Source organism: Gopherus evgoodei, chromosome 3, assembly GCF_007399415.2.
Source record: "Gopherus evgoodei ecotype Sinaloan lineage chromosome 3, rGopEvg1_v1.p, whole genome shotgun sequence".
NCBI classification, from domain to species: Eukaryota; Metazoa; Chordata; order Testudines; family Testudinidae; genus Gopherus; species Gopherus evgoodei.
Genome location: NC_044324.1, coordinates 88,222,866 through 88,294,954, shown reverse-complemented (window position 1 = coordinate 88,294,954; position 72,089 = coordinate 88,222,866). Strand labels below are relative to the sequence as shown.

The 72,089-nt window shown below is 40.9% G+C and overlaps 1 long non-coding RNA gene across 1 annotated transcript; it reads right to left on the bottom strand.

Moving 5' to 3' along the window:
• Nucleotides 1-25,310: 25,310 nt before the first annotated feature.
• On the bottom strand, nucleotides 25,311-48,368 carry LOC115647498. Its single transcript, XR_003999335.1, has 3 exons — nucleotides 48,352-48,368; nucleotides 47,609-47,614; nucleotides 25,311-25,399 (listed from the first exon to the last, which is right to left on the bottom strand). It is a non-coding gene; the product is annotated as an uncharacterized LOC115647498 (long non-coding RNA).
• Between the last annotated feature and the right edge of the window lie 23,721 nt (nucleotides 48,369-72,089).

Below are 72,089 nucleotides of genomic sequence, written 5' to 3'. Positions count from 1 at the left end.
ATGACAGCTCACAGCAGATTTTCTGTAAGAGAGGAAAACAACTGCATGCATCAAGACTAAGGACTGCAGAAAGAGATGAATCAAATGCTATGAAGTGTGACTTCAAACATGGTGTCACTCTTGTGAACCCATCATTTACAAGATGTGTGGGGGAAAAAATGTGAGATTTTGTTAATATATAAATATTGTCAATAAGTACTTTGAAGAAATGGGGCTGAGGGAGGGAGGACATTGCCTGTCAAGTTAAAAGGGAGGGGGAATTATAAATTCTAAAGTGCCTGTAAAAACTTTGACAGTTCTAATCAAGAGCAATCATCTTGATTTTTCTGTTGCAAGATTTATAACATCATGAAAGGTTCCTTGGATACAGATGGCAAATCAGTTTGCTGAAAGAGGAAGTACACAGAACTAGGAGGTATTTAAGCTGAGCTAATATAGGAGTATGTTTGTCAAGTCTACACGCACACACATGCACACACTGACTTTGTAACAAGTATTTAAATTTTTATAATACACTACTTTCTTTGTATACAGAAAGCAAAATATAATTTACTGGAAAAATGTAAGGATGCTTGCAACAGGCTTTATTTCAGTAAATATGTAAAGTATCAGTGTTTTATTGTGTTTTATTGCATTTTGAAATGCATTTTATTGCATTATTGAAATGACAGTATTCAGGACTTGGATATCATTTACAACAGGCTGACATTTTCAAGTCCAAAAAAAATTTATATTTACCTGATTGCTTTCAGATTTTATTGCAAACTGTTTAAGCTATCCCTTCTTATTTGATGGATGGCAAGTAACTTAAAAGTTAGGTAGACATAACTACAGCATTTGTATGTCAGTGCCATAGCTACGCTGCTCAAACTTAGGGTAACCACACAACAAGTGTGAAAAATCGGGATGGGGTGGGGGGCAAAGGAGCCTATATAAGAAAAAGACCCCAAAATTGGTACTGTCCCTATGAAATCGGGACATCTGGTCACCCTACCCAAACTCCTTGTGTAGATGCAGCTTGATTGACTAAAGAATGCTTCTATCAGCCTAGCTATTGCCCTAGAGGAAGTGGATTACTTACAATGATGGGAAAAAAAAACTTCTGTGGCAGTAGGAAGCGTTTATACTACAGGCACTAGAGTGGCATAGGTATGGACTGTAGCTGTGCTACTTTAATGCCTGTAGTGCACATGCGGCTTTATTAACTCTCTGCCTCAGTTCCCCATCTGTAAAATGAGGATAATACTTCCCCAGGTCACAGGGGTCGTCAGCTATCCCTCAATACAAGGATGATGTCTACCAGAAGGTAAAGTCATTGATGAGACTGAAGATGGCTGAGGATTCCAATCCATGCTTTACAGGTTACATACATGCTTTACAGGTTTATATATGTGACAGGTGGTTGCTTGGAGAGAGCACAACTGCTGGCCGGGAGGCTGTACCCTTTCCTTCATCCTCTGCCATTTCTCAGCCTCTTGAGCCGGGCAATTCTCTTCAAAAGACCTCACAGGGGTATTGTGAGGCTAAATACACTGGAGATTATGAGGAGCTCAGATATATAGCTCTCCTCACCATAGTAAGTGCCACAGATAAGATCAAGCAGATGAACTGCAATGCCCCCACCTGAGCCAGGATATGGGGCTGGAGCACAGCCCTGTCACATTGCATCTCCAGCCCACGGGATAAAGTAGCATCCACATATTCCCCAGTGCCCTCCATACAACTATGCAGGACATATATTTTCAAATGACAAAAACAGACTTTATTTTCCTTTGTCTCAGATATGTTACTTTTTGCTGTATTTGTCTGTCTTTTCAGCTGCCTGTTGTAGTGAAATAACATTGAAACAAGTTTCCTCCATGAAATGTGTGATTTAACAAAATACCTAGTGTGAAGGTGTTAATTCAACCTCGGTAGATATGTGTGTCTAACTTGTGGATTAACCTGTTCAGAATGATCTGCATGTGAAGAAGAAACTTGGGACAGAGGTTGCTGCTCCTTTCCTCGTAAAGAAGGTCTAGAGTGAAATCCTGGAGCTATTGAAGTGTTACCATTGACTTCAAAGGAGCCAGGATTTCACCCCAAAGCTAGAGGAGACTACTCCTTCCAGCCTACTCTTCCTTCAGAGGGCAGTTGAGGAGCATTTTTGTGGCAGGGGGGTTGTGTGAAGGAAGAGAGACTGAGGGCTGCTGAAGGTCCTGAATGGCTTTATGTAAGCTCTGGAAAAACATCAGAATTTCTGGTTGTTTATTGGGTTCTAAATTCTGACCTTTCAAGGTTCATGCATAACAAGATGTGAGCTGTAGAATACAGAATTTTTATCATTTGGAAACAAACAATTGCTGGCAAATTATGGAGTGTTAAATAAATATCTAACAATGCCCTCATTGAAATCTGATAGAGGCACATATTACCTTGTGTTTGCATTTGGGATGGATACACAGATAGGTTTTGTGGATCATAGTCTCCATAATTAAAGTTGTCATCCTAGGGCTTTACAGTGCTAAAGGATGCTAGCTTTGTGCAGTGCGGTAGAATTACATTATTTTATATTCTTCCATGTTTAACACAATAAATAGTTTCAGTACATCTTGTAAGATAGCGAGGGGGAGGGAAAGAGAATGAGTTCAAGTCTGTGCTTTATTCCTCCCACATATAATTTCATTAGTATCCCTCTGGAATGGGGTGCACAAAAACCATCTAGAGGTCAAAAGAGAGCGAGCCAACCCTCTTTTCCCAAGCAGAGAGAAGAGTACAGTTATATCTCCTCAATTAGAGCCTGATACACAGCTCACTGAAATTAATGGAAAGACTCCCACTGATTTCAGTGGATTTTGGATGTGGCCATTGGGGAAATCCAGTCTATAAGGAATGGATTGGGACCAGCTATGGTAAGTTGTGCATTTCCTTATATTATTCAAAGAAAGTACATTAAAGTGTATGACCTAGTCAGACCTTCCTTGTGGAAAAGAGGAAATAACAGAAATAGCCCTCTTTCAATGGGTTAAAATATTGACTGCAAGAACCCTTCTTTGGTTAACTTCTTTTACAACCAAGACTGAAGAAAATCTTTGGAACTCTGTAAATCTGAGTTCTGGAAACTCTTTTTATTTATTGCATTTTAAAACCCAGGTAGAGACTTCAACACAATGGAGTATAGATGCCATTCCGAAGCATAGCTTGTCTGATCATCCATTCTCCTTAAATTATGTGTTTCCAAACAGACATTTATCACTTTAATTTCAATATTCAAAGCGCCTTTAGCATGAAATACAGCTTAATGAAATTTGTTGTTTTCCCAATGTAAGGACTAGCATCTTATCATAGAACAGGGTGATATAGTACCCGCTCTAGGTTGAATTATTTAGTAAAGGAGATGAGTAATTTAAATAGAAGTCACTTTAGATAAAATTGGGAGCTGATAGAATTCTAACACTTGTCCTTGAATGGAAATAATTCATTAATCTCAGGGAGAGGTCTCTCATTTGTGTTTTACTTTTTTCTTTTTAAAGGGCTTTACTTATTTACATTAATAATAGGGAAAACAAAACATTCAGAATAATTTTTTCTGGAGCACCTACAAAGAATTCATTTTTCTCTAACATCCTAATCCTGTTTGAAAAGAACATTTCAGAATCTTTGGATGGAGGGACAAGTATACTTTGTCACTAGCTGACATGAAGGGCTTAATTGCTCAGAAGAGTGGAACTTCTTTATTCAGCTGTACAACTCAGATCTTTTGTAATGCAAAAACATTTGGTTTCCAGTGTTGTCGATGTAGCACCTGAACGAAATCCAATGGGGGTGAAAAGCATTTCTAAGTTATATAATTAATAATAATAATAATAATAATAATAATAATAATAATACAAATGATTGTCTTAGAATTTATCATATCTTAGAACTGCATATATATTTTGTAAGTAAAGAATATACAGTCATTAAAACATACCTCTGAAAATATCAAAATAAAGGATGTTTTTATACAAACAATGACTCCACCCCCATCAGCAGAGGCTTAAAATCCTGGTGCTCTTTTGATATTCTGTTATAATTCAATGAACAATGATACATTTGTGTCAATAAATGAATGTATCAGTTTTAAAAATTTGTTCTCTTCAGTCACTTATCTCTCATCCTGCATCTCAGAGACCCAACATTTCTCCTCCCTGTAGACATCAAAAACTCTTGTTGAGGTGTTTACTATCTCTGTCCTTCATTACTACAACCTGCTCCGCTTTGGCCCTCGTGACTCCTGCACTGCATCCCTCCAGTCTGTTTGAAACACAGCTGCCAAGATCATCTTTCTAGCTCTTTGTGCTCACTTTCAGTCCTATCACTGCTCCTCCATTATGTGAATTTCAAACTTCTTGTGCCAACCTTTCAAGGCTTAACATAACTCTGATGTAGAACTGGAAGATATTCAAGCCACAACAGACCTGCAACTAACTACTAATATGTACTTGCAATATGATTAAAAACTTTTTCCCTTTCAGATCCATTGCTCAACCCCACATAATCAATTAAATCCTAGACCAGGGAGAAAGATCCCTGTGCTTCTAGAAAAATTAGGGTTTTTTTGGTTGTTGTTGTTGTTTTTGTAAATGAGAACTGCAAGTGAAGTCTAGGAGGTCTTTATAGACCTAGAAAACTACCAGTGCCATGGACCAGAATGCGTTCCAACACATTTCAATAAAAATGTATGTAAATGATTCTGGCAGCCCCTGCTTAACATAAATTATTTCTGCAATCTGGTTCCCTCCCATAATAAATTAATCTGGCCCAGATTTCACTAATACATACTTGAGATTGATAACCCACCACAATGTTGCTTGTACTAAATGATGAATGAAATATATCAGCAAGAATTAATAACAATCCCTTTGGCTTGTAAGATATATATAAAACAGTTTAAGAAGAATGTTCCATTTACTTTTGATACATTTGGTATAATTTTCCCTCATTGAATCTAATCCCAAAACCTGTTTCTTGGCAACCTCTATGCTCAGTGGCAAAAAATGTGTTAAGACAAAACAGAAATGTTTCAAATTAGTGGCTAGGAATTTATTCTACCTGAAACTCCTCCCATTCAAGAGTTCTCTTGGCCAAAACAGAGCTAGATCATTTTATTTTACACATATTACATATATCAGCCAGTTCTAGAAAAGTCACTCCATTGACTGCATTGGAATTACATCTGTTTATTTTCCAGTCACAATCAGGGCCGGTGCAAGGAAGTTTCGCACCCTAGGCGAAACTTCCACCTTGCACTCCCTACCCAGCTAACCTCGCCCCCCCACGGCAGCTAACTCAGCCCCCCACCTGGGGAACCCCCCCAAAGCAGATAGCCCCCCACCGCAACAGCTAACCCCTCTCCCCCCATCCCCCCACGGCAGTTAACCCTGCCTGGGGAGACTTCCTGCCATGGCAGCTAACCCTGCCTGGGGAGACTACCCCCTCTCCCCCCCCCGCCATGGCAGCTAACCTTTCCTGGGGAGGCTTCCCCCCTCTCCCACCATCCCGCCATGGCAGCTAACCCTGCCCGAGGAGACCCCCCCCACCGCGGAAGCTAACTCTGCCTGGGTAGTCCGCCCCACTCACCTCGGCTCCACCTCCTCCACTGAGCATGCCAGCGCTGATTGGAGGAGACTTAGAGCTGGGCTGTGTGCCCAGTGGAGGAGGCAGAGTGGAGGTAAGCTGGGGAGGGGAGCTGTTCCCCTGTGCTCCCCCCATGTTACTGCGGGTAGCCCTCCACGTGCACCCCCCCACCCAGCTCACCTCCAAACCACCTCCTCACCTGAGGGGACTTTTAGGTGCCCCAACCACTAGGCGCCCTAGGCGGCCGCCTAGTTTGCCTAAATGGTTGCACCGGCCCTGGTCACAATTATATTTAAGGAGTAAGGTCTTCTGTTTGTGATAAAGACAGAATGATTCTTTGAGCTTTCAACTAAAATGTAAATCTTTTATGAATCCACATATCATTTATGAAATAGTTCATTAATCATTAAGAATGGTGCTTAAAAATAATTTCCACATATATCTGGAAATAAATATACACCCTTCTAAGAGGGTGGAGGGATAGCTCAGTGGTTTGAGCATTAGCCTGCTAAACCTGGGTTTGTGAGTTCAATTCTTGAGGGGTCATTTAGGGATCTGAGGCAAAAATCAGTACTTGATCCTGCTAGTGAAGGCAAGGGGTTGGACTCAATGACCTTTCAAGGTCCCTCCCAGTTCTAGGAGATAGGTATATCTCCAATATAAAAACAAAATAATTAGTAGAATTTACCGTTACTGCACTGAAGGAGTGAGAGGTTTTGCCAAGGATGAATTTGGATCATTCTGTCCAACAATTCTAATGTTTTAATTACTTAGGGAGCACTTTTGTTTGAGTATGTGGGACTAATATCACTTACTCCCTCTGAATATCAATGGATTTATGTAAAATAATCCCTCTAAAGTGTTGCTAGGATCTCTGATGTAACATGAGCTATTTTTCCCATGCTGGAACACATCACAAAGAATGTTCATTAGAATATTTTAGTGCCAATAATTACATGACATACAAGCCTGGTTTTCAGAAACTGCTCTGTGTAAAATGATCAGAGTACACGCTGAAGGCAACCCTTCATGATTTTCAGGTGAATTAGCTCCTCTGTTGGCTTTGTATAATTTTGTTGCAGATTCTATGAACTACTGTACCGTGACTGGCAACATCCTTAACCCGGCCTGACACTTAGATGGGAGTTAATCTTCCTTTTGTGAGATTCTGGTCCAGCAGAAAGTAATTAAAGTGACATTAAGATAGATCTTTTGGTAGCTGAGAAGTAGTGCTGAGTGCTGCAGCCTTGGTAACCAGTATTTGGGAGTGACCTTTCAGTTTGGTCACTGTGCAGGAAGAGCTATTTCTCTGTCCCAGTGAGGCCTTAGGAAAATGTTTGAAGCCTATATGGCTTTGAGCAGTATTTGCAGTTCACTTTCTGTCCAAGCACCTTGGTCATTCTGTGAACCCTGCCATAATCTCTTAAAATAACCTCTTTTAAAAAAAAGCTCTTTCCAGTAATTGTTAGTGCCTGAAGTCACCTTTTAGCTATCTTTTATGCCTCGGGTTTTCTGCTCGTGTGGTATGTTCCGCAATCACAACAGACTCCAAAACAGTGATACTGCAAGCTTTCTCATTTGCTATGTCAGACTCCAAAGATAGAAATTCTACCTCAGGATATGTTTTTGGTGCTCTCACTTACAGTGAGTTGTCTGTGGTAATTTGATGAGCATTAAATTGTGTGATTATATTTAAAGGTTCAAGGGCTTCCCCAAACTGTTCATAGACTGAATTAAAGTGATTTATAGTCCCGTTGAAATGTCCTGGACAACTGAGTGCAAAGAAATGGAAGGAGCTAGCTGAATATAGAGTGCTTTTCTACAGCCTTACTTCATCATATGGATACACACTGCTTATTGTCTGAACAAATGAAAACTTCAGTCTAATCTCTGAACTCCCCTGATGGTGTGCCATGCTTCCTTAACTGTAGTACGGGAAAGTAAAATTTATACAAATCCCTTTTTCCCACAACTGAAACTACTTATCTTGGTAAAAATTTATTTCATGTGAGTAATCCCATTAAAACCAACAGTATTATTCTTGTGAATGAGTGGTCACCAAGATGAGTAAGGGCTTGTATCTGAGAACCATATCCTCCAGGAAGAATATGCAATGGTATTACTATGGCACACAAGGCACAAAAGGGCACAGTTGACAGCCTCCAGAGCATGTTTAGCTTATTCTGGGACACATCAAAGTAATATGATGATCTAAAATGAAGGTTTTAAAGGGAGTATTGGGGTGATATCAGGCAGGGGTACTTTGAGAAGAATGAAGAAAGGTCCTGGAGAGAGTATGGGAGGCCAAGAGATCTCAAATTCTATCTACAGAATGGGGGACTATATCCTGGAAAGCACCGACTCTAAAGGATTTAGAGGTCATAGCACATCAATACCTGAACATGAACTCCTAGTGCAACCCTGCAGGGAAAATATCTAATGTGATTCTTGAATGTATAAACAGAGGAGTAGTTAGTAGGAGTAGGGAGGTGATTTTTCTTCTGTATACGTCCTTGGTGAGACCAGTACTGGAATACTGTTTTAAGTTCTGGTATCCACATTTTTTAAAAGGATATGGGAAGAATGGAGATGGTTCAGAAAGGAACCATAAACATAATTTGCAGGCTGAAAACCTATAAAACCACCAATATTATGGACCAGATGGCATTCCAACACATTTTAATAAAAATGTATATAAATATTTCTGGCAACACTTGCTTAACATAACTTTTTTAGACAATCTGGTTCCCTCCCATAATAACTTAATCTGGCCCAGATTTTACTAATACATATTATGAGATTAATAATCCACCAAAATGTTCCTTGTTGGGATGCATAGTTTTACTAAATAATAACTGCAATATATCCGGGTAATAACACTTAGTCTTGCCTTGAGTGCAAAGGGACTGGATTAGAAGACTTCTCAAGGTCCCTTCAGTCCTATGATTCTAAAGTGAGAAATATCAGGATGATGTGACAAATTGCATTTGCCACATGCACTATACCCACTAATCTGTCTTCACTAGGACTACTCCTAATATTCCAATACCCCAAACCATTTCATATAGCTACAATTTGTTGAAAAGGGATAAAATATCTTCTCTTTTTCCCTCAAATGTGGCATTTTCTTCATAGCTACATTGTACTTAGGTGTAGCCTGGGCAATAATTACTAGTTAATATTTGTATGCTGATCTTGAGACTATGCCATGCATCCATGATATATTTTTCCCATTTCTCTCTAAATGCACAAAGATTCTCCATAGTGATGCAAGACACACAGGTTTTTCTTGGGGGGGATTGTTTAGGTGCTGAGGTTGTCATTCACACATCACCCAGTTACCCCTAACACTTTTTGGCATCGTACCTTCAAACCCGACTATAGAGACACTTATATAGCAGTGTGCATATCAGCCACCAAAATGTAGTGCTGGGCAAGTGGTAGAAAGTTGAGACTGGACAAGCACAAGCCTAAAATATAGAATGAAGAAATAGGAACACAAAATGTATTATAAAAAATGGCATTAACGATAATTAGAAAATTGGTCATAAAAAGGGAAGATATAAGTATCCTCAGGACAATTAGAAGGCCAGATACTCTCTTGTGGTACAGCCCCTTTAGGAGCTCTTATGCATGGAAACTCCTGTCTAGCACATGTGTGATGTTGCTGCATCCTTTGCCAGTGTCCTTTGCCCCACTCAGCATAGAAGGGCATGGAGAAGGTGTGTACGCATGTGTGTGTGGGGAGGAGAGTGTAATAGCAAGGAGAAGGCATAATACAATTCTGCTATGCCAGTTATCTACTGGTGCAGCCAGTGGCATGTTTACTTTTAGGGAAGCCAAGGAGTATCTGTAAATTGTGTTAGGGTGGGGTTCATAACTAGCCTCTTGAAATCCCCGTCCTTCTTTCTCCTGTGCTGAATAATGCTTGATCCAGGAGAGAATCTAGCCCAAGCATTCTCTTTGAAATATCATGGCATGAATAAGGACATGGGAGAAGACAGAAAATGAGCCAACATTAGTCCATCACATGGTATGGCTTACATATATCCTGAGACCCCTTCAGTCTGTCCTCTCATGTCTCTAGAAGGCTCCATTCAAGCCAGGAGACCCTCTGTCAGGCTTTCTTGATGTGTTTGTTGGGATCTCTTCCTCAGGACAGTGCCCTGTCCACACAAACTCGTTCTATTGGATCTACCCTTTTCAGCAGGACTGCAAATTTAATTTTAGAAATAGTACATAACAAAGTTTTGAGATAGTCTGAAGGATATGTTGTCACAGAGTGGCACTGGCTAATATGTGCTGTGTGAAAAATTAAGATTTATCTGTGGCCCTTTGTGGGCTTGAATGAATAGTGGTGGAATGAACCACCTAAAATGAGTGAAGATGATAATCTCAGGGGCAGATTATTAATGATATTTAGGCACCTAAAGATGTAGATTGGTGCACCTGACTCCCATTGATTTCACTGGGAGTTAAGCTTTTGAAAATCCTTCTTGGCACGTAAATACTTTAAAAAACTGGTCCTAAGAGGATTTTTAAAGGATTGGACATTTGAATATCTATATAACAAGAATATCCATAATTGTTATAAATATTTAAAAATAGTTTTGGACAGAATATATTCCAGGACATAAACCAATCTCTAATTATTGGAGAGTAGGAAGAACTCACCCTGAGGGTGAGTGACTGCCGATTTATTTGGTTCTTCTCCAACTTCCTCTGACACAGCGGGTGCTTGCCTTTGACAGGATATAAAACTATTTGGATGACTGATTTGATCTATGATGCATGGCAATTCCTATGTTTTCTGATCCCTTACTCCCAATTCCAAAGTCACATTTTGCAAAATAATAAGATATCAGAATGACAGAAAAAGCCCATATTCCCTCTCTCTGCCTTGCACTCTCTCCAGTGAAGATGAAACGTTCACTTCGAACCCCCAAACAGCTGTGCTTTGAAGCTGCTCTAATACTTTAGTCGGATATGGCCAATCATTTTTATTTTCAGTTTAACTTTATATTGAATTCAGAATGGGAGAAGCTCTATTTAGATGTCTATAAAAGCCACCTATTAGTTTCTAAACATAGAATGCCACATGCATAAGCGATTTCAGCAAGCCAGCTCCTAGTGATAAATACTAAATTAAATTTAAGGAAACGTGGAATGCCTTTCCCTAGGTACATGGAGTTTTCCACTTACTGTATGATTATAGGAAAAGCTTAACTGAGATATTAAGTTTATTCAGTCAGTGACTGCATAGATTATAGATTATAAAGCCACTAGGATCCATTGTGATCCTTCAGTCTGGCCTCCTTATAATGCAACCCATAGGACTTCCTTTAATTAATTCCCATTTGAGCTAGGGTCATAGATCTTACCAGGTGTTGTCCATTAACCTAAAACTAAAGTTAACACAAAACTCTTTGTTAGGAAATTGAGCAGATGTGTTAACACCATTAAGATGTCACATGAAATGATTTAACTGTAGCTGAATTGTCCTGCAAAATCCTAAAACCTATCCTGACCAATGTGATGTGTTCTCTGTGTGTGTATGTATGTGTTTGTGTAGCCTAAGGTGTGAAAAAAATGGCCAAGTTATATCTGTGTGCCACTTAGAACTCCTGTGTATTTTAAAAAAATTTCTTCATTTTTGGGCAACAAATTGTCTATATGAGTTTCAGACTTTTATCATAAGAAAATATGGATGAGCACAAGAGAGAAGTCTCAAGGAGCAGGTTCATGCATTTTTAATTCCACATGAAGCTCTAAGCTTCAGGCGCTGAGAGAGCTTGCCTATCACCAAAACAACAAGAGCTCAATTCATAAATACTATAAAATATTGGCATATGCTGAACTTGCCTATTGTCACCTTGAGATTCTGCCATATATAGTTCAGATGTTTTCTGTAAAGATTCGTAGATTAGAATGCATATGCTTTTCAATGTATGTGAGGCTTTGCCTTTTATTTTCGTTTGTAAAGACGACTAAAACCTTAAGTAACACAAAATTAGATTAGAGTGACAGTTTCTTCAGATAAGTGGAATGATTAAAAAACACCTGACACATAGTGCAACAAAACCAATTTGGGGACTTCCAATGCATTGACGCATCCAGTCAAATAGTTAGTGCAGGATAACGATGGACACAAGATCAGGTCAGAGATTAGGTGGACTTTGGCCGGATCAGTTTCATGAATCTGAGTAGAAAAGTGCCAGTCAGATCAATTTGACTTTTTTTTTATTACCATCCTTGGCTCAGAGAGTCATTACTCTTCAGTGTAGCAGTCTGCCTAATTCTTCTTCTCAGAGATCAGTTGCTTTCCTAGGTAGACAGTTGAACTAATCACCCAGTGGATGAATTTGTGCAGCTGCTTTGTAGAGGTCTCCATATCTGGCTTGGAAACAGATGGAGCAATGTCAATGACAATAAAAATGGGAGAGCTGAGAAAGTGGAACAAGAAAGATTGAAGGAAATTATAGGGCTGGGCAGATTTGCCTTGAACTGTAAAACCAGAAAAGAATGAGGAAAGAAGATAAGTGGACAAACAAAAATAAAACACTTGAAACTACAGAGCAGTGGAGGGAAAATGGCATGAGGGCATTTTTTAAAGAAATTAGGAGGAAAAAAGCAAAACAAGATTTAGGGCTGAATTTATATTAAAAATGACTCTGGATAGGTGGGAGTGTGATGATGACATTTATCAGTGCAATTTATTAATAGTAGTTCCAGTGTATGCACAGTAATCAAATGGACAGCATACTTCCAAACATATGGCAGTATCCTCTTTTAAAGAGTGTTATGGCAGGAATCACCAGTGGCATTCTTACACATAGAGTTGGTTGAAATTTTCACCCCAGTAGAGTTGGGTGAATTTTTTAAGATAAGTACTTAATAAAAAAACTATTTATGAATTTGACACAGCAGTTTTGTCTGGGGAGAAGTTTTTCACAGTCATCTCTGTGTGTGTCCGTCCACCTTTATAACCTTTGGCCCAGCAGTTAGGGCACTAGTCTGGGATGTGGGACACCAAGATCTGAATCCTCATTCTGGAGCAGGGACTTGGACTTAGGGCAGAGCTACACAGCAAAGAAAAACCCAGGGCTGACCTGTGCCAGCTGACTCTGGCTGCAGGACTGCTTCATTGCTGTGTAGATTTCTGGGCTCAGGCTGAAGCCCTAACTCTGGGACGGTGCCACCCTACAGGGTCCTAGAGCCTGAGCTCTAGCGCAGCCTGAATGTCTACAAAGCAATGAAATAGACCTGCAGCCCAAGTCAGCTGGCGAGGGGCAACTGTGAGTTTTTCCTCTGTTGTTTAGATATACCTTAAGATTTCCCCATTCCTAGATAAGCATCCAAACCACCAGGTTATGGGATATTCAGTGAAGGTGGCTCTCAGTCTTTCCTGTTGAAGCTATGCCACTTTGTAGAAATATTTTAATATTCCTGAGCCAAAGAGGGAGAGTGAGAATGGCTCTATAACCAGTTGTTTAAGGCACTCACATGGGAAATATGGTCTCAAATCTGCTCTGAATCCAAACAGGGATTTGAAACCACATTTTCTGCCACCCAGGTGAGTGCCTTAATCACCAAGTGGTTCGTCCCCTCCTTTGACCCAATGAATATTTAGATATTGCTACAAAGTTGAACAGCTTTAACAGGAGAGATTGAGAGCATCCTACCACAGAATATCGTATAGCCTGGTGATTAAGATCTTCACCAAGAACAGTATAGATCCAGGGCTGGTGCAACCATGTAAGTGACCTAGGCAGTTGCCTAGGGCACTGGGATTTGGGGGGCCCCATTTTCTTCGGCAGCGACCGTGGAGGCTGGATCTTCGGCCACTTAGGCAGGAGAGCATGGGGAGGGTTGCCTGCAGCAAGTGGCGGGGGGGCGGCACACTGGGTAATTCCCCGTCCTAGCTCACCCCTGCCCCACCTCCTCACCAAACACTTCGTGGCTGCTTCACTTCTCCCTCCTCCCAGGCTTGTGGCGCCAATCAGCTTAGGTGCCTCAAGCCTGGGAGGCGGGAGAAGAGAAGCAGCAACGGTGTGCTCAGGGTGCTCGTGCGCAGAGCAGGGGTGAGCTTGAGGGGTGCCTCAGGGCGGAGGGGGGAGCTGCCACGGAGGAGGGGCGCGTCAGATTGGGGGCGTGGGGTGGGCAAGGTGGAACTTTTGCCTAGGGCACAAAACATCCTTGCACCAGCCCTGTGTAGATCTGAGTTCAAGTCCCAGCTTCAAATCTGGTCTCTAATATTCCCAGCAAGTGTCCCAACCCCTGGGCTAAAGTATATAAGGGGCCCAAGCTCCCTCTCTCTCTTTGTTGACCCAGACGGACTTTTTCAAAAATCAACCTGCTTAAATTTCATTGAGGCTTAAACTTGTGCTTAAAATTAAGCATAGTGCATTGTCAAACTGGAGCCATGGGGTCAAATTTATTCCAAATATAATTTCACTCAGTGGAATTATATCCAGGGATAGATTTCACCCACTATTAATTATTTTGAAGTTCCATAGTCCAGTGCCCCTGTGATGTATATTATTATCCTTATTAGGCAAATGGGATAACTAAGAAATACATCTATTATCTGATTAACTCAAGCTCACACAATGTATTTGGGAATAGAACCCAATAAAATCACATAACTCCAGCTACAAGGGGAGCTATCTTCCTCTTATATTCTCATTTGGAAGTGTGAGGAATTACATATGTTTTCTGTGCATCCACATGAGACTGCTACCCTCTATGTAGAACAATGTACTGTAAAATTCAATGAGTTTATCCTGACATTTATCTATGATGAACGCAGGAGTGCAGTGGATGTGGCTGCTTTCCTGCAGATGTTCAATGAAAAGTGGTCTTATCAATCATTGTGAAGAGAGGATTCAGGTTTGATGCAGTGTTTGCTTATAGCATATGGGTGATATAACAATACCTCATTTGTAACAGTCAGAGGCACAAAGACCCTTCCATTAATTTATATTGAGTGACTTACATACACACTCATATGACCTGTACCTTAATAAACATACCTAACTCCACAAAATACAGAAAACTGTGTAGGGCTAGATCCACACCTTGTTTAAATTGGCATAACTGTTGAAGTTATCTGGGTTTGAGGTATCTGGAATATAGAATTAATAATCTCATTACCTCTGCCACAAGGTATACATACTTTCAGAAACCCTTGCTACAAGAGGGAAATTTTTATTTTAGAAATGCCAATTTAATAAGGAATAGGACAGGCAGCCCAATGGGAAATGACGGCAAGGGTAAGACTTTAACGTATGTACAGAAGTGCACATGTGGATTTGCACTCTTCCAGTTACTAAACCTTGACTTGGGCAGGCATTTCCTGTATGCCCATGCAAATGGAAGCCAGTTGCGAGTAAAGGTGCACGTGGACTTTTGAATAACTCGTCATTAATCTTTATCAGAAGCATGTCTGAGATGGGAGGAAGCGTAGGGTAAGTATTGATTCAGTATTTCTTTGGGTCTGCTTTCAAAATGTTCCATTACCCCCCTCACATTGGGCAAAATTCTGATGTGCTTATTCACACTTATCATTAGTTCACAAATAATCTGATTATTGACTTCAAATGGGTTGTTTATGGCATAAGGTGCTCCTCATCTTGAGTAAGGTATCAGAATCAGAATTGGTCTGCAATTTTCTCATGGAATTTTTTTCCTTATGGGAAAAGCTGCAATTTACTGAAAGAAGAAGATTTTGCAGAAACATGTGTATTTTGACAAAAGTTCATTTCAAAAGCAAAATCGGGTGAAAAGGAAGCATTTTGTGAGATCAGAACATTCCATTTTGGCCTTTAGAGAATGGAATGTTTCACTCTTCCTTTTTTAAATGACTTTTAATTTCAATGTTTTAAATATTATATAATATAAAATAAAAAATTCAAAATCAGAACAAAATGTTTCCAATCAACCTGGAACTCCTCCACACCCAGATAAACATTATTTTGCAGTAAATGATTTACTCTTGTCCCATTTGGGAATAGATTAAAAAATAAAAACCTTACAACATTTCCTGTGAAACAAAAATCTGATTTCTACCCATGTCTGCTCAGAATCTGGCTATCTATTGGAAATAAGTTTCTGGCCTGATTGGGGAAATAAATATTAGGTGAATACTGCACAATGTCTGTGTAGTCAAGTTTTGGATGCATATATAGTGCATTCTTTTCTTAATAAAGTTTGATGCTCAACTTACAAAAATATATGTTCTTCTAATTAAAAAAAGACAGATGTTTTCATTATTTTATAGTTAACAAAAGGACCAACTAGATGATGTTTTTCCTCCAGGGATCCTAGAAATATCAAGTGTAATGTCTTTTCCACTTTAACAAAAGTATATGCAGGGCATTCCTGCCTAATATTGACATAGAGAATCTAAGAACATTTGGCAGCAATTTCATTCTTAAAACATTTGCCTGAAGCCCACCTCATAAAGGACCCAATGTTTCCTGGTTCCTACAGTGTATAAGTGTAAATATACAATGTGTATTTTTCAGCAATCATCTTTCCTAGAGAGAATATTCTTAAAAGTATAATCCACATGTTAATATGTGTTATACATTTTTGTGATGTATATTATGGTTCAACAAACATTCTTAGGTGTGTAAGATACCAGACCGTGGCTCCACATATACAATAAAAAACAAGAGCCCAGATAGTAAGCCAAAGAGCAAACAATAGTTTTCAGAAATCTTTAGTATGGATCCCCAGAAATGGTAAGAAGACGTGTGTCAAGGTGTCACCTCCACTCTGAACTTTAGGGTACAGGTGTGGGGACCTGCATGATGTAACCATTAAGCTTATTTACCAGCTTAGATATAGTTTCTGCCACCATCAAATAGTTTAAACAAAGGTTTATGCGACGGTCATTTGGAAACTCCATCTTCCCCCAAAATATTTCCCCAGTCTTTATCCCCCTTTTCCTGGCAGGATTGATACTGATTCACCTCCCACCAATTCCTGATGAGCCCAGATCCAAAAAACCCTTGATTCTTAAAACAAAGAAAAATCAATCAGGTGCTTAAAAGAAGAATTTTAATTCAAGAAAAATGGGGAAAGGAATACCTCTGGGAGATTAGCATGCAAGCTACACACACAGACAACAGATTCAAAACACAGAGGATGTTCCCCTGGGCAAAAACCTTAGTTACACAAAGAAAATCAATTTGAGTCTCCCTCTATGCAAAAACAAAGGGTACGTCTACACTATGGGATTATTCTGATTTTACATAAACCGGTTTTGTAAAACAGATTGTATAAAGTCGAGTGCACGCGGCCACACTAAGCACTCTTATTCGATGGTGTGCATCCATGGTCCGAGGTTAGCATCGAGCGTCCCTCCTGTCCTCACGTTCACTGGCATCTTTTCTGTAATTTGATACCACATCCTTCCACTCATTCAGTTGAGCTCTTTCATTGCAAGTTACTCCCATGATTTCCAAGAACATTTCGTCTCACGTCTTCTTTTTCCTCCACCTTATCTGAGATAACCTTCGGGATGGAGTAGGGAGGCTTGAAAAATGTGCAGCTGCATGAGGGAGGGAAAAAAGGGAGAGAAGTATTTAAAAAGATACATTTTACAGAGCAATGGTTATACTCTTTCACAGTGAACAACACTATTCACCTTACATAGCACATGTGATTTCACTACAAGGTCACATTTTGCATCTTAATATTGAGTGCCTGTGGCTCTGGTGTTACAGATCTCACAGACGCAGGTCCAGGCGTCAGAATTCAGCTTGCATGCAGCCATGGTAAGCCATTGTCTTTCGGCTTCTCCAGCCTTCAGATACACAGTGCCCTCTGATGCTTCTTTCCTGTTAACATGCAGCAGCAGAAGCCAACCTCCCCCATCCAATTCTCTAGGATGATTGCTTTACCCCTCCCCCTACCGCATGGCCGGTATCATGGAAGATCACTGCTAATCACCCCTCTTTCCCCCCCCACCGTGTGGCCGGTAGCTGGGAAGATTCCTGCTAGCCAAATGCAAAAAAGCTCAGCGCTATCCTTCCTCCCCTCCCCTCACTTGATTACGTGCAAGGAAGGATTTCTTTTAAGCAACAACCCAGGAGGAAAATGGCCATCTCTGTCCCCTTAATTAAATTCCTGAATTTCAACCAGGTTACCATGAATGATATCACTCTGCTGAGGATAACAGAGCGAGATAAAGAACGGATGTTTCTTGAATGCCAGCAATCACCGGGACCATATGCAGCTATGCTTTGTCATGCAATGATACCCGATTACTTGCTACATGTATGGCGTGGTAAAGTGTCCTACCATGGTGGACGGAACAAGGCTGCCTTGCCCAGAAACCTTCTGCAAAGGCTTTTGGAGTACCTCCAGGAGCGCTTCATGGAGATGTCCCTGGAGGATTTCCGCTCCATCCCCAGACATGTTAACAAACTTTTCCAGTAACTTTACTGGCCGCAAATGCATCCCAAGCCCTCATGGCAAATCAATCATTAAAAAACACTTGCTTTTAAACCATGTTTTATATTTACAAAGGTACACTCATCTGAGGTCGCTTCCATGGCTTCACTGTCTGGGCTAGTGGCTTGGGAGGGCTGGGAGGGTAATTCCGTTGGGGTCACAAAAAGCTCCTGGCTGTTGGGGCTAGCGGAGTGCTGTGTGCTCTCTGCAAGGTCGTCCTCCTCTTCCTCCTCCTCCTCATCTTCCCCCTCCACAGAATCCTCAGCCATGGTTGAGATTACAATCCCCACCTTGGAATCCACAGACAGGGGTGGGGTAGTGGTGGCGCAGCCCCCTAAAATTGCATGCAGCTCAGCGTAGAAGCGGCATGTTTTCGGACCTGACCCAGATTTTCCGTTTGCTGCTTTGGTTTTCTGGTACGCTTGTCTGAGCTCCTTAACTTTCACTCTGCACTGCACTGAGTCCCTGGTGTGGCCTTTTTCCATCATAGCCTTGGAAATTTTTTCAAATATTTTTTCGTCTTTTGGAACAGAGTTCTGTTAGCACTGAATCCTCTCCCCATACTGCGATCAGATCCAGTACCTCCCGTGTGGTCCATGCTGGTGCTCTTTTTCTATTTTCAGGAGACTGCATTGCCACCTGTGCTGATGAGCTCTGCGTGGTCACCTGTGCTGATCAGAGCTCCATGCTGGCCAAACAGGAAATGAAATTCAAAAGTTCGCGGGGCTTTTCCTGTATACCTGGCCAGTGCATCCGAGTTCAGATTGCTGTCCAGAGTGGTCACAGTGGTGCATTGTGGGATACCGCCCAGAGGCCAATACCATCGATTTGTGGCCACACTAACCCTAATCCGATATGGTAATACCAATTTTAGCGCTACTCCTCTCGTCGGGGAGGAGTACAGAAACCAATTTAAAGAGCCCTTTATATCGATATAAAGGGCCTCGTAGTGTGGATGGGTACAGCGTTAAATCTGTTTAACGCTGCTAAAATCGGTTTAAACGCATAGTGTAGACCAGGCCAAAGTCACAAAAGAAAATAAACGTAATCTAGTACATTCCGTCTCTAAACACTTACTACTTCTAAGAAATGTTAGATGGCTGATTCCTGGATCCTTCACTCCGGCACAAACTTTTCTGAACCAGACAAAAGACTGATTTCCCTCCTCCCTGTTTGAAAACATTTTGTCCCCCCCATTGGTTGCTCTGATCAGGTGTCAGCTAGGCTATGTGATCTTCTTAACTCTTTACAGGTAAAAGATAATTAACCCTTAACTGTCTGTTTATGACAACATGATAAATTGGAGGATGACAAAAGTCTATTTATTTATATTTTGTATGTCTAGGTCTTCTCAGTTTATTTGGCTGCTGCAGACCTTTATCAAACCAACTATATGAAATGTTCAGCTTGGCTTGGCAGAGTGGAGAGGCTACTTTTTGTTTTCAACTTTCCATCATTTGAAACATGTCCTTGACAACAAAATTTATTTCCCATCTAACTTTCTACTCTGTTGCACTCAATTCTGCTGCTTTTTTCCCCTCCCATTTCTCCCTCTGTGCACCAAACATTTTGTTCATAACAGGAATATGCACATATTTTGGTAGCCAGATATGTGTCAGGAGATTACAATGTATTCTGTTTGCTGTTTCTCCATTTTGTGGGTACACAGCTTGTTTTTACCATTGTAATTAACACACAAAAATGTAGGTAAGATATGCATGCCTTCTCTTTCCATAGGAACACACCAAAATGGTGGTAATTATTTTTAAAATCAAAACTTTTCAATGGTGGATTTCAAAAGCAAAGAGAAGATTGTACAGTTTACATAAGGTTCTGTATTAGATTATCAAAAATTTGTTAGAGCAGTCCAAATATCAAGTGAGTATTTTCAGTTCAAATCAACAGCAGCTTGCCTTCTTCTCTTTTCTTCTGCCATCACCAACTTAAAAAAAAAGTTATAAATCAAATACTTAGCTGCCTACACAAGTTTCAGAATGACCTGGACATACCTGTAGCTGGTAGTAGCAGGAGTCAATCCCTTGCTCTCCTTGTAGATCAGCCACTAGAAGGCAATGTCATGCAATCTCTAACACCCAGGCCCCAGTTTTCGAACACTTTCACATTCAAGTTAATAACATATGTAATTACATGCAGGATCAGGCAGTGATGCTGGAATAATTTTTATAGGTGGGAGGATGCTGAAGGTGTAAATCATGTATTTTGGGATGTTATTACTACTTCTAACCAGGGGGTGTTGTAGCACCCCTAATTCCAGCACTTATGGAAGCTAATACATACAACATCATAATGAACAATGAGACATACTTTTCAGCAAATATACCAGAGGAGATGAACAGGAGTGGCACCAGGGGAGTGGCGCATGTGCTTAGAGGGAGAGGGACTTGCTTTTCATGGAGTAGTGTGGTTGGGTTTGGGCTCCTGCATGTGCCAGGTGAGACAGGTTTGGGTCTTGGGGAGGACCATGTGGCTTGGGAATCTAGGTTTTGTGGTCTGAAATCTCAGTGGTTAATCCCTCCCTCTTAGCCTGAGGGTGGAGCTGGCAGAGAAGCTTAATGCAAAACTCAGATACCAAATGAACTCATTAGCATATGACAGGATTGGCAAACAGGAAAGTTTTTGATGGAGTCTGACAGGTGATGATCTATACATCTGGAAGTGAATAAAAGTAGGCAGGCTATGGCCATCAGAGAGAAGAGGATCATGAAGAATTCCACATAGCTAGAAGTATCTAATTGTTATCAGGGTCTTGGGAAGGAAAGTGCAGAAAATGGCTCTGAAAATCCAGCTGCTCAAATGGAATGGAGAGCTGAATGGGACATTCCTGAGGATAGCTGTTCAGATTTATAGACTAGACGAAAGAGGTGAGTGAAAAGGGGAAACTGATTAATATTAATTTAACACAAAATCAAGATGTCAAGTATAAAATTAATCAAGGCACCTTGGCACATGTAGAGAAGAAATATTTTAATTGCCTATACATCAGTGCTATAAACCTGGGTAATAAACAAGAGGAATTGCAGTTACTCGCTTATGAGCATAAATTCAACCTACCAATCTAGTAGATTTAAGGTATATCTATGGCAAATTGTGAAGTTGAATTTGGTCTGTGAATACCATTTTATGATTGTTACTCAGTGTGACAGTCATGTTGTGTTGTAACCTTCATTTTGTCCTGTTTCTTCCATTCTGTGTGCTGACACTGTGTTTTTTGTGTTTCAAAACCAACCTGGCCCTGAGAAGGACAATCTTTTCCAGACATGGCCTTGCTCTGAAGGTGGTAGAACAACTCTGAGAAGACTTTTAATGTGAGAATTATTAAAAGCCACGCACTCTGTCTCAACTACCAGCCCACCCACAAGAATATTGAACTCTACACTGAAGCCTGGCTTGGGGAAGTCCCTTTGCCAGGGCATATGGCCAAAAGAGATCGAACACTATATTTAAGGGGGCGTGCTCTTAGTTAAGGAGGCCAGGCCAGTCTCATGTGCCTGAAGACCAGACTAAGAAAGGGTTGCCTAGCCTAAGAACTCTCTCTAAACCCAGTGCCCACAACAGGGATGAGACTAAACTTGAGTAATTCTTTCAGTTTTGTTTGTTTCCAGAAGATCTATAACTCTTTAAGATGCTCAGCCTGTGTTCTTTACTTTTCTGCCACATTGTCCCTGAAAGGGTTAATTGAGAAACCAGTACTCCTGCAGCCAGATGGACACTGAGGGAACATATCTAGGCAACTGGAGACTCAAAAGGGCTGAGCCACTGGTCTTGAGATTTAAGACACCTGGACTGTGGGGTCGCAGACAGTGGATTTGTGCCTGATAGACCCAGAGCTAGGAACAATGACCAGTCTTTACTCAGACCCAGGGGACATGGATGAACATGGTATTCAGCAGTTGGGTTCATTCACAATTGACTCTCATCCAGCGAGAAGGCTGGAACCGTATTTGCAGTAGTGCTGGCATTAGCAGGGATCAGGGCTAAGCTTTGAAAAGGCAGGTTTTGCAAGTAACTAAACTTCTATTAAACCACAAGCAGAGAGTGGAATATTGGACTGTTCAGGAAAGACAGGCACCAAGCCTGAATTATTAAGTCTTGAAAGATCAGCTTGTGAGTTTATGCTTGTAAAGGAGTCTGCCAACTGCTGATCGTAAGCAGACAGAGCTGCTGTATTTTCTGTATGAAGGTGACAGGAAGCAGAATGGGGTACCAGTCCAAAACCAGGACCTAGAGGAGAGTCCCACTTCCCTTGTAAGGAATGCAGGTTTCCCAGGAGACTTAAGCTAGGATGGAGAATGATGGAGGGACATGGAGAAAGATAGCAGGAGTGTAATCAATGACCAAGGGAATGGACCAAGTTGTGACAGTTGGTTACTGAAACTCAGTGGGAAGATCTACATGACTGAACTGTTAAAATTATTGATTTATAACCTGTTTAGGAATGATTGAATAGGGAAAAAGGGAAAGGAATTGGCACTCTATCAAAAACGTCATTAGCTTTTCTTGGCTCATTGACAATTCAGAAGCAAATGATCTTAAATGCGTATGGATCATAGTTTTATCATATAAAATACAAGATGAGGTACTAGTTGGTGTCTGCTACAGAGCTTCAAATCACACTAGGGAACAGGATGATCAGAATTTTAATCACCAGTATAAAATGTGGAGAGAGGGAAAAAGCTGCATTATCATGGGGCATCAACCTAAGTGACTCATGTAGGCAGCAAAAGGCCGCCGGCTAAACCTTGGAATTTCTAAAATTTATAGATGACAATTTCCTAACACAGAAAGTTTTGGAATGAGGGAATTCTAAATTGGAACTTACCATGACAGAAAAAGAGGAACTGATCATAATGCTAAAAGTTAATGGTTGCCTAGGTAAAAGTGATCATGACTTAATTACACAACAGAATAAAGTGTCAAAGTGCATGTGCATGCGTGCACATGTGCAAATACACACACACACAAACTCTGAGCCTCATAGTGCTTATCATTTAGGCACCTAGAAAATCAGATGAATGGCATTGTAATCCACAAAGCATGAATTAGGTGTCTAGTCTGCCTATTCAATGAATAGGGAGAGATAGATGCCTTAGAGTGTTATCCATAAAAGCCAGCAAGCTAGGCGGTGAGCTATCTTAGTCAATGGGGTATGCTGATAACAAGGTTGTGACCTAAGACCCTCCCCTATCCCAGATATAGGCACCTAAATCCAAGCAGCAGGGATCCATGAATGGGAACCCATCTCCTGGAGTCAGGCAGCTTTATCACGTAAGTAATTTCTTGCAGGAATGAGCTAAGCGCCCACCTTGCTCCACAGAAAACAGGTGTAGGAGGTGATGATGGTGCCCACCTTATAAGTATGACTAAGTATTTATCCACTGAGGAACAATCATTGGGCCAGAAAGAGAGGGAGTGTAACTCTGTATCCTGGTAGTTAGGACACCCACCTGGGAGGTGGATGACCTAGAGTCCAGTCCTCCTGCTCCAATCGTTCTTTCATTATATCTTCACAGTGCAATAGCTTCAACAGGAGAGAATGAGGGAGTTCCCCATGTCAGAATATCCCAGTGGTTATCTGAGAGGTAGAAGACATCTGTTCAAATCCTTTCTCCATATCAGGCAGAGGGGGGAATTGAATCTGTGTCCCCCAAATTCCAGGAGATGGCTCTAAACACAAGGCTAAAAGTTTTTAAGTGGACACCACTACCTCTACTTCCTCCTTCACCCACACTTTGTTGGAACCTGAGCTGGTAGCCTCTGAGCATGCCTACTAAACTAGGCCTTTCACATGACTTAGCCAGGCAAACAGCTGTCTTCCCTGGTTCATGGTTTGTGCTAGGTGTAAGATGGAAAATAGGCATCCAGACACCTAAAGGAAGGCAGCAGTGTGCATGTCCAGAGGCAGAAACTTAGACACCTATGGAACTTTTGATAAAGGTGGTATTGTTAAGGTAATATGCTTAGATTTCTGTAACATTTGACTTGGTAGCACACAATATTTTGATGAAGAAACAAGAACAATACAAAATTAACATGGCATATATTAAATGGATTAAAAACTAGAGGAAGGAAACCATTTTCCATCCCATGTAAATTTTCAGATTTCAAAAAGATTCTCTTTCCACAACAGTACAAAATTGAGCTTTTGGAATATTTCATGATGAGAGAGAATGAAAGAAAGAGACTCTTTCACCTACTTTCAGATCCACCTGTATAGCCTGGTGGTTAGGACACTTAGATTTGATGCCAGAGACCTAGGTTCAAGTACTGCTAGGTCAGGTACAGTAGTGACTCAAAGCTTGGTCTCTTGCATCTGAGGTGACTGGCTATTCTGGGGTCTGTCCTCTCTATTAAAAATTGGCTCACTTGTGGATATGTCTCAAAATGTAAGTGTAAACAGGGAATCATCCTGTATTGAGTGTTTCTAGTAGGATCCCATACAGGTTGGTTTTTGGAACTGTGCTTTTAATACCTTTAAAATAACTTGGTAGAAAACATAAAATTACTGATAAAGTTTGCAGATAACACTAGAGTAGGGGAGTGGTAATAGTGAAGGGTACAGGACACTGATACAGAGCTTTCTGGATTACTTGGTAATTTGGATGCAAGCAAACTATGTGTTGTAATATTGTTAAATATAAATGTATACAGCTAAGACAAAGAATGCAGGCCATGCTTAAAGGATGGGGGTCTCTGTGTATCCCGAGAAGCAGAGACTTTGAAAATGAATTGATAGTCATGGTGGATAATCAGCTGAACATTATGACCCTGTGCTTAAAAGGGATTGGATGTATAATCAGGAGAATCTTGAGTAGGAGTAGTGAGGTTATGTTTGGCACAAGTTTGACAGCTCCAGAAATGTGGTGTCTAGTTCTCCTGTCAGCAATTCTAAAAGGATGTTGATAAAGTGGAGAGGATTCAGAGAAGAGCTGGAAGAAGTGGGTAAAGAATTAGAAAATATGGTGAATAGTTATGCTTAGATGAATTAGATTTTTGTCACTAAATGTTGATTACACTATACATGCACAGACAACAAAATATTTCCATCAACAATAATAAAAATATAATAGTTAATAATTAATGGACACATAGGTAAACTAGGAAAATTTCTATTTGAGGACTTATTAGAATTTCACCATACTGTATATCAGAGACGAGCAACCTTCGGCACATGGCCCACCAGAGTAAACATCCTAGCGGGCCAGGCCGGTTTGTTTACCTACTGTGTCCACAAGTTTGGCTGATCACGGCTCCCACTGGCCGCAGTTCGCCGCTTCAGGCCACTGGGGGCTGAGGGAAGCGTTGGGTGCCGAGGGATGTGCTGCATTCATGACATATTTATCATCTGGACCCATGGGAAGGAGACTCTGGAAGAATTCCACCATGATTTCAACAGCTTCCAACCCATTATCAACCTCAGCCTGGACCAATCAACACAGGAGGGCCACTTCCTAGACACCACGGTACTAATAAGTGACGGTCACTTCAAACCATCCTATACCGAAAACCCACTGACTGCTATGCCTACCTTTGTGCCTCCAGCTTCCATCCCGGACACACCACACAATCCATCTTCTACAGCCAAATGCTGAGGTATAACCATATCTGCTCCAACCCCTCAGACAGAGACCAACACCTACAAGATCTCCACCAAGCATTCTCAAAACTACAATAACCGCATAAGGAAATAAGGAAACAAATCAGCAGAGCCAGATGTGTACCCAGAAGCCTCCTGCTGAAAGACAAGCCCAAGAAAGAAACCAACAGAATTCCACTGGCCATTACCTACAGTCCCAACTAAAACCTCTCCAACGCATCATCAGTGATCTACAACCCATACTGGACAATGACTCCTCACTTTCACAGGCCTTGGGAGGCAGGCCAGTCCTCACCCACAGACAACTCGCCAACCTTAAGCATATTCTCACCAACAACCACACGCCGCACCATAGTAACACTAACTCAGGAATCAATCCATGCAACAAACCTCAATGCTAACTCTGCCCACATATTTATACCAGGAACACCATCACAGGACCTAACGAGATCAGCCACAACATCACCAGTTGATTCACCTGCATGTTCACCAATGTACTATACGCCATCCTGTGCCAGCAATGCCACTCTGCTTTGTACATCGGTCAAACTGGACAATCCCTACGTAAAAGGATTAATGGACACAAGTCAGATATTAGGAATGGCAATATACAAAAACCTGTAGGTGAACACTTCAACCTCCCTGGACACACAATAATAGATTTAGAGGTAACTATCCTGCTGCAAAATAACTTCAGGATCAGACTCCAAAGAGAAACTGCTGAGCTTCAGTTCATCTGCAAATTTGACACCATCAGCTCAGGATTAAACAAAGACTGTGAATGGCTTGCCAACTACAGAAGCAGTTTCTCCTCCCTTGGTTTTCACACCTCAACTGCTAGAAAAGGGCCTCATCCTCGCTGATTGAATTGACCTTGTTATCTCCAGACTGATTCTGGTCTGCATATTTATACCTGCCTCTGGAAATTTCCACCACATATGTCTGACAAAGTGGGTATTCACCCATGAAAGCTTATGCTCCAATATGTCTGTTAGTCTATAAGGTGCCACAGGACCCTTGGTTGCTTTTTACATATCCAGACTAACATGGTGACCCCTCTGATACTTGCAAATTTATGGTTTTACTAGAGCTATCAATTAATCACAGGTAATGCAAGCGATTAACACAAAACATATTAACTAGATTTTAAAAAGTCACGATTATTTGCAGTTTTTATTGCACTATTAACAATAATAGAATACCTATTTAAATTTATTTTAAATATTTTGGATGTTTTTCTACATTTTCAAATATATTGATTTCAATTATAACATTTATAACAATTATAAAGAATGCAAAGTGTACAGTGCTCACTTTATATTATTTAGTTATAAATATTTGCCCTGTAAAAAAGAAACAAAAGAAATATGAGTAGTGCAATCTCTTTATTATGAAAGTGCAACTTAAATGTAGATTTTTTTATTTTATTTACATATCTGCCCTCAAAACCAAAACCATGTAAAACTTTAGAGCCTAAAAGTGAATTCAGCCTTGTTCAGCCAGTATTAAGACAAACAAGTTTATTTACATTTATAGGCCATAATGCTGCCCACTTCTTATTTACAATGTCACCTTAATGTGAGAACAGGTATTCACATGGCACAGTTGCAGCTGGCATTGCAAGATATGCTCAACCTTTGTATGCCCCTTCATGCTTCAATTTATAGCCTCTAAAGTTTTACACTGTTTTGGTTTTGAATGCAGTTAAGTAAAAAATAAATTATGCATTTGTAAATTGCTCTTTCACAATAAGGAGATTTCACTACACTACTTGTATGAGATAAATTGAAAAATACTATTTCTTTCATTTACCATTTTTACAGGGCAAATATTTCTGTGTTGTAATGGAAATCCAATATATTTGAAAATGTAGAAAAATAACCAAAAATACTTATAATATATTTAAATTGCTATTATATTATTGTTCGACAGTGCAATTAAAACAGCAATTAATCACAACTATTTTTTATCTTACAATTAATTGCAATTGTTTAAATCGTCTGACATATTTTTAATATGTTTGTTTTATGAATACTCAAACAAATAACAGCGGGCATTGACTTACAAACAGAAGAAAGAGTGAAACTGAATATACACAATGCTCTGTCCAGTGCACCAAGCAAATAAACTCACAACAGAAAGAAAAATATGTTTCCTATCTCAGGGTTTTATACTGCTGCCCATCGTCATAGTATCAGTGCCTTCCATGTATGTGCTTCCAACCTCTTTCAGTCAGGAATATATTCAAACATAGTCTATACGTTGTCTACAGGCAGAAGCATAATATTGAAGTTGATGGTGTTCCTTTAAGTGTCCAAAACACCTTTTCAATATTTTTATTCTTAGACTTGAGTACTGTTCCCCCTAATTCTCAAATTTATTTGGCCTTTATGATTCCAGTAAATTATATGGATAACTTAACTCCATTAAGGCAGATTATATTTTGTAATTGAGAGTAAGGTGCTTATAGAAACAGAATATCAGTGCCTATGAAAGAATCTATTAAGAGCAAGGAATATCATTAATAATGCAGTTTCTCAGATCATGAGGTTTCTGCTGTTGTGCATCTTCCATCTTAAATTTCTGCTGCAATTCAATAAACGTATCTGGAAATCACAATATAGATCTCCTTTTACTGTAATTTCTACCCTCAGTCTATTCCCCCTAATAGAATGTTTCCCCATCTATTCTGATTTCTCCATTACCCCAGACAAATGACTGCTGTGATGCTATGACTGCTGCTATGATTGTTGTTTACTCAACAAATGAGCTTTACTTCAGACTTTTTATTATATTTCATGACTGAGTTGCTCAATTTTCCTAACAAAGTAACTAAACTGGTCAAGATTAATCATTCCCACTTTCAGATTTGGCTACGGATAACCAAATTAGTTGTTGCATATCTGATTTAAAGAGATTACTCAATTGTACCAAGCTGCTGGCAACATAATAAACGTACTTAAAATTGGGAATCCAGGTTCTCATTTAAATTTATGGGCTTGTAAAATCTTAAAGTTTAATCTGGGCTTTAATTTCCCAAATGATTCTGTTAATTACTCACTGTTTAAGCTTTATATAGCTCTCTGACAACTTTAGAAGGAGTCACAAACTTGTCCTTGATCCTTTCAAGAACAGAGCAGTTGGTTTCATGACACATGGAACACACTGGCCATATCCTCTTTTATAGACAACTCCCATTAATTTACTGACCCACTATAGAAGTAGGATGCAATTGGAGCTGGGCAACCTCTCTGTGTGGGTTTACTTTCTGGGCTGACAACAGAGTGCCAGTTCTGCATTCCTGATGCTATTGGATCTAACATGCCTGTGCAAATGGGCTCAGGATTCTACCCTTTGACTGCACCAATTTCATTTGAAATTCAAGACACAGCCCCACTATTGCCAGGATGATTATCCATGATCCATATATATTTACTCTGTGCTATTGCCAGTCAGCAGTAGAAGGGACTGTGGCTCAGGAGAATGGCTCTTACAGGATGAAAGTAATGCTGCCAAATGTAAACAAAATTGCCTTGATATACAACGTAGTTGACAGTCAGTCCTATGTACCTGCTGCTCTTAGCAGAAAAATTCCCATCAAGGGTTTTTTGCAGTGTATAGAAATGCAGTAAAAGACATTACATGAACTTTTAAAAGATTCCTCTTTATTATTCATCTTGTAGAACAGCATATTTGATTCTGCAGCTCCAATTTAGAACAATGCAACAGGATATGTGATGCAGTGATGATCTACAGATGATCTACCAGCATTAAGGGAGAATGCTGACAGTTACACAACATGTTCAATGAAACTTTTGACATAAAACCAAGGTGACCTGATGGGGAGGGAGATTGATGAGCAGGAAGCCAAATGCAGATGAAAAAGAAGACTGGAAAGGTCGTGAAAGTAGTGTGCAGGGGCAGAAGGTAGGAGCTGGGGTGATAAGGCAAAGGAAAGGGTGGAAGATGTAACAGCAAGTGATATATGGGAAGATGGAGAGCAAAAAGAAGCAGAAGAAATAAAGCAGAAGAAATAAAGCATTCAGGAGAGCCAGAAAAGGGACTCAGACTGGCTGGTGGGAGCTGAGAATTTGAGGGTTGTGGCTACTGGAAGCCTACACAGGCAAGCCAGATGTTGCCACTGCAGCTTCTAGAGAATGCAGGGGGAGTTTGGGCCGTTTGCTACTAGTTGGAAGGAAAGAATGGCTTTCCAGCTGGTAAGTAGATGAATGAGGGAGTTCTGAGGGAGCAGAGAAGCAAACCAGAGTCATATACCAGATTGATAGCACCATATAAGAATCTAGAAGGATGAATGAGGTTAACCTGAGAGTTAGTATTCTTACAGCTTGAAAAAATCAAAGAACAGTTACAAACTAGTTGGTATTATGATGGTAGCCTTCCATTGAAGTAGGTTGTTGAAATAGAGGGGTTAAGATATGAACCATTGTAGGTTTCTTTCAGAGTAAACATATTAACAGATAGAAGGAAGTAATTTTCTTGAATGACAGAATGAAATATTATTATATGTTGTTCAAGTCCCTAGCCAAGTACAACTGAAATTTTAACACTCCCTCTATTCGATATTTAAAATAAAAGAGCACACTTGGCATTATAAAAATGCCACCGAAGGGTCATTTGGTAGCTGGTCATTTGGTAGATGGTAGCTAACAGACTGCCTGCAGTTGCAATTTCCCAAACACTAAGGGTGTCTGCAGTCTAATATAACAGGAGAGCCTTTCATATGGTGCACACACTTAAAAAATCTAGTTTTCAGAGATTCTTTTACTTCCAGCTGAATTTGCCTTTGCAGCCACAGACAATAGTACTACAAAGAAATGGCGGAATCTTTCAAAAGGTAGAAATGTATAAGTACAACTATTGAACATACCAGTCTGAAGCCAGACAAATTCAAATTAGAAATTAGTTGCAAGTTTTTAATAATGAGGGTGATTGACCACTGGAACAAACCCTCCAGGGAGGTGACAGATTATCCAGTTCTCCACCTCCTGAAATCTTCAAATCAAGACTGGGTTCCTTTCTGGAAGATGCTTTAGCCAAACATAATATGATGAGCTCATTGCAAGGGTAGCTGAGTGAAATTTTTTGTTTGTGATAAACAGGAGACCCAGGTAATCTAATGGCCCCTTTTGCCCTTAACCTGTATGAATCTATGAATGTGAAAATGAAAGCAGGATATTCTTATCAACCTTGTTAAAAATGGCTGCAAATGTACAGAAAACTTTCAACTATATGCATGGTTTGGAGGAGATGGACTGCTGCCAAGCCTGGAAACAGGATATGGAAGTGGTACCCCCCCAGTTCAAATCCCATACCTGAAACACCAAAAATTGCAATTAACTTAATTTGTAATCTCTTCTTCGTCAGTTTAATTACAAGGGAAATTTGCATGAAAAAAGAAATCTTGTTTCAGGAGAGCCCATCTACTCCTGCTGCTTATTCCTCACCTGAAATCATAATCCTCTCTGTGAATATTAATCATTTCCACATTTAGGTGGAACAATAAGCAGCTAAATTTTCAAAGCTTTTAGGGATTTGAGTACTTAACTCAACCCTACTTAGCAGTTTCCTACTGCACTAGTAGTTTCCCGATGTAACATGAGAGTGTACTGTGACACAATGAAATACTGAGCTAAAGGAACAACAAAAAGGTTAGACTGAATAGCCAGTTCATTAGTTTCAGGTAAGAGGTGGCTGGCCAAATTCTCCTCTAAGTCACATTGGTCTGAATCCTCATGAGTAACTCCATAGAAGTCATGGATTATTCCAGTGAAAATGTGGAGTAAATCCACTGAGGCCAGGACAGTTACTCTGCATATTAAATTGCCTGAGTGTAGAATGTGACCACAGTCTATTTTTCCCCAGTTAAAACCTACTTTTTCCACCCTTCCCAGGCATGGGAAATACTAGACCTTCAAGTGTAAAACTACTCCATAAGTGTCTGATCCTGCACCGTGGATGTCAATAGAAATTTTCTTTCTGGCATCAATGGTGCAAGATCAAAGACCTAATTACCCAAGAAGACTAGAGCAAAGAACACTAAACCCACAGTTTTAAGTAGGACTAGTCATAAGAATATATCTTTATGTCCAAATGTTTTATTTTGCTTTAATTGCTCAAGTTCCCTGGCAGGCATGCCAAGATCTGATGCACGCTGGAATATGTCAGTCACATCCAATAATAAGATGTGACATAGCAGAACCTGACTGATAGAATCTGATGTGACACGTCCCAGCTTAACTCACATAAAATTTTGGACAAGTTTATTAAAAAAAAAAAGCTCAGAATATGTATGCAGTAGTTATCAAACATAAAGTGGGCTATCTTTTTCACCTCCTTTGAATAATAATAAAAGGAGCCCTACTCATTCAAACTGTCTAATATGGACATTCATTTTACAGGAAGAGCTAAAGGTAATTTTTTGGTCATTGGTATTAATAAAATTAAAATTAAATTATCCATAGTTTAGCTGGAGAGAATTTCCATGTTGAACATACTATAACATCAGTTGAAATAATGGCATCATTTTTGCTCTGCACATGAGCTATATCAACAATCTGTCTGGAGACAGATGGCTTGTGAGGAAGAAGTTTACATTAAAAGAGGAGAATGTGCAGCTGAAACCGGAATGTGAACAAAGAAATGACCCAATTCAACTTGCACTTATAGCTGTCTGGTTTCATAGTTGCACAGTGCTCTAATTTTTGTTATTGTTGTTCAGTGTTTTTTCTAACTGGTTCTGAGGCTTCTTGCAAGGAAGGAAGGTTCTGAGCACCTAATAGAGTTGGACCCAAAATATCGCTTCTGTTTGCCTGGAAGAAGGCACTTTCTATGCAATATTTTGAAGAGAGAATAAACAGGAGATGTCAAAAGTGTTGAAGGTATCATAGGGGCCGATACCATGGGTATCGGGGCTCAAGAACTCATGGAAAAAAATAGCAGGTGCTCAGCACTCAGGAGCCAGAGCTTGAGTGTGGAATGTGATGAGTTTTTTGCTGCTAATAACTTCTGCCCTTGAGCAGGGAATTTGTTTATAAACAGAGGGAGGATGATTAAGATAACAAAAGGCTTGTCATTAAATTAAATTAAGGATCATTAGATGATCTAGAAAGCATTGCCAGACACTCCAGTTAAAAGATGGGATACAAAGAGTATGAATAAATGGTTCATTTTCAGAATAGGGGGAGGTAAATAGTGGTGTCTCCTAGGGGTCTGTACTGGTGTACTGTACTAGTGCTGTTCAACATATTCATAAATGATCTGCAAAAATGCGTGAACAGTGAGGTGGCAAAGTTTGCAGATGATCCAAAGTTGCATCTGAAGAAGTGGGTTTTTTACCCACGAAAGCTTATGCCCAAATAAATCTGTTAGTCTTTAAGGTGCCATCGGACTCCTTGTTGTTTTTGTGGATACAGACTAACACAGCTACCCCTGAAAGATGATACAAAGTTACTCAAGATAGTTAAGTTCAAAGCAGACTGAAAAGAGTTACAAAGTGACAAAACTGAATGACTTGGGAACAAAATGGCAGATGAAATTCAGTATTAAATGCAAATTAATGCAAATAGCAAAATATTATCGCAACTATTCATACAAAATAATAGTGCCTAAATTAGCTGTTACCCATCAAGAAAGTGATTTTATAGTCATTTGCAATATTTGGAAGAACTATGTTTCCAGAGTACTGCAAATTTATAAGAATCCTTCTCACGGTGCCTCTATCATCTTGAACTCATTCTACAGCTTCAAAAGACTTAAAAAGTATCTCCAGTCATCAGTGGGACAGAAGCAACTGAATAATGTAGCTGTCCTTATCACGTATCAAAACAATACCAGGGAACTGGATGTAAATAAGATTACTGACAATTTCATCCAGAAAGTTACTGTGAGACATGATGTCTTTAAACTGGGACATTAGTGAAGATAGCTTGTAGGTGATTGCAATGATTTAAATATACTGTAATTCATGGTAATCTAGTTATATAATTCATAACAGTTTCATCATTATTAAAATAATAAAGATACCAGTGCTATACACATTCAATAACTAGACTATAATTGAAGAGTATAAATATGCTGAAAATAGCCTCCCCCTCCCAAAACTGGCAGAGTGCCCCCACAAAAAACACACACATCTCTTCAAAAGTACCCACTGGCAAAAACAAAAGTCAGCGCCTATTGGAGGTATGGTAGATTTAGTACAGCAACTAAAAAGGAAGACAATGTAGCAGTTGCTATTCAAATAGCCAGTATTTTTCATTCTGATATCACACAGTTACCAAAATTATTGCTGTTCCAATAAATAAAGCAAGCTCAAGGTACAGGTGTTTGAGTGACTGGAAGGATGATCAAGTCAAGCCACCGGACTGGGACTCAGCAAATCTGGATCCAGTGGTAGGCTCTAGCCCAAGGTTACAAAGGAAGTATGTAGCAGTCACAGAATTGTTTGGATGTCAGTTTCCCATGGGTCAATGAGATAATACTTCTTTTCTCCCACCGTTTGTCAGTCTTGTATATTTAGATTGTAAGCTTTTGGGTGCAGTGCTTTTATGTACAGTGCTTAGCACAATAGAGCCTCAAGCAGGGCCAGCTCCAGGCACCAGTGAAGGAAACAGGTACGTGGGGTGGCCAATGGAAAGGGGCGGCATGTCCGGGTCTTCGGCGGCAATTCGGCGGTGTGTGGCTCAGTCCCTCTCGGAGTGAAGGACCCGCCGCCGAATTGCTGCTGAAGAATGAAGCAACGAGGTTGAGCTGCCGCTGAAGTGACGCTGATCACGGCTTTATCTTTTTTTCTTTTTTTGCTTCACTGCTTGAGGCGGCAGAAAAGCTGGGGCCGGTCCTGGCCTCAAGACACTACCATAATATACCAAAAGAATAATAGTCATTAACATACATACTGAAAAGTGTTTTCTATTTTTGTTTAGTCTGTGAAAACAAAATTACTGTTGGTGGCTAACTTTCTTTGTACTACTTTAACCAACTGCAGTAGCACCATATATTTGTCTGTTTTATTGAAGAAATGGAGCATAAAAGTGACTAATATCGGTATTTCATTCTTCAATCTAAATTTGTGCAATTTACTGTTGAGAGGACCAGTTCTATCAAACCTGAAATGTTTGCATTTAAGAATGAGACAGTACACATTCAGAAGCCACTCTTTTGATCTATGCACAGAATTGCCCACATACAGATTACAGTTCTGAATGTTGATGAACCCAAACATTGTTGGAGATGGTACAATGCTGTAAGTATCACTTTGCAATTACATTGCTAAACCATAAATAATACAAGATAAGATGGGTGCAGGGTGACAGCCAGGCACCAAATAAACCAGTCCTGGCATTATTCCGGGGCTCATCCACAGAAATTCACCAGCAAGTCCTGGTATATGATAAAAAATATAATTTAGTTTGGAGCCAGGGCTAATCAACTGGCGGCCAAGTTGATATAGCTCTATTTTTAGACTTTTGTCACCTCATCCAGATCAGAGCTTTAAATGGAACACTGGAATAAAATGTATACTATTTATTTCTGTTATAAGAGGATCATAAATAACAAACAGATATTGTATTTTTTGTAAATTAATTAATGCTGCCATCTCAATAGCCTGATGCTGAAGAGGAATGAGAGAAAGTGCAAAACTCATGATGACAGGAATATCTTCACTGTTGTTCCAATATGAATATACAGTAACCCCTGTCTGCCAGATGATACACCAGGGATCGGCAACCTTTGACATGTGGCCCACCAGGGTAAGTACCCTGGAGGGCTGGGCCGGTTTGTTTACCTGCCAAGTCCACAGATTTGGCCGATCGCGGCTTCCACTGGCCATGGTTCACTGGTCAAGGCCAATAGAGGCTGAGAGAAGCGGCGTAGGCTGAGGGATGTGCTGGTCACCATTTCACGGAGCCCCCATTGGCCTGGAGCAGCAAACCGCAGCTAGTGGGACCCGCGGTCGGCCGAACCTGCGAACGCAGCATGTAAGCAAACTGGCCCAGCCCACCAGGGGCCTTATTCTGCTGGGCTGCCTGCCAAAGATTGCCGATCTGTGATACGCCACTGAAGTTAATAGGAGACTCATTGACTATTCTGATTACAGCTGTTGAGCATCTGGCCCTGTATTTCATGCAAAGCTACAGGTTACCTTTACTGATTTTTCTTTAGAATTCTAGTTGCACAGATTTCTAAATGTAGACTTGTTTTAATTGGCCCTTGGTCAGTCCCCTTGTTTTAATGTTGACTCTGGTCCAAACCTACAGCTGTAATTCAGCATAGCTCCCTTGTTTCAGTGATTCATACCAGCTGATGATCTGGCCTTCTGTCTCTTAAGTCTCCAAAGTCCTTTTATAATTTGTTAAAGATTCTGCTTCTGGCCACTGTGACCTTTTCCCCAAAACTATCAGGTCAGAAAATTGTGATGGGTAACGTAGAAAGATTTCTATATGCTCATCTTCATTGGGTGCTGTGCAATGGCTAATGATATAAATATGTTGATGTACGAATCTAAGTAAACAAATTAACTAACTAACTTTAGACACCTTTACTTCTTCATACAGTAATATATCTTCATTTGAAAGCCCTATGGCCAGATTATTTTTACCTTCACTAAACCAAGTTTACTAATGTGTGCAATGTCTTGATTTGAACTACACAGAACTTTTCACTCTGATGGCACACAAGACCCTTTAGGACTTCCCTTCCACCTGGTACACTTGTTCTCCAACTTAAGTATGAATATGCACATAAGGCTCACAAAGAAGCAACTGAAATAAAAAATAGGAAAGGAACGAAAAATGTCATTACCACGTTAGCAGAAAATTCAAACTTTTTCAAGTACAAGAACCAAGAAAGAGTAGCTGGAACGAGGAGGAATATTCAGAAAAAGATCACTGTATCATCATGATATATTTATTAAGTTTGTGTGTGTGTGCATGCACATATGTGATAGCCCTGTACTACTGTATACTAGTCAATATATGAGCAATTACGCAGGAAAGAATTACTGGAGAATATGCATGTAGCACCAAAATATCACTTTTCAGCAACAGCATGCTGCTGTTTCCTGCTTGTTGTTTCCTGCATCAAGTGATTAGGGCATCGGAGAAGATTCTAGGATTGATTTTAGAGAATTATAGAGAATTTATGGAAAGATTCCAAAGCCAACGTATTCACAGAACATCATAAAGCCAACAGAGAAGCAATTAAAGGATGCCTCAATGCTACATAAAGTAAGGCTTTGTTATTTCAAACAAACTTCATGGAGAAATGCAGCATCTTTTAAGAATGTTCTCCATAAGACATTCCATTAAGTTATTATTTCTCTTCAGAATGTAAAGCAAAGAATAATTAGTTTCCAAACATCCTGGTACACAATAAATACATGGAAAATAATAGTAGAGTAACTGTCTAGTACTGTAATGTGCTGTGTGAGTCTGGCTGTGGGAGGTGGAGAATCCAAGGAAGCCCTGACAAAACATAAAGGGAGACAAAGGAAAAGGAGAGAGATGAGACAAAGAATCCATCTGTCACAACCTTCAATGAGCTCTCTCATGAGAATGTTCACCATGAGAATGTTCACTGAAAGACCCAACCCTTTAGTCCCACATGTTCTTAGGATGACTGTGTCTGGACAGAGTTCAGTCACCATCTCAAGCTCTGGAGTTCAAGGGGTATTCTCAAGGTGCAGCTCTAACTATCAGCTTTTCCTGAGACATGGAACTCCACAGTCTAAGTACCTAGATTCTGAAACTAGTGGTGGCCCATCCAAGCCATCCTAGAAGCAATTATATACAATACAAAGTTCCACCAAAGCCATGGGCCTTCTGGATTACTGTTTCACCCTTTAGAGACTGTGTGATTGTTAAAGGAACCTAGCACAAGATATACGGAGATCTATGGGAAAATAACAAACATCTGCACACAACACCCTCCCTCCAATGTCCTTACACTTCCCAGAGAACTTTGGGAATTGTTCAGTTCTTTGAGGGTCCAGGAGCTTCCTCCTTCTCCTGCCCAATATTGCCATCTTCTCCTCATTGGTGAGAAAGAGCCAGTGCAATGGACAGACCAGCTCCTTTTATGTAGTTCCAGCCCCTTTTGTCAGGTGACCCACCTTCAACAACTTCAAATCCCTGGTCAGATGATTTGTTGCTTTGTTAAAAGTGAACCTATGGAAAACTTTTTCCCATGGGCTGCAGCCTGCTCACTGTTCTAGAATGCTTCCATTTGAATGGAAGACCATGGAGGTTAACGACTCTTGATTCCTCACCATTATTAATCCTCTGCTAGTTGACACACAGCATCTCTTACATCTTCTAGATATCCCAATCCAATATGGAGGTTAAAAAGGCAAAAGTGAAGACAGTTCAATTTACAGTCAAAATGGTGTTCACAAAACAAAATCGTTTGCAGGCTGATATTGATATATACAAACATATGTTAATCCGTCACACCCTCACACAAAAATCTTGCACATACTTAGCCTGTCCCATTGTGATTGAAAACAGAGCTTGCACCTTGACAATACTGAGCATTGCAACATAGACATTACTCAATTCCCATACACATACTCCCTTCTGAAAAACTAGAGAACTGGTCTGTTTATTGTGTTCACTTGCTCAGTTCAATTAAATGTCTTCTGCAAGTGCTGTAGGTGGAATTAATGGCAAATATGCCAAGCTTGGAGGAGGAGATTTTATCATTCTTTTTTAATGCAGGACATCAAATTATTATTGGTAGGGTCTAGTTCTGTGTTTCTAAAATTATCTTAACTCATGTCCATAATCAGTTTTCCAGTATATGAAGCTTTATTCTCTTTCTTGTTTGTGTGAGCTAATGTATGGTATATAGTTATCAGAAGAGGTGAGAAAATATGGATTAAAAGGAAGACAAAGGATTGGGGGAGTGCACTGATTAAGAAAGTGCAAAGTTGGTAGAATTAAGCAATTTATTTCCACTTAATCTGATTTAAGACATGTTTTGATTAACTGACTTCAGTTCAACAAAGCACACTACTATGAAAAATAATAATATATCATAATTATATCTGGTTTTGCTAAAGTGTTACTAAATTAGTCATTTTCTCTCTCAGTAATTGAAGATAGTTTGTTGTTTTTACTTATGCTGCTGCACACTATACATCAGAGAAATTATATTGTAGTACAAATTACGCAGTCCTACTAAATCATTTTGTCTATAAAAATACCACCATAATGACATGAAAAAATTACATTATTGCAACATTAAGGTTAAGCCATATAAGCCAGAAAACTAAGACTAAAGGAGGAAGTAGATTTATTGTTTTCAAGGCTGAAAGGGACCATTTGTGATCATCTAGTCTGACAACTGCAATACATAGGACTTCCCTGAATTAATTCCTACTTCAAACCCAATAGCTGTACTTGAGCTAGAGCACATCTTTTAGAAACACATCCAATATTGAATTTAAAAGTTCCAGTGATGGAGAATCCACCATAGCGCTTGGTAAATTGTTCCAGTGATTAATTATCCTCACTGTTAAAAGTCTTCACTTTATCCGTTCCAGTCTGAATTTGTATAGCTTCAGTTTCCAGTCATTGGATCTTGTTATATTTTTGTCTGTTAGACTGAAGAGCCTAGCCTTTTAGTATCAACATTTTTTCCCATGATAGGTACATAAGGTTTGTCTACACTTCAATAAAATACCCACTGCTGGACCATGTCAGCTGAGTTGGGTTTGCAGTGTAGACGTTCAGGCTTGGGTTAGAGAATGGGATATGAGACCACCGGACTACAACCATGCAGCCCAAGTTCTGTGAGCCTGAGTCAGCTGAAACAGGCCAGGCACGTGTGTTTTATTGCAGTGTAGACATACCTTACAGACTGTGATCAAATAAGGTTATGTCTACACTACGCAGCTTTTAGCAACACGGCTGTGCCACTACACCTGTGCCACTAAAAGGCGTGCAGCGTAACCACTGTTTGTCAGCAGTAAAGAGAGCTCATCTGCCAACAAAAAAACTCCACCCCCAGCAAGTGGCATTAGTGTTGTCAGCAGGAGAGCGCGCCTGCTGACAAAGAGCTGTTCACACCAGCACATATCATCAACAAAACCTTTTTGTCTTTCAGGGGGGAGGAGTGGGGGTAGCACCGCTGAACGACAAAAGTTTTGTCTTTCACCTGCAGTATAGACAAGTGCAAGTACACTCTCCTATACAAATTTATTGTAAGAGAATAAAGATCTATATCAGCACATCTATTTGCAGTGTTGGGCCTTTGATTTGTAATGTAGGACCTCATCCTGCAAAGATTTAAGTATATATGTAACTTTACTCACATGAATAAAGTTCCCCATGTGCCTAACTGTTTGCAAGACTGGGGGCTTAAAGTGTAAAATCTTCGGGTATGGCTACATTTGGAATTTCAAAGCGCTGCCGTGGCAGTGCTGCGGGAGCGCTCCCGCGGCAGCGCTTTGAAGTGTGAGTGTAGTCAGAGCAGCAGCGCTGGGAGAGAGCTCTCCCAGCACTGCATGTAAACCACATCCCTTACGGGTGTAGCGTGCAGTGCTGGGAGCCATGCTCCCAGCGCTGCTTCCCTGATTACACTGACGCTTTACAGCGCTGTATCTTACAGCGCTCAGGGGGGTGTTTTTTCACACCCCAGTTGAAGCGCTGTAAAGTGTGAGTGTAGCCAAGCCCTTGATTGCAATTGTGATTTCAAAGGGACTACTTAAAGAATAAGGTACTTTGAGCACGAGTAATGTTGGCAGTATCCTGCCTCAAGTAATTAGCTGCTATCCTTAGGGATTATTTTTAATCAGCTGGCTAAGCTAGATGACCTGTAAAACACAGAACTCCTGGATAGACCTTAAGTTTCCATATTTGTGATGACATTATTGGTACTGGCATGTGAAATTTGCATATTCAAAACATTCACTGCGTTGTACAAGCTGCTCATTATGAGAAAAGGGCTCCTAAATAGCTGTAAGCACGTTTGGGGAAACAGCCAGATTGGGAAAATAAAAAAAAACTTCTCTTCCACATAGTGATGTTGCTGAATGACAAGAAATTATATGTACAAAAGTAGAGAAGTATGGCTTTAAGAATCATAGCCCTGATCTACACTACGAGTTTAGGTCAAATTTAGCAGCATTAAATCGATTTAACCCTGCACCCATCCACGTGACGAAGCCATTTTTGTCAACTTAAAGGGCTCTTAAAACCGATTTCTGTACTCCTCCTCAATGAGGGATTAGTGCTGAAATCAACCTTGCTGGGTCAGTGTGGACACAATTTGACAGTATTGGCCTATGAGAACTATCCCAGAGTGCTCCATTGTGACCGCTCTGGATAGCACTGTCAACTCAGATGCACTGACCAGGTAGACAGGAAAAGCCCTGCGAACTATTGAATTTCATTTCCTGTTTCGCCAGCGTAGAGAGCTGATCAGCACAAGTGATGGGAATATTGGTTTCACTGAGGTCTAACCGAATGAGTAAACTGCGCCAGCGAGCTTTCAAACGTCCAAAGGCACACTCTACCACTATTATGCACTTGCTCAGCCTATAGTTGAACTGCTCCTTACTACTGTCCAGGCTTCATGAGCCATGGGAGCAAGAGGTAGGCTGGGGTAGGTGCAACCACGCGGTGCTGCTGACTGGGACAGCAGCCTGAGAGAGAAGCCTCCAATTGGCATGATATTCCAGGAAGGACTGGACAAAACTTAAAGAAGAGAATGATCTGCAGTCATTCCCATTTTTTCCAGGTGCTCCTGACTGACGTCACTGAGGCTGGCCAGGAGCACCCATGTCTGCCCTGGCACTCCCAATCAACCTAACCGAGGTCAGCCAGGAGCACCCACAGGACGATGACGATGGCTAGCAGTCATATTGCACTGTCTGCTATCGGCAAGGCAAGGGGATGCTGCTGTGTATCACTGCAGTACTGCGTCTGCCAGCAGCGCCCAGGAGACATACCGTGACAGTGAGCTGAACAGGCTCCATGCTTGTTGTGGTATGTTGTCTCCATGGGTAACCTAGGAAAAAAGGCGAGAAACAATTTTTTGCCATTGCTTTCATGGAGGGAGGGAGGTTTGACGACATGTACCCAGAACCACCTGCAACAATGTTTTTGACCCATCAGGCATTGGGAGCTCAACCCAGAATTCCAATGGGTGGCTGAGACTGTGGGAACTGTGGGATAGCTAAAACAGTGCAATGCTCCGAAAGTCGACGCTAGCCTTGGTACTGTGGATGCCCACTGCTGACTTAATGTGCTTAGTAGGGACACACAAAATCAACTGTATCAAATTAATTTCTAAAAAATCGACTTCTATTAAATTGACCAAAGTTCGTAGTGTAGACATATCCTTAGACTGTAGGCATGGGTTTTTTTATCTTTAGTTTGCTATTTCCAAATAGTTGCTGTTACAACAATGGACCCAGAACTAAGCTTCAATTCATATATTCTTTCTCACACTATAAAACAGTGCAAAAGTTTGAAGTTATTAGTTCTCTTTATGAATAAAAGAGTACAGTACTGGTTAGATTTTACTGTCTGGGTTGAAAATAAGAACCTAAGTGCATTTAGCTGTTTGATAGATATTTGGACCTACTCCTGCAATTGCTTCTGTATGGATAGATCCCTGTCTACATGGAGGATACACCTACCTCAAATCCCCTGTTGTTTTTTAATCCTGCAACTGAAATCAATGGATTATCAGAAATGTTTTGGTAGCCACTGAATCCTTACTTCTAAAAGTTGACCTAATCTGCCAAACAATGAGCACCGTGGGAGGCCAGCTGTAATGTTTTAGGGATCATGCAGATCAATATGGGGTTCTGTCATTTCCTGTCTTATGACTTTGGGTGTTTACTGCTATGCTACTTTGGCTCAAACCCCTGACACCAGCAGCCAGCCTACAAGCTTGAAAGACCTCACTCTGGCTTCCACCAATCAGGGGCGGCTCTAGTTTTTTTTCTCCCCAAGCATGGCAAGCAGGCTGCCTTCGGTGGCGCACCTGTGGGAAGTCCCCGGTCCCGCGGATTCAGCCGCATGCCTGCGGGAGGTCCACCGGTTCTGTGGCTTCGGCATACCCACCATCGAATTGCCGCTGAATCTGCGGGACAGGCGGACGTCCCACAGGCATACCACCAAAGGCTGCCTGACTGCTGTCCTCGCAGGGACCGGCAGGGCGCCCCCAGTGGCTTGCAACCTCAGGCATGTGCTTGGAGTGCTGGTGCCTGGATCCGCCGCTGCCACCAATCTAGTTACTCCTTGCAGGGTGACTTCAACAACCCTTCCAGTCCCAAGTCTCCCCAAATCCATCTATGCCAAGTTCTTAACTACCAGACACTCATTTTCCCTCCTGATTCATCACTCCTGAAGGAGTGAAACGTCTCCCCCAGTTATCTGTTCACTTTGGCACACACTGCTCCACACAGTTTGCACACCAGAACCCTGCCTGGGGTAAAAGTAAACAAAAAGTGTATTTAACAGAAAAAGCAGTTTAAAGAGGAAATTTCAAAGGAGAGCAAACACATACAAGTTACACATTAAACAAACAGAGACATAACTTCAGGCTTCACACTTTTATATTACACAATTTCTCATTCTAAGATAAGTCACCTATTGCCTCTGAATGGTTTCCCGGCATGTCTTAGAGGGAATCCAGTATTTCAAGAACAGCACTCTGCCCAGTTGCTAGCCCTCAGTTTCTGGATGTTCTTCACTTCAAATCCCTTCTCTTTTAAGGGTTTGCAGGTTTTCTATCTCTCAGACTATGGTGATTCATGATAGAGGAAATGTCCTCCTCTCTTAGTTTTACAAAACATGGGTTTTCTTTTCAGTCTCAAGTTGTTTCAGTGCTTTCCCATTAACTGTAATGGTCCATCATTGTCTTATCTTGACTGGACAATTGGGTAGGTGCTTGAATTTAGTTTAGCTAGTGGGGAGGCAGCCCTGTCCTGCTACCCTAACCACCTCCCAGTTGTGAGGTGGAACTGAAGGTAGAAGTACAAATTATGTGAGCACAGTTTTATTTCTACATGGGTTCATAGATTCATAACCACAGTCTGAATACATATCTCATAATGACCAAGTTTAGAATATTATGAGCATTTATAGAATACCATCCTTACTTGTCATATTTTTATACACAATAACATGTAGACAACCAGTTATCAATTCAATTGCTTATTCTTTGGGGAGTTCAAATCCACTGTTCTCTCACTGGGGTATCTTCACCCTGATTGTCACACCAGCCAGTCAGTGTAGCTGCATTTGCTAAGGGGAAGCTTTGTCCCGCAGCCTACACAGTAGACTCTATGTCACAGGGCTTGGGATCTGGCCTACAGGATTGCTACTCCCGTAGCACTGCTGGCCTCGCACCACTCCCGAAAGCGGCTGGCACCATGTCCATGTGTCCCCTGGGGGAGGGGAGGGCAGAGGGTTCTGCGTGCTGCCCTCACCTGCAGGCATCACCCCCAGCAGCTCCCATTGGCTAGGAATGGGGAACTGCGGCCAACTGGAGCTTTGGGAGAGGTACCTGCAAGTGAGGAGAGCGCTTGGAGCCCTCTGCCCTACCCCCCACTCCCCCGGGGCTGCAGGGACATGGTGTCAGACACTTCTGGGAGCAGCACAGGGCCAGGGCAGGCAAGGAGCCTTCCTTAGCCTTGCTGCACACTGCTGCCACCCTGGAGCCACTCAAGGTAAGTGGCGCTGGGCCGGAGCCTGCACCCCGAATGCCTCTTGCACCCCACACCCCAACCCCCTGCCGTCAGTCCCCTGCCACACTCCACACCTCTCCTGCACACCAATCCCCTGCCCTGCGGCCCCTGCTGCACTCCACACCTTCCTGCACCCCAACCCCCTGCCCCAGCGCTACATTCATGTCCCTGCATGCAATTTCCCCATCCAGATGTGGCTTTCACGTGGGTTAAGAGATGGGACATCACAAGCTCTTTTGTCAAAATATCATTTCTGCTTCCACTTCTGATTTTATTTCCTCTTCTGTATGATTTCATTGTTATGAGATTTCAGCAGGTTATCAGTAATTGGTAAATTAGATATGATCCTTCTTCCCATTAACAGCTGAGCAGGAGAAAAGCCATTCTCTGGAGGTGCACTTCAGTAAACCAATAAAGCTTTATCAAATCATCCCCACTGTCAAAAGTCTTTTTCATAAGGCTCTTTACTGGCCTCATCGACCTTTCCACAAGTCCATTTTATTGGGGGTGATTTGGACTTGATGTTTTGTGATGGAAATCCCAATTTATGGCAAACTGCCTAAAATCTGCACTGGAAAATTGCACCCCATTATGGCTAAAGACTTTTTCTGGAATTCCATGTCTGGGGAAGATTTCCTTCATGCCAGCTATCACTGACCTACTATTAGTATCAGAGGGGTAGCAGTTTGTAGTCTGTATCCACAAAAACAATGATGAGTCCAGTGGCAGAGCTACAATTCATTTGCAAATTTAACGCCATTAATTTGGGCTTGAATAGGGACTGGGAGTGGCTGGCTCACTATAAAAGTAATTTTCCCTCTCTTGGTATTAACACCTCGTCAGTTATTGGGAGTGGACCACATCCACCTTGACTGAATTGGCCTTGTTAACAATGGTTCTCCACTTGTAAGGTAACTCCCTTCTCTTTATGTGTCAGTATATTTATGCCAGCATCTGTAATTTTCACTCCATGCATCTGAAGAAGTGGGTTTTATTTTTACTCACAAAAGCTTATGCCCAAATAAATCTGTTAGTCTTTAAGGTGCCACCGGACTCCTCATTGTTTTACTGTTCATACTGGCAGTGTGCAAATTTCTGGATATAGAGAACAATAATCTGTGACTATTAAATAAACCTCTGATTGCCAGGTAAATAAATCAGTGCCAACCTTCTTGTAAGGCCTTTGTGGAACTGAATGAGGTCTCCGTGGCTCTGCTTGTTGGCATGGCCTGTATTTCAAGCATAAAAAGCAGTTTCCTACCCATTAGTGATGTTATGGTTGATCTGTGGCCAATATAGCACCTCATTGTTTGCACTTCTCAATTCCTAAATGACCCTCATGGATCTTCAATAGCATTTCTTTTCAGAGGCTCATTGGAATTACAACATTACTGCTCTTGAAAATCACCCCATCTATCACAGTAAGTTCACGTCTGCAGTTCCAATAGTCTCTTATACTTGGATTTCTTTCTTCAGGCCATCCTTTAATTATCACTTCTTAAGGATTCCCAACAATTCATCGTTTTCCATTCCCTCTCTTATTTGTTGCAGTTTCCTGTTAGCTATGGGAATTGACTTTATAATCAAATCTACATAGGCTTGCATCTCTGCCGCTAAAGTCTTCTTTGGTTTCATGATCTGGTTTCTCTGGTTTTCCACTGATCTGGAAAATCCATCTGCAGTGAACATGAATTTACCTGGCATGTAGGTAACAACCAAATCATACTTTTGCAGCTTTATCATCATTCTGTGAATCCTTAAAGTACAGTCATTAGCAGTTTGCAAAATAACACTATCAGGGGCTTGTGGTCCATTTCAACTTCCATTGTCCGTCCATAAATATACTGATTGAATCTCTCTCACAGGCAAACAATATTACCAAAAGTGCCTTCTTGATCTGTGCATATCTGGTTTCTGCCTCATTCAGTGATTTGGATACATATGCACTGGTTGCCAACAATCCTCATGCTCCTGTAAAATCACTTCACCTATCCCAGACTGTGAAGCATTTGCTGAGATTTAATAGCCCTTCCTGGTGCATAAAACTTCAACACTGGTTCTTGTATCAGTTGTTGTTTTAAACCTTCCCATGATTCCTCCTATTCTGCACCCCAATATCATTAATTTTTATTCTGTAGGAGTTTTCTCAAAGCTGCTGCTTTGGTATTCAGATTAATTATCTTGAAAAATTCATACCTTCCCAGGTTGTTGGACATTATTCTTTGAGTGGGGACATGGCATCATTTGAATGGCTGCAATCTTCCTCTTATCAGGTTTTACACCTCCCTTGGAAATAATCCCCAACAAAATTCCATTCTGTAACCCTATTTCTCCCTATTTAGTTTGAGGTCTGCAGCTCTGATTGCATCCAAGACTTCCCAAAGTGTACGATCATGCTCCTCTTTCATTGAGCCCCAGGTAATGATATCATCCATTGAGGTGTCAACACCATTAATATGTTAATAGAGCATATGAAAGAAAAAAATGAGGCTTTCCATATTTGGCAAAATGATATTCAGTCCACCTCAAAGAGAGAGAGATTTAAACACCTGCAAAGGAAGACACAAAGACAACTACACTTGATATAAGATAAATGATGGGAGAAGGTAGCAGAAGACACTCAAAAGTATGCAAAAACAAATTAAACAGAGAAGTTCTCTGATTCCTTGAAGCTAGTCTATGGACTTTCAAAGGTGGCCACAGGTTTGCTCATGATGGTTGATAGCAGGACAGTCATCAAAGACAAACATGGCATGAAACAGAGATGGATTGAACATTTCAGCCAGCTACTGAGCAGATCATCCTGAATTGAAACAAGTGCTATTAATCAGATACTTCAAAAGCCTATTCAGCTCCACCTTGACTAACCACCCTCACTTAAAGAAGTAGAAAAGGCAATAAGTTTGATGAGCTTAGGAAAGTCCTCAGGCAGAAATGGAAAAGCAGAATAAATATATAAATCTGCAAGTCCAAAGGTATAACAACACTCCAGAAGATCCTTACTGACATCTGGGACAGCAAAGAAATGCCACAAGACTTCAAAGATGCCACAATTGTTCCTTTATTTAAAAGTAAATGCAGCATGGTCTGTGATAACTACCATGGGATATCTCTCCTATCTGTTGCTGGAAAAATCTTTGCTCATGTCCTCCTGAACCAACTGTTTTATCTCTCAAAAGCCAATCTATCTGAAACTCAGTGTGGATTCAGACCTGGTTCTAGAACCATAGACATGATTTTCAGTATCAGGCAAACACAAGAAAAATGTATTGAACAAAACATGAAGCTGTTCAGTGTTTTCATTGATCTGAAAAAAACATTTGAAACAGTCAATATAGAAGAATTATGGATGATCCTCAGCAAACATCATTCATTTATTTCATGAAGAGATGCAAGTTCAGGTACTTTTTATTGGAGATCTTACTGACTCCTTTCCCATTTCAAATGGATTCAAACAAGGCTATGTCCTTGTCCCTGTACTGTTCAACCTCTTCTTCACCCAAGTTCTCGACCATGCTACAAATGGTCTCAACAAAGACATATACACCAAATACAGAAATGACAGCTCAGTCTTCAATCTTACAAAGCTTAAAGCAAAAACAAAAGTAACAGAACTACTAAGAAGAGAAGCACTCTTTGTGGATGATTATGCATTCTAGCACATACAGAGGGAGAACTCCAGTGAAGCATCAAAATTGTTTGTCCTCACAACCAGCCTGGAGAAAACTGTGATGTTGCACCAATCATCTTCACCACTCTATGCCATATCCCCTCTGACAGGAATTGGCATCCTTTGGCACACGGCCTGTCATGGAAATCTGCTGGTGGGCCAGGACAGTTTGTTTACCTGCAGCATCTGCAGGTTTGGCCAATCACAGCTCCCACTGGCCACAGTTCACCGTTCCAGGACAATAGGGGCTGTGGGAGGTGGCGGCCAGCACATCCCTTGGCCCACACTTCTTCCTGCAGCCCGCATTGACCTGGAACGGTGAACCCTGGCCAGAGGGAGCTGCGATCAGCCAAATCTGTGAACGCTGCAGATAAACAAACTGTCCCAGCCTGCCAGCAGATTTCCATGATGGGCTGCATGCCAAATTAATATCAAACAGTTAGAGGCCTTTCATATTTGCTCTCTGCGCATTATGGGGATCTGCTGGAAGGACAAAATTACCAACTTGTAGGTTTTCCAAAAGTCAAATGCCATAAGCATTGAGGCCATGCTGATAAAAGCCCAACTACGCTGTGTTGGACACATCATTAGGATCCCTGAATATTGACTGGCCAGAAAAAAAAAATTCTATGGAGAATTGGCACAGGGACACAGGAATCAAGGCCACACCAGAAAGCACTATAAGGACAGCATCAAGAATGGCATACATGTTGGTGCAATAAAACCGGATGATCTTGAGAAGGCTGTGTTAACTAGATCAGCATGGCAACACACAGCATTCAGAGTTTTCCAAGCCCCTGGAGAGGACAGAAATAAGTGATTGTTAGCTGCGAGGGAAAAACATCATATTACTGCTATAGCTACCAAGACACTCACCAATGATTTTGTCTGACCAATCTGCAAAAAGAGAGAGCATGAAAATGTCATCGTTGAACCAACGGACCACACACACACACACACACACACACACACACACACACACACACACAGAGATCATATGTAGGGTTTACACACACACACACATATCATATGTATGGTTTTGTGGTACTAAATAGACTGGAAATGAACAGCAGATTCTCATCCTAAGAGATGATACAAGCAAGCTGCAGATTCTTAAGGGTCAGCTTGGAATCCCCAGGTCTTTCATTCATAGGACAGAAACCCCTTTAGTTTGGGTCCAGCACTTCTCCCAGTTCAGTCTTTGTTCCTCAGATGTTTCCAGGAATCTTGTGTGGGGAGTGAAGAACACCAGATGATGTCACTTCCTGCCTTATATATCTTTACCATATGGTGGGAACCCTGTGTTCCCAAAGCTTGATTCCCAGATCAGTCTGTGGAAAAATACTGACATCCCAAGATGGCTTCTAGAGACATGTGGTCTTATCACATGTCCTTATAGAGTCATATCAGCCATTACTTGGAGATTGTCTGTAGCATTTTCAGGAAGACTCCAAGGTAGGAGATTAACTTATCCTAAGGCCTAATAGTTTTTTTCCTAATGGCCTATTGCCCTGAATAGGCCCTTCCCCACCCGCTATCTAGAGTAAAAGCAATTTGTCTTGTCGGTGTTACCCAGGTGTAACTACATTTCAAATATAGATACATAGTCAATATTCATTACTTCTGATACAAAAATGATACCTTCATACAAATAGAATAATCATATTCAGCAAATCATAACTTTTCACATGAATTATCTTGCATAAAATAGATAATAATTATATCATAATAATATCACTGTGAAGCAGTGTCACAGTATCTACTGATCTTTTTGTTTCTGGTGTTGGCAGATATACTGCATCATCAAGCAGCAGTCCCTGTAATGTGCAACTTTATTTCCACACAACCCTCCTCTCCCACTTCCATCCATAATGGTACAACTAAACACTCTGGTAGTTTAACTTAGACACCAACTTGATAGTTAGAAATATATCTGCCAAACTGCTCCATAGTTGTGGCGAGGAGAGAACTATCCCATAGCACTGACACATTATTAACCTGTTAAGTTAATAATTGTAAAAGGAGCTTTATTGGTTTTCAGGGCCTGTTTCTTGTCTTACACCAGTTTTAGTGAGGTAATTCCATTGACTTCAGTGAATTTACTTCTGATTTATACCAGAAAGAGGAGAATCAGAGTTTATCATAAAACTCACAAAATCCAAGGAGACCAGAATTGTGGTGGTATCTTTTAAAGAGTTTGACAAAATGGTATGATCATTCTCTGCACAAGGTGCAACACTCTGAATGCTTACTTTTAACTATGATTTGCTTTGCAACACTTGATGTAACACTTGGCGGTGCTATCCTTGAAAATGTTCCTGTCTTCAAATGATAGGACTTTTAAATAATCTAATTCTTTTAAGGGTTAAACATAAAACTGAACTGCAAAATTTTATAGTTTGGGCTTGATGTTTAGAAATACCATCTTCAGCCATAGCTGTTAAGGTTCTCATACTGTGCTTTGTGAGATATTAGTGGTTCTGCAGACAACCAGTTATTTACGTGGGCCCAGCTCCTTCTTATTTCCACCAGCTTAATTGCATGAACAAGCATCTACAGATACACTGCTCTCCTAATTTTACTTTTCCATGCAAGCAATTGCTATAGTTCATACAAGAACAATTTCAGGCAAGTCTGGTGTCCTGCCTTATACAGGAGGTCAGACTAGATTAACACAGTTGTCCTTCTGGCCTTATAATGTATTAATCTAATCGTGACAGATAGAATAACATATCACTAGTCAAAGCAGTTTTGAGTAAGAGAGCAGTTTGCCATGAGACAATCTTAATGTTATGATGTGACCTTTCATGTGACAAAGTGTGAGAGGCCTTGATGTTTTTTCTCTTGCTCCATAAGAAACTGACAAATTCTACATCTGTAATATAAGAGCCCAAACTAGTATAAATTAAAAATTACCCAATTTTATTTTATTTTCTTAAAGATTTGACAGATTTTTATCTGTGACAAGATATTGTTCTGTCACAGTTCTTTCAACTAGATAACTAATGTTTTGTTTGTCTTTTAGTTTCACTTCTACACTGCTGAGAAAGATGCAGAATGGCACATTTTAATTGGGTATAAAGACTGGAGGCTACTTTATCAAATCTTTATTTCATAAATTACAGCACACTCTATAATTTTCCTGTGAACACAACACAATGCAAATTGATCCATTTTTCAATATTATTCACTGAATAATATCTGAATAATTTTACTGTAGCTTGTTTGTCAGCAGTCAGTTGCAAGATTTCATTATGCAAAATTTCAGCTGTTTTGACTGGACATATACATTTCTACTTCCTGATTGGATTAATGTAACTTTTAGAATCAAGTTTCCAAAGGATGGGGAGAGATTGGGATGTGGGGAGACTTAGCTGGGCTCTGGGGACTACTTTTGTGATGACTACCGTGGTGTTTACTGCAAATGCTTGGTGTGCCTCTATAACCAACCTCCCTGGCCAAACACTCTCACTCACACTACAAAAAAAGGGTGCTGCCATAAAAGCTTGTGCAGCATTGAGCTGCAGAGCTGCTCAACTCCACCTCAGGGTGAGTTCTGTCTGTCACAATCCACAAAAGGTTTGATGAAAGACCTTGAAAAGGACTGAACAAGGTGTGTGTGGTATGGAAAAGAAAAGGGACAGAGATAAAAAAATAACAGAAAGGGAAGAAAAACACCATTACAGGTGATTATCCATGTTCTATTTGTATTTACAGTCCTTTCCACTGATGACAGGACTAAGTACTCTGGAGAATAGCTATCACAAAACTTGGGTATTTCAGCAAAATGGAGATATTAGGAAGCCAGCAAGATGTTACTGGAATCTCTAACCTTATTATACTATAATAACAAGATGTTAAGATGTTCCACCACATTGTAATAAAATAGACTTTTGACTTTGGGCAACTAGACTAATTACTCATCATACAAAATTACGGGGTTATTGCATTATACACTTACGATATGGGTCCTTCAAACCTATCCAATACATTTGAGTAAGGATCTTTTTAGTAGGGCTTGTGCCCATTGCTGTTCTGGAGTTCTCTCTTTTGAGACCTTTTTTCTGATTCTGAGGCATGGCTAACAACGTCTTAGATGATATTGCATATACCCAGTCAGTAGGAACTGTGTAGTGTTATTCCATCATGTCCTGGTTGTCTCCATTTGCTTCATGGCCTGCTGAGGGACTGAGTGTGGTAACAGTCTGTATTTGTCCCTGTCCCTGCCTGCAGGTATATGGGATCTTGGGGAGCAATTACCGCACAGGTGGGGTGCCAATTAATTTCTTTATTAAAGGGAAAAGGAAGTGGTGGGAATTTAACAATGAAATGTGATGGGATGGGGTGTATAAGCTGTTTACAATAGACAATGATGGGGGGGTTCTTCTTATTGAACAGTGTAGGGAGTTTTAACAGTGGGGTACAGTAAGTGGGATTCAGCACAATGGGGTACAGTACAGTCAATAAGCAACTTAACTTTATATAGGAACAACTCTAGATACAGTATGGAATGCAAAACGTACCCAAAAGAAAATGCAAAATAAAATGGTAGCTTCTATATAAAAATGGTATACAAAGTATATTAGAGAAATGGAGGCAACTAATGGGGTGTTATAACCACAAGTAAAATGTGAGTCACAGTGCAATAATACAATATGGGTGATAAGTGAAATTATGCAATGTAGAAAATTACTGACTTAATTTGTGAGGCTGTGATAGCAAGAGTGTACCTAAAAGCTGGGTCTAGAAACAGGAGGGGAGAGGGGAGTGAGTGATTAGTGGTATCTGACGAGAGGAGAGTGCAACTGCAAGCAGTGAGAGACTCTGAAGCCCAGAGCAGCAGTCTTCAGGAGCCTGCGGGCTGGAGGTACGGGAGACAGGAGCAGCTGGAGCGCACTTAAGGGGAGTCTGGGAGCAGCAAGAGGGGAGGGCGCTGAACGTGTAAGCGAAGGGAAGGCACGTGGGGAATGGGGGAGACGGCTGAAGGAAGAAACAGGCTGCAGCAGCGGAGAGCACTTCAGGGAAGTTGCGGAGCAGCGGGGTGAAGACAAACAGAGCAGTGTGATGGTGATCTTCAGTAGGGGAGGGGCAGCAGAGGAGCGGGGGCACGAACACAGGGGATACAGGGAGAGGCAGCAGAGAGGTGTAAAGAAGGGCTAGAGGGACACCCCCCAAAAAAAGGAAAGAAGCGGCAAAGGGTTTGGGAATTTACACAAGGGGGGAAAGCAGCAAGGGGTTACAACAGGGAGCCACGGAGAAGTACACAGGGGGGAGACTGGAGCGGGAAAGTTCAGGGAGAGATTGGGACAGCGGGAAGACGAATTCAAGCAGTAAAAACCTTATCTATCCTCTAACTTAATCAAACTTATATACATTACAAGCAGCTTATACAAAGTAATAAAACAGGTACAGAATACAACCAGGCAATGGCTTTTTAAAATCTATCTTAATCAACGACTAGGCAAAACAACAAATATCACAATTCTAAGCAAACTATAACAAGCAACTATACAGAGCAACAAAACAGCAAACTATAACAAGGCAGGTGGAACTTACAAGCTCTACAATCTTAGCAAACTATGACTTATTAAACTAAAAAGCAAAACCTACGGTGCACCTTATGCTATGGGGAAGTTACAGAGGGCAGAGTGGTATGTGCCCAGGATACAGCTCCCAAGGCAGCCCCCAAGGAAGCCAAGGGATGGTGGCTGCAGCAGTGGATACAGCTGAAAGCAGGGAGCAGAGCTTAGCAGCGGCACAAGCTTATTTTTAGCAGCAAAGCCCACGGAGTTTAAGAGAGGTTTTAAGACACAGACCAAGGTTTAGCTTGAGTCTGTGTGCTAGGGAAACAGAGCCAGCAGCTAAAGTAATAAAATAAAAGTATGGAAAGTTTCACAGAGGGATTCTTACCAGTCCCCAAGGCAGCAGCAAAGGCAGAAGCAGCAGCAACATCAGAAGAGGCAAGGAGGGCTCGGTACGGTCTCGATAATCAGGAGATCTCTCAGGCAGCAATTCGTTCTTCGTGGGTTTTTTTTTAAAAACTGGGGGTACGCTCAAAAATAAAACGAGAGCGGAGAAAGGACCCCCCAAAACTCCTGGCTGATCAGACCAGGCAGCAATGCAGGAACCTTTCTGATGCTTGTTTCAAAAATGTCTGTTTTTAAAAGCAAACTTAGGCAGTTTCCCGCCAGTAATCCTGATAGGCTCCCTCTGTCACAGGGGAGGAGGCACAGGGAAAAAACTGCAGGTGAGCACAGAGACATGCCTGGGCTGAAGGAGAGAGGGCAAGGAAAAAGAGAAGCGCTGATAGTCCTGCAAGAGGAGGGGAGGAGTCAATGGAGGCAACACCAAATATGAGCCCCAGGAGGATTGCAAGGGGGAATAGGAATCGAGAGGACTTGCAGCCGGTGGGTGTGGGAGATAGACCAGAGAAGCGCACTGTCACTAGGAAAAGGCAGGTCTACGTGATTGGAGACTCCTTACTGAGAAGAATAGACAGGCCTGTGACTAGAGCTGATCGGGAGAACAGAAGGGTGTGCTGTATGCCGGGTGCTAAGATACAGGATGTGGACCTGAGGCTGAAAAGGATACTAGCGGGAGCGGGGAAGAATCCGTTGATTGTCCTTCATGTGGGAACGAATGATACGGCTAGATACTCTCTGGAATGTATCAAGGGAGACTATGCCAGACTGGGGAAGACGCTTAAGGAAATCGAGGCTCAGGTGATCTTCAGTGGGATTCTGCCGGTTCCTAGAGAAGGGCGACAAAGGTGTGACAAGATTATGGCGATCAACAGATGGCTCAGGCAGTGGTGCTATAAGGAGGGCTTTGGGATGTACGGCCATTGGGAAGCATTTACGGACAGAAGACCGTTCTCTTGGGATGGACTTCACCTGAGCAAGGAGGGAAATAGACTTCTAGGATGGAGGCTCGCCGACCTGATTAAGAGAGCTTTAAACTAGAAATTTGGGGGAGATGGTTGGGAGATATTCGGGAGATCTCCACGCCGGAATTTAACCTTGAGAGGGAAGTAAACAAAGTAAGAGGGGATACAGCCATGGACAGAAGAATTGGCATAAGGAGGAAGGGTAGTGTAGATAACAGACTAACAGGTGATGGTGGTGGTAGAATGTCTGTGCCTAACAGGGTACAGAATGTGAGTGAAGCCAAATGGCAACAATTAAGACGTCTGTACACTAATGCGAGGAGTCTAGAGAACAAAATGGAGGAACTAGAGCTACTGGTGCAGGAAGTGAAACCAGATATTATAGGGATAACAGAAATGTGGTGGAATAGTAGTCATGACTGGAGTACAGGTATTGAAGGCTATGTGCTGTTTAGGAAAGATAGAAATAAAGGCAAAGGTGGTGGAGTAGCATTGTACATCAATGAGGAGGTTAACTGTAAAGAAATAAGAAGTGATGGAATGGACAAGACAGAGTCTGTCTGGGCAAAAATCACACTGGGAAAGAAAGCTACTAGAGCCTCCCCTGAGATAGTGCTTGGGGTGTGCTACAGACTGCCGGGATCTGATTTCGATATGGATAGAGACCTCTTTACTGTTCTTAAGGAAATAAACACTAATGGGAAATGTGTGATCATGGGAGACTTTAACTTCCCAGATATAGACTGGAGTACAAGTGCTAGCAAGAATAGTAGGGATCAGATTTTTCTGGATGTGATAGCTGATGGATTCCTTCACCAAGTAGTTGAAGAACCGACAAGAGGGGATGCCATTTTAGATTTGGTTTTGGTGAGCAATGAGGACCTCATAGAAGAAATGGTTGTAGGGGACAACCTTGGTTCGAGTGATCATGAGCTAATTCAGTTCAAACTAGATGGAAGGATAAACAAAAATAGATCTGGGACTAGGGTTTTTGATTTCAAAAAGGCTAACTTTAAAGAATTAAGGAAATTAGTTAGGGAAGTGGATTGGACTGAAGAACTTGTGGATCTAAATGCGGAAGAGGCCTGGAATTACTTTAAGTCGCAGCTGCAGAAACTATCGGAAACCTGCATCCCAGGAAAAGGGAAAAAAAATATAGGCAGGAGTTGTAGACCAAGCTGGATGAGCAAGCATCTCAGAGAGGTGATGAAGAAAAAGCAGAAAGCCTACAAGGAGTGGAAGAAGGACGGGATTAGCAAGGAGAGCTATCTTAGTGAGGTCAGAACATGTAGGGATAAAGTGAGAAAGGCTAAAAGCCAAGTAGAGCTGAACCTTGCAAAGGGAATTAAAACCAATAGTAAAAGGTTCTATAGCCATATAAATAAGAAGAAAACAAAGAAAGAAGAAGTGGGACTGCTACACACTGAGGATGGAAAAGAGGTTAAGGATAATTTAGGCATGGCCCAATATCTAAATAAGTACTTTGCCTCAATCTTTAATAAGGGTAATGGGGAGCTTAGGGGTAATGGAAGGATGACAAACGGGAATGAGGATATGGAGGTGGATATTACCACATCTGAGGTAGAAGCCATACTTGAACAGCTTAATGGGACAAAATCGGAGGGCCCGGACAATCTTCATCTGAGAATATTAAAGGAACTGGCGCATGAAATTGCAAGCCCGTTAGCGAGAATTTTTAATGAATCAGTAAACTCAGGGGTTGTACCGTACAACTGGAGAATTGCTAACGTAGTTCCTATCTTTAAGAAAGGGAGAAAGAGTAATCCAAGTAACTATAGGCCTGTTAGTTTGACATCTGTAGTATGTAAGGTCTTGGAAAAAATTTTGAAGGAGAAAGTAGTTAAGGACATTGAGGTCAATGGTAATTGGGACAAAGTACGATGTGGTTTTACTAAAGATAGATCGTGCCAAACCAACCTGATCTCCTTCTTTGAAAAGGTGACAGACTATTTAGACAAAGGAAATGCGGTAGACCTAATTTACCTAGATTTCAGTAAGGCATTTGACACTGTTCCACATGTGGAATTATTAGTCAAATTGGAAAAGATGGGGATCAATATGAGAATTGAAAGATGGATAAGGAACTGGTTAAAGGGGAGACTACAACGAGTCATAGTGAGAGGTGAACTGTCAGGCTGGAAGGAGGTTACTAGTGGAGTTCCTCAAGGATCGGTTCTGGGACCAATCTTATTTAACCTTTTTATTACCGACCTTGGCACAAAAAGCGGGAATGTGCTAATAAAGTTTGCGGATGACACAAAGCTGGGGGGTATTGCTAACATGGAGAAGGACTGGGATATCATACAGGAAGATCTGGACGACCTTGTAAACTGGAGTAATAGTAATAGGATGAAATTTAATAGTGAAAAGTGCAAGGTCATGCACTTAGGGATTAATAATAAGAACTTTAGATATAGATTGGGGACGCATCAGTTAGAAGCAACAGAGGAGGAGAAGGACCTTGGGGTATTGGTAGATCGCAGGATGACTATGAGCTGCCAATGTGATATGGCCGTTAAAAAAGCTAATGCGGTTTTAGGATGCATTAGGCAAGGTATTTCCAGCAAAGATAAGGAGGTGTTAGTACCGTTATATAAGGCGCTGGTGAGACCCCACCTGGAATACTGTGTGCAGTTCTGGTCTTCCATGTTTAAGAAGGATGAATTCAAACTGGAACAGATTCAGAGACGGGCTACTAGGATGATCCGAGGAATGGAAAACCTGTCCTATGAAAGGAGACTCAAAGAGCTTGGCTTGTTTAGTCTAGCCAAAAGAAGGCTGAGGGCGGATATGCTTGCTCTTTATAAATATATCAGAGGGATTAATATTAGGGAGGGAGAGGAATTATTTAAGCTTTGTACCAATGTAGGTACAAGAACGAATGGGTATAAACTGGACACTAGGAAGTTTAGACTTGAAATTAGACAAAGGTTTCTAACCATTAGAGGAGTGAAGTTCTGGAACAGCCTTCCAAAGGGAGTAGTGGGGGCAAAAGACATATCTGGCTTTAAGATTAAGCTTGATAAATTTATGGAAGGGATGGTATGATGGGAGAGCCTAATTTTGGCAATTGATCTTTGATTATCACCAGATAAGTATGCCCAGTGGTTGGTGATGGGATGTTGGATGGGATGGGATCTGAGTTACTACACAGAATTCTTTCCTGAATGCTGGCTGATGAGTCTTGCCCACATGCTCAGGATTTAGCTGATCACCATATTTGGGGTCGGGAAGGAGTTTTACTCCAGCGCAGATTGGCAGAGGCCCTGGAGGTTTTTCGCCTTCCCCTGCAGCGTGGGGCATGGGTCACTTGCTGGTGGATTCTCTGCAGCTTGAGGTCTTCAGACCACAATTTGAAGACTTCAATAACTCAGGCATAGGTTAGGGGTTTGTTATAGAAGTGGATGGGTAGGGTTCTGTGGCCTGCTTTGTGCAGGGGGTCGGACTAGATGATCTCATTGGTCCCTTCTGACCCTAGAATCTATGAATCTGTGCAATAGGTGACTCAAAAGCACATGAGGCCTATGACTCATGCCCAGGATCTTAAAAACACAATAGGTCTTGCAGCTCTGGACATTGCCTGCCCTACACCACGCTCAGGTTCGACTAACCCTTTGAACAGAGCAGTGGTCCCACTTAGCACGCAGCACAAGTGGCCATCCCTTTGAGAAGGGCAATGGCTCTTGTTAAACAACTTAAGGGGCCCTCCCTTTGAGAAGGGCAGTGCCCCTGGTAAACAACTTAACAGCCAGGGAGGGGCGGCCACAGGAGGAGAACAAAAACAAAATGGAGTCTGGGGACAGCTGTAAGAAACAAAATGGAGCAGGGGAATAGCTATAACAGACAGTCCCTATGAAATAGTCATTGTTCCAGCAATAACAGGCCACTTGTCCTTGAATGATCCCTTGAAATATGTTAACTACTTATGTTAAACAATCTGTTCCATCTTGTACTTAGCTGTGATACTCTGGCCTGGTCTACACTACAGCTTACGTCAACCTAACTGTGGCCATGTCTACACTACCACTTATGTCGGCAAAATTTGTGTCACTCAGGAGTGTGAAAAAAAACCACCACTGAGTGACAGAAGTTATGCTGGCATAAGTGATAGTGTGCATAGTGCTATGTCTCCTGCCAACATAGCTACAGTCGCTTGTTGAGGGTTGTTTAATTATATGGATGGGAGAACTCTCTCCCATTGGCATAGAGTGGTTACATGAGAGATCTTACAGCAGTACAGCCACATGGTGCCACTATAAGCTCTCTTGTGTAGACATAGCCTTTGTAAGTGTCTCTACACTAAAATGTAGCTCTCACTGATGTAGTTCATGCACTGCACAGACTTAATAACTCCACCTCTACGAGAGGCCCAACACTTAGGTTGATGTAATTAGGCTAACACAGTGTCAGTGTAGACACTGTGTTGCTTACATCTACTGTTGCTGCCTTTCAGAAGCTGTGCCGCAATGTCCCACACTGAAAGTTAAATCGATGCAAGCACTCCTGATGAGAACGCACACTGCCAGTACTTAGTGCAGACATGAAAAAGTAATTTAATAATTGCAGTGACTGTATGTCAACATAATTTAGGTTGACTTAATTTTGTAGTGTAGACTTGTCCTCTGAGTAAGGGACCAGACATGAAGAAAATCTCTGTGTAAGCTCGAAAGCTTGTCTCTCTCTCACCAACAGAAGTTGGACATTTGGTATATATAGTAGTTTATTTTGCAATATTTTATAGTCCATATGGACCTACTATAAATGCTGTATGCTTGACATGAGTATGTGAGTTGTGTGTTGGCAACTGAAGCAAGGATTTAAGGTTATGAGAGGTCAAGAATTGTCTGTGCAAAACAAATATTGTCATGTCCATAAGAGGAAATGGAATGTCTTGGATTATGGTGGCCTACCTGGAACTGCTCTCTTGAAGTATTGAATTAAAGGCTTAGTAAACAAACAAAGAGCTAATGACGCAACGGACCTGTCTATTAAAAAGGTTGCTTGCTAGAGCTGAAGTCGGACACAGACACCAACCCAGAGCCCTGATAAAGAAGAGGTCTGTAATGTGGCGCTCCCCATGCTTTGTTATCATACTGAATTTCGACTGGCCATTGGGATTTCCTTCTGATCTTCAGACTCTGATATAGTATGAAAGAAGTGTGAATGTGGAGTGAATGGGGTTTAAATTGTAATCAATAAAAATATTTAGAGTATTATATTACCAACACTGTGTCCAGTATCTGCCTGCTCCCCCATCCCATAGGGAGGCCTCTATCAAAGCCTAACAGGTCCAATAAAAGATGTTACCTCATCCACCTTGTGTGTCTATTTTCCAGCAGTGATATTCACCTTAATCGACAAAATGACTTTTAGATGAGAAGGTATACCCTCAGAAATAGTGTTATTTCCATTGCAATAAGAAAAAAAAAATCTTTATTTTATCCTTTACTCATTAAATTAGATCCTTCCGGTATGCAGTCACACTCATTAATTGTTGTGATTGACCAGTATTCATTGCACATATAGTTGCCTTTTTTTGGTTGGTGAACAATTCATCAACAGATCTTAATTTTAATTAAATATATGTTAACCATAAATACTCATCACATACTTCTGGATGAATACTTTTCAGGCTATGAGCTGTTAGAAAATTTTTTGTTTTTAACAATTCAGTTTGTTATTTACAGTATGTGGTGGTCCAAGTAACTCACATAGTATTGTTTCTGTTCATTGAATAGATCATTTTTATTCTTCTGTTTTGAAAGTTATCAACAATGATAATGCACTTGAGGGAGAGTGTGTGGATTAATAATCAATTGGGCTAAAATTTATTAATTTTTTGATATTCACAAATATTTGGAAATAATTTTTTAACTGTACAACCAGGTATACTTCCAGTCAAATTAATCTGTCTCAGATGCTTACATAGCCTCCATTACTGTAATATCTAAGCAGTTTTGCAGTCTTTAATGTATTTATCCTCCTACCACCCCCTGAGGTAGGGAACTGCTATCACTCCAATTTTACAGAGGGGAAACTGAGGCACAGATAAACTAAGTAATTTGCTCAAGGTGTCACAGAAGGCCTGTGGCAGAATTCAGGTCTCCCATATTGTAAGCTGTAAGAACATATTGTAAGAACCATCTTCCATCAGTTTTATTAACAAAACATCAATATTTCAAGCAGTAAATCTAGTCAGCAGTTTGTAGAATCCCTCTTTCCTGCTGACAGAATAAGGACCTCCCTTGTTCCTGCCATCTCACACAAATCTATAAGCTAATTATCCCACAAATTGGATTACCTCTCTTTTGGAGTCCTCACTGGGTTAAAAAACCCTCTGTCCCAATGTCCCCCCAAAAATGTTTTCTCATAGTATACATATATTTCCAAATCAATGTATTCCAAAATTCCCCATGCTTAACATGGCTAGAGTAATCCCATTATCTTTGAACATGGTAATAAAAATTTAGTTAAATTGAAGAGTATTTAACAGATTGCTCACTGCCAGACCTTAGAGGTATCACAGTGAGATTCATTTTTCAGTATGAAAGATTACCCATCATAAGCCTGCACTCTCGGCAGGCCTGAAAAATACTCAGATGTAAGCATTAAATTGACTGTAGGGATTGAAATTTCTGTGGAACCCCTTGTAGTATTAAGGAAAACTGAAACACTTCATTTTAATTAGAAATTAGATTCTAAGTCAAAACTAGGACAGAATAACAAAGGGAGCTATCTAGCTTTAGACAAATGAGTTGAAGCCCCGAGTGTTAGAATCAAAGTGCTGAAACCAAAGTAAGAAATATATGGAATTTTAAATAGGGAAAGACTGAAAGAAATAAGGAAAGATAAGTGACTGATAAAATACAATAATGAGTGTCCCACGAGGAGAGCGGAGGGGAAGAAAACATAAAAGTGCAAAGCAGCAGGAGTGTTAGAAATGGATTTTTGAAAAATTTTATTCCATTTAAATCCAATTATCTGGAATACATTTTTAAAGTCTTTGTAGAGACTAACTGCTTTTGCACTTTCATAAAGTGTGGAGTTCAGTATCAACATAAACCAAAACATTATTTGCTGACGCTGGCATAAGAAAGATGCTCACACTCTGATTGGAAAGAACGATTCATAGGCCACAACTGTATTATATCTAACAGTCATCAGTACTGGAAAAATAAAAACTAGTTCTTGCATGAAAGGATGATTGTGACCAGCCTCCTGATTAGGCTACACCTTTTTCCATTTTTCCATTTGATAGCTAGGAGACCTGCCAGCTAGTCGATGGGCCAATGTGCTCGTGACATCTATGAAGATCTGGCCTGATACGCTAGACCATGAATTAATCAATACTTTACTCTCATACAGAAGGCTGGAATAACCCCTGGCAGTGCCTAGAGCTTTGCTTGACTTTTGCTTGTTTCCCATAACCAATTGGGAAACAAAAATGCCTCCCTCCCCCAGTTGAATTGCCAGTGGACTTGCAATTTTTTTTTGTCACTGAATGCTGCTAGTAACTGCTTAGCTGGCATTCTGTAAAACTGTTAGCCATAATTACCCCTCTAAACAGGTCTGGGTGTTCAGGAAACATGTCTTAACTAGAATTAGTCAGAAAATTTCAGTGAAAAATGGACATGAAAATGTTTGCAATCTTTTTCTCCCTATAGAGCCAGCTATAGAGCATCTTATCAAGTGGGTAGGTATATGAGGAGTGAGTGGAAGACTGCTGCCCTCAACTGACTCAAGGACGGAGAATGACTGGGGCAGAACAACCTGGAGCCACGGGTTCAGGAACAAAACTTCAAAGAGTGTGCAACTGCAAAGATCATTTTCCTGACTCTTGACTGTGACTCATCCTGCTCTTTGTGTCCCTCGACTGGTTCCCCCTTCTCTGTTGCAACAAACAAAAAGTACTTGTCTTCATTTTCAAAGCCCTTCACAGCCAATCCCCACCATCTCTGTCTTCTACAATATGAAGATGTCAACTCTCACCTTTGGTCTGCAATGGCAGTTTTGACTGACTCCTCTAAAATTTTCCAAGGAACACATCTGTACTTTCTCTCAGCCACTTCATTGTCCTCCTTCAGATCCTTACTTAAGATTCTTCTCTGCCATGATGTCTACAAAAAACTTGACAAAAGTTAGGCAACTGGTTTGCTGAAACTGTTGTTCATGTCGACGAGGCTTCTCTCACAGTTTTTGTGCTCTCCCCACCTGTTTGTTTTATCTGTCTTTTGTTAATAGTCTAGTGTATAGAGAGTAAGCTCTTTGGGGCATTCTGTGTGCCACTCTGAAGCCTAAAATATCTGTAAGAGTCAGTATGAACTGATGGAAACAGCCACACAAGCATTTTTTGACAGGGCTACTGGCCTGGTGGATGGGGGAAGCAGCAGGTGTTATCAGTCTTGATTTTAATAAGGCTTTTGACACAGTCCCCTATGACAATCTCCTAAACAAGTTAGGAAAATGTGGTCTAGACCAAATTACTATGAAGTGGGTGCACAACTGGTTGAAAGACTGTAATTCAAAGAGCAGTTATCAATGGCTTGCTGTCAGACTTGGATGGGCATCTAGTGGGGCCCATTGGGGTCAGTCCTGGGTATGGTACTAGTCAATATCTTAATCTATGACATAGCTAATGGAGTGGAGATGATACCAAGCTGAAAAGGGGTTGCAAGTACTTTGGAGGCAGAACTATTGTGACAAAGTTCCTCCTCTACCTTGGTGGGTCCTGCACTTATTGACGGATTTGCTCGCCTCAGAGATCTTCCCCTCTGGTGGAACCAACAATCCGTGTCAACTCCTCCTATGTCTGATCAGGAGTTGGGAGGTTTGGGGGGAACCCAGGCCCGCCTTCTACTCTGCGTTCCAGCCCAGGGATCTGTGGATTGCAGCTGTCTATAGTGCCTCCTGTAACAGGTGCATGACAACTACAACTCCCTGGGCTACTTCCCCATGGCCTCCTCCAAACACTTTCTTTATCCTCACCACAGGACCTTCCTCCTGGTGTCTGATAACGCTTGTACTCCTCAGTCCTCCAGCAGCACACACTCTCACTCTCAGCTCCTTGTGCCTCTTGCTCCCAGCTCCTCACACGTGCACCACAAGCCGAAGTGAGCTCCTTTTTAAACCCAGGTGCCCATATTAGCCTGCCTTAATTGATTCTAGCAGCTTCTTGATTGACTGCAGGTGTTCTAATCAGCCTGTCAGCCTTGTTTCCAGAAAGCTCCTGATTGTTCTGGAACCTTCCCTGTTACCTTACCCAGGGAAAGGGGACCTACTTAACCTGGGGCTAATATATCTGCCTTCTATCACTCTCCTGTAGCCATCTGGCCTGACCCTGTCACACTGTATAGTACAGGGAAAAGGTTCAGTATGATACCAGTCTCTGGGAAGCTGGTTCATGTAATATTGTTATAATCACTTGATACAGCAGGTGTGCTCCCGAAGTTCTCCTCTAAAGTCATCTTTTTTTATCCTACCTGTTTACAAGTAAAATGTACTATATAAGTAATCTGAAACTAGATTTAACTGATCAGCTTTCTACCCTGTTTTCTTGATACCCTGGTATACCCCTTATCTCTTTGTTCTGAACACATGCATTCCAGTTGCCAAGGGGTATGAAGGCACCACTTATGTTTGTACTAGGTTAGAATAATTATATGTCCTATCTGCTTCCTTTAGGACATTCCAGTACTGTTCTGTGAGAATAACTTCCTACTTGTTGCTGTACTAAAATAATCATAATCCACACAGCTTTGATAAAAGAAAGAGTCAGTGCACACAAAAAAAAAATCAAAAAAAAAATCATGGCTTCTGCAAAGGCACAGAGAGAGCCTAGGAAAGAAAATCTGACATCAATGAAATTATTGGTTTGACTAAAAACTAGTTATTAGATTAACTACTTTGGGATTTAAATGTAAAGCCTTCTAATCTGTCGCCATTAGACTTCCCTGATCAACAGTCATTAACTGAGCATGTGTTCCAGGAAGACAATTTAAAGAAAGTAAGCTGTGGGATATAGATGATCAGACTGAGTTATGGAAACAAGGGCAGGTGACAGTGATTTATGTTCCACTATTTTAAGAAACAGATTACAATTTCATAAATCCCAGACACTTTAAGTCTCTTGAACTCAGCATAAGTTTCCCTGATGCCTCTGCTGTCCCATCATCTCACAATGAGGATTGAAAATCTACCATTTCAATCTGTCTTACCTTCATATTATTATACTACTAGACACAGAGGTGGGATATGTTCTTCTTTTTTTCATTTATATGTTAGTTAAACCACTAATCAGGATTTAAAGTCAGTAATGTAGAGTGGGAAATTACACATACATAAAAATACTCACTGTAATGTATTTAACCCTTTTTCCAAACAATAAATAAGCATGTCTTTTATGAGTTCCAGACACTGGTACTACACTGGTGCATAGCAAGATGATGTGCAGGATGGCACACTCTCTTACCTGATGATACTGCCTGGTTGACAAACCCAGTAGCATGGATGGTTGACTGTTGTCATCCCTGGCTGATCATGCCACTGAGGTAATTAGTCAAATGAGATGATTTGGTGTGAATGTGGAAAAGATAATTGAATGAAAAATGTGCTGTACACAGCCAATAAAAATAGCTGTGATTGGCTTATCTCTTTCTTTTCTTCTCCTCAGTCAGGTATTTTTAAATCTGGGGTCAACCAATGTAGCTACAATATAATAATCTGTCTTGTGGCAGAGAGGAAAAGAAACTTTCCTGAGCCTGTTTGTCTCCTGCTACTCTTCACTCATCGTAAAGTGTTCCCTTCCTCACTCTAAGGGATTCAGTGCCCCAGTTCAGGTGCTGCTCCTGTTTATTCTAATAAAAGGGAAAAATGATAGACTTGGCCTAATTTTCAAGTCTATCAGGGTCAAGAAGCTTAAGTGGTACAGAGCTGCTGCAGCAATTCTACATCACCCATCATAGATGCCAGCACAGCGGGCATAGCCAAGGATAAAGGCAGCATGACCAGAGATTGTCTATGTCTTGGATCCTCCAGTAGCCTCTTTCAGCCAGGTATGTTTTAGAGCAGTCCTAACAATGATATTCTATGAACTAAGGTGCATCCTTGTGTATTGGGGGGCAGGGATAGCTCAGTGAATGATGTAATATAAACCAGGGAAATAAACCAGCTTTGGACTGGCCTCAGAATTATGGAAATGTCATGAAGCCACTTGTGCCTGCCGCCTTTTAACTGAGTCTCCTGCATTGGGCACAGCTCAGATGGATTTGAACATTGGGGCCACATAACTTACATAACTGTTCATACATCTTGACAGGCAAGTACAGAATATTGAATACCCAAAGCACTACTTGGACTCAATAGTCTGTAAGCAATCAATAGCCTGAAATTGCTTTGCACGGTATATCTGAATAACTTAAAATTATGAACAAACTTGTCAAAATCATAATCCATTTCCAAATGATTCAACAGAATCATGGCTAAATTGTATTATTAAACTGTTCGCTGTGAATAATTCCATCAGTTCTAGCAATACATTTAATTTCCTAGTTTTGCAGTTTTCAGACAAAGAACCATTCCCTTTTTAATTAGTCAGGACACAACAGCTCAGATAGTTTCAAGCAGATACACAGAACTGTAAAAATGTAGGTCTCAAAGGGACCTCATCTAGTTCATCTCCCCACACTGAGGCAGGACCAAGTACACTTAGACCAAGCCTGACAGGTATTTGTCTAATCTGTTCTGAAAAACCTCCAATGGTGGGGATTCCAAACCTCCCTTTGAAACCTATTCCAGCAGTTACCAATCTTTATAGCTGCATTTTTCCCCCTGACATCTAATCTAAACCTCTGTTGCTACAACTAACCCAATTACTTCTTGTCTACATGCTGATCAGGTGTGGTATAGAGATTTTATGAGTTTGGGATGACATCAGTATATACAGGAGTGAAGCAATATGATTTTCAGTTCTTGGGTGCATGCACTGAAGTTGATAGTATTGTTGAATTTCCAGCCTATTATTTCATTTTATCATTTAATTGTGTTATCTATTGTCATGGTTAACGCATATGTTATTTCATATGTAATCATTGTGTGATGAATATATTTAAATTGTAGGATTATTTGAATATAAGACTGACAAGTATTTAGGAGAGATAAATGTGTATGAAGTATATAAGTAAAGTAAGGTTGTAATGAAAGGCCTGTGGGCTAAGGCTTGTAAGATTTCAGGTTAGCCACAGTAGGCCTCAAACTTAAGGAGACTTGACATGAGTGAGTGACCTAAGACTGACCCTATGACAATAAAACCACAAGATTACTGTAAAGGATGTGCTAGTAGGTGATGTTCCAGGAAAACGGAGCACAAGGTACCCGTCCAGACCGCAAGACACCTGATCATAACATCACAGAAAGTTCTGTTCTGACCACAGGTTACCATGGGAACACATTTATGTAAATATTACTAAAATGTTAATAAGCAAAAAGAGAACTAAGAGAACAACCTATGCAAATGTATTGGCTATAGAAGTACAGATAAGGAAAGGGAGGTTGGAAACCTCATGCATATGGTGCTATCTGTGGTCAGAACAAGAAGATAAAAGAGGTTCCCTGGTATGAAGACGGTGGGAAGACCCCCAGGGAAGACCTCATTGGGAATGCTTCAGCAAGAACCCCTCCCCCCTCTATGAATGACTCCCTGTTGATACATGCCCCAGAGTCTATAACATTTTGGGGTATGTGAGTATAAATACAGCATTAGCTATTGTTTGGGCTGTCTCAGGTTGTGTATATGTGTATGTGGGTATAACTTATAATACAAACAAGATTTTTTAATTCTACCTGTATTGGTGGTCACTGTAGTCATTTTCCATGTGATCCTAAGAGTCTCCCAATGTAAGAGACACATTAAGGGTAATTCCATCCTATTGATCTGAAAACTGTGGCACCACAGGAGCTAAGCTCACTCCCTAGGTACACTTTAGTTTAACATACAGCTATCAATTCAATTTTAGATTAAGGCTACAAAATGAAAGTATTAGAGGATGTATTAGTGTGCTTCTGTGATTGAATGCTGAGATGGTAGTGGTATAAAGCTTGGAGGCTGGAACTGTATTGTGTATTACTGTTTGTTTCTTTAATTTATGCTTTTTATCATTTTGTGTTTTTCTGAGAAAATAGACTTCAGAAATCTTAAATTAAATAAATGCACTGCATTTGCACTACTATCTCTGCCTCCAGTGTTGCCCAACACTTCCTATTGTAAATCCGGTTTTCAGTTGCATATAACTTTACTGAACTTTAATCATTTGGATTGAAATTTTCCATACTGAGTATGTGCCCCAGTCTGACTCTCTTGGGAAAGTTTCAACATAATGGTTCAGTTATTTGCGAGAATGAGATTAGGGCAAATTACATTGGTTGTCAGACTTGTCTTCATATAGGCAAACTTTTCTTTGAGAATCTCTAGTGCCCTAGGCTTTGGAGCATGGACTTGACATTTATTGGAGGGAGGAGGGTGGCTTTGGCATTAGGGAAGTGTCTGTTCATGTCCCAGTGCAAGTCTGCTGAAACTTGGCCAAGTGTAGGACTTTGAAAAATCTCCATTCACACATGCTCAAAGACTAGTTAGAGCATCACAGCTAAATTCTCTGGACTGTAGAGTCTGAGGTAGACTTGCAGTGCAATTGCTGCTCCATCCTGGGTGCAAAAGGCTGAGACTGGGCCTGGCACTGGGACCAAGAAGAGGGAGCATTGCTGTCTTGTGCTTTCAGTGTACTATTTGCTAGTGCTGAGGCAGTGGGGAGAGCACCCCAGCTGGTTCAAATTCAGAAGACAAGAGTCAGACCAGGGGGATAGGGACGAGGCCACTGGCAGAGTTGATTGGGACAAAAAGCTTGTGGGGGAAAGGGATAAACTGGAACTTTGAGTCTGGGGGATTTGGGGAGACTGAGACTGGGAGACTAGGGATGAAATGTGTAGTGTGATCTGGGAGTGGGAGACTAGAATTGGCTGGGCAAAGAGACTGAGGATTGGAATCTATCCCTGCCTCTGTCACAGAGTTCCTATGTGACACTGGGCAAGTCACTTAAACCACGTTTCATGGGTGGTCACTAATTGTGTGTTCCCCATTTTCTAGGTGGCCAAATTGAGCCCCTCGGATCTGGTTTACAGAGTGTTAAGAACTCACAGCAGCAACTAAAGGCAATGAGAGCTGTGCTTTGAATATACAAAGTGCTCTATAACGTTAAGCATAACATTACGCAGCAGAGGGAGCAGGGAAATCAGGGACTAGTCATCTCAAATAGGGCTCTCAAAATTACTGGACACTTTTTATCTTAATCTCTCTGTGCCCCCAACTGTCAAGTGGAGTTAATAAGGCCACCTCATCTCACACAGGTTTTGCAAAAATTATAATAGTGTGCCAGTGCCACTACAGTTAAGGTTGCATCACAATTTCTGTTTAGAGGTTGACCATTTTAAGTCCTTTAAAATCAACATGTGTAGTCACATTACTTAGAAATGTGATGTGCCACAACAGAGTGCAGGGTCGGGTTAGTGACCCAAATTTGGAGTCATTTGAGCCAGGGATTCTGGAGATATAAACACTGAAGAAGTAGCAATTAAAAGAAAAATCCTACGTGGTTTTTTGTTTTTTGTTTTTTTCCTGGCCAGATCTCGAGATCAAACTGCTGCTGTGATAAAGATCAAAATGGGCTCAATCTGTCAGGTGTTACCCAATGCAGTGAATGTCACTGACTAAATATTTGGGGGACACAAACTGAGAACAGTATATAAGAAAATGTACACTTTTACATGGTGCATGAACCAATACAGAAAGACAGCTAGGAAGTTTCTATTCCCACCATGTTACATGCTTTAAAGCCTTTCTCCAAAATCTGAATGGTTACTTAGTTTGCTTTAGAAAATGGTGTTCCCCCAGGGGATTATGGGATGCTGTTAGTGATTCAGAATTTGGGATCATTTAACTAACACGGTGGTTCTCAAACTGTGGTCTGTGGACCACCAGCGATCCGGAGCTCCATTCAGATGGTCCGCGGATAGTTCGCTCTAGGGTGCGCGCCTGGGCGGCTGCACATGAAAGAATGAAGGGCGACCACCTAATTAGGTCCCTGGACCCTAATTAGGTGCATGGCTCCACTAATTACATGGACCCTGTAGAAGATGCACATGTAAGGTGAGTTTGTGGCCTTGTGGGGAATTGGGGTACGTGGGAGGGGGAAGTGGGGTGAGAAGAGGTGGGAGGAATTTGGGATGTGCAGGAATGTGGCAGCTAGAGAAAGAGGCGAATTTCTCCAGCTCCAAGGCTGCAGCTTCCAGGGACAGACCCACCCCACTCCTTCCCAAGCCCAGCTCTGTGGCTGCTGTGGCAGGGGAGATACCCCCCTTCTTCTCAGAACCAGCTCGGGGGCTGCCACAGCAGGCGACAGAGGGCACATTCATCATGCTAGAAAGGTAAGACTAACTATATTAAAATATGAGTTGTGTGCTTTTATTTGTAGAACAAAAGAAGTTAATTATTATTCAGGTTTTTTTAATATAGTGCTTTTATCCAAAGCACTTTACAATAGTTAACTAATGGTATATACAACATTTGGAAAGATTGTTAAGTGGTCCACTGAGACCCTCAAAAATTTGCAAGTGGTCTGTGAAAAAAAAAGTTTGAGAACTGCAGGACTAAGGGGTTCCCAAGTTATTGCCTCCCCAAAATGTTAATTTATTAAATGGCAACAAAAAAGCCCCACAAACCCTATGTTAACACAAAGTTAAAGTATGTTGTTCCCTTGCAGAATATTAAGTTGAGCAAAACTCAAACTTCTGAAAACTAGGAAATGCACAGCTAAGGTTGCTACGTAACTTTGTCTTCATAGCAGGGTCTTGAATAGTGTGCAGTCAATAAGACATGAGGCTGCATGTTGAACAATGAGGATAAAACAAAATATTAAATAACTGTTCATTAATTGAGCTCCATCCTTTCTGTGCACTGAATGAGACAAGGGTCCTTTGGAAAAAAATATCTGATTTGTAATTGAAGATTGTATTAGTTCATATGCACAAGGGGACCAAATTAAGGCTGCACAGGCAATCTTAATTCTTCCATTTCCTAATTTCAGAATTCTAGACTTTGCAATCTTAAAGTTGTTTTAACATAGATTAGTGTGTTTGTAATAGGTGAGACTGGGGAAATGATAGTGTCTCATTTTACCTCCAAATGTTTCAGAATCTCCTCAGAAAAACAACAGTCTGAAAATCTCTACATCCTCCAGCAATGCCAGTCCTTGAGGCAATAGTTGACTGTCTTCTCGGTTTCTAGCAATGAAGGGAATATCTAGTCTGTATCCAGAGGGGTTCAGTTATTATAATGCAGCCTTCACAGCAGATGCCTTTCTTGATCCTGTAACTCCAACTGACATAGTTATCTTTTCAACTGATCTCCAGTTGGCTCAGCTGGAGCATGTATAAGCCTTGCAAGATTGCTTGGCCTTAATGAGAACTTTCAGTATATTTTCAGAGCCTGTTTAGTACCTAGTACACCCTTCCTCTAGATGTCTCTGTGCCCTCCTACCTAAGCAGCCTTACTGTGCTCTCTGTATGTGTGCAGAGACAGAGTACTCTACCTAAAATCCATGTTTCCTCCATGCTGCTTCTCTGCCTTTTGTTTTAACTTAAAAAAAAATCAAATCTGCAGTGTAGACATGTGGGTTACAGTTATTTTTCTGAATGCTGTAGAACCGTGAAATTAAAATTGAGATACCATATGATTAATTGATTCAGTAGTGTTACTGATGAGTAATTATGTTCAATAAGGATTTGTCTATACAATTAATAATTGTCAGTTTATATCAGATGTAATAAGATTAGGTGTGCAAGTACTGTAAACTGAGTTGTTTTTTAATCATTTGTTCATTAAAAAAGAAAAAAAGACTCCAAGCCCAGCTGAGCCCTGTTGTAAATGGATGCATCTGCCCTGAAGTTGTTGCACTGGCTTACAAAAGGGCTACAGTTGGCCCTGTGACTACTTATCCTCTTATAATTTCATACAATTAAGATTCTTTAATTAAATTTACTGCTTTCTTCTTTTTTCTAAACCTAATCATAG